This window comes from Quercus lobata, chromosome 11 (genome assembly GCF_001633185.2).
Source record: "Quercus lobata isolate SW786 chromosome 11, ValleyOak3.0 Primary Assembly, whole genome shotgun sequence".
In the NCBI taxonomy this organism is placed as follows: Eukaryota; Viridiplantae; Streptophyta; class Magnoliopsida; order Fagales; family Fagaceae; genus Quercus; species Quercus lobata.
In genome coordinates, this window is record NC_044914.1 from 18,486,521 (window position 1) to 18,557,682 (window position 71,162).

Here is a 71,162-nt window from a genome sequence, read left to right on the forward strand (position 1 = left end):
AAGGCTATGTTTGTTTTGGGTGTAAATGATTTCCGGAAAATATTTTACACCCAGGTCCATGTTAGGCACCACCTGAAAATAAAGTCAAACTAAAAATAGAATTCAGTTTGACCGAAAAAAAGACTTGCCAACCCGTAAAATCATTTCCGTTCCCATTTTACCTTCAAATACTTTTTGGAATTACTCACTCCTCACACACTCCTCTCACACACACACCAACCTTATTTCAACTCCAGCCCACGCACCAACCTCAACTCCACACACAGTCCAACGCCAAGCTCCGGCTGCCCAACCAAGATTGTGCTGCCCCCACCGTCGCCCCCTCCAGATCACTCCACCTGAAGCACATCCTCGCCAGACTCACACCTAAAGAAAGAAGACCCATCCCTCAAGCTGAGCAAGGAGAGGGTACTCTGTCGACTATCCCTTGTCCTCATCCTCTGCCAATCCATCCCTCGTTCTCAAGGTAGCCACTAGAAAATAGATTGAACCACCGTGAGTCCATGACCCAGTGAACGACCCACCCTTAAGCCAATTGGACCGCCATGAGCAACCCACCCCTAAGCCGATTTGTCCTCCGTCACTCCTAGATCGAACCACCCAGTGGGTGACCCACTCCTAGATCGAGCCACCACCTTTAGATCGACCCACCGTGTCCATGTCGCTACTACCGTCACCACCACCAAGTCACACGAACTGATCTCTCTCTCTTTGTCCCTCTCTCACGATTAGTCTTGTGATTTTGATTTTTGATTTTTGTTTCTTTTATTGTTTATATATTTTGATTCTATGTAATAATATTGGTTTGGATCCTAAGAAAATGTGAGAATTTTTCTGTTATAAAATTTATTTGGGAGCTGAGAAATATGAAAATTTATAGGAAAATAACATTTTTCAGAATGTTACCAAATACCGGAAATCGTTTTCTAGACTATTTTCCATTGCACAACCAAACACCTAGATTTCATTTTCCTTACAAAAATTCACCTTCCCTGCATTCATTTTATACTAAATATTCGATTTACATTTAACTAAACACAGCCTAAAACATAGGGGAGAACAGGAGGAGCTCTGTACTTTTGAATGACTTGTTCACACATGGAATTCAAAAAAAGCAATGTTGAGGCTAGGCTAGGCTAAATTGTCAATTGGCATTGGTCCCACTCTCCAATAAAAAGTCTAAAATCAAGAAAAGTCTAAGAAAAGTCACATCTTCCACATCTTTTCAGCACCTTCGTTCTATTTCTTATTGCCGGCAATGAAAATGATTACTCTTTTACCTTTAAAGAACTCCGACGGTCAAGCTGCACATCCTTTATCTGACCATCGAACGATAATTGATCCCACGGTAAAAATTGAGTTCATACAAATTCAGTGAGTGTTTTTTTTTTATGAACAGAAAATTTTATTGACAAACCAAAAAGAAACAAAGGCTAGCCAGCAGCTACAGCTGCTAAGAGGTCAGAATTAATTACATCTAAAAAAGGGCTAGGAGCATAACCCTGACCAAAACATCCAGATAAATTTTTCCCAAGGCACTAATAAGCTAAAACATGGGCTGCTTTGTTTGATTCTCTTGGACTCCACCTAAAAACAAACTTCTTACCATGGAATGCCAGCAAAAGAGTATCAGCTGTAATGGATGAAATTCTCCAAGGCACTTCATCAAAGGGGACTTTGAGTGCATCAATGCAGGCTTTGGCATCGCTCTCAACCACTACAAACTCAAACCCGCAATTAACAGCAACACAAGTCGCCAAATTAATGGCTTCAGCCTCTGCTTGGATGGGGATGTTGGTTTTCACCCGTTTGGACATGGAAAAAATCAAATCCCCTCTCCAATCTCTCGCCACAATGGCAATAAATGAGTGATCTAGCCCCACTGCTGCATCACAATTTATTTTAACAGCTCCTTGCTCAGGCCTGATCCAAGAATAAAAAGGTCTAGGCAACACTAAGGGGACATCAGTGAGCGCAACACGGTGTTCAAAATTTTTTTTTAAGACTACTTGGATTTCTTTATTTGGGGAGAATTTACTTCCTTTGTGAATAGCTTGATTTCTAGCATACCACAGATTCTCCAACACCAAAGGCCCAAATAAAAGGAAACCCTCCCTGTCAAAAGTGCCATGGGAAGAGACTTGGGGGGATAAGAGAAATTTTATAAACTGACCTGGGCAGTCAAACTGCAATGCATCTGGTCTGCAGCCCCACTCATTGCCAGCCCACAAAAAACTTGCAGCATGACAGTAGACAAATAGATGTAAGGAGGATTTGGGTGAGGCATCACATAGGGGACACTTAGGATCCATGGCTGGAAAGAATCTTGCCAATTTTTCCTTGGTTGGAAGAATATCTTAAGCCACTCTCCATAAAACCATCTTAAGTCTATCATGAATTTTTGATTTCCAAATTTTTGACTTCACCTGGTCAGACTCGTTGGGCTCAGAATGATCAAGAAGTTCCTTATATGCCGACTTCACTAAAAGTTTGCCATTATGGGATTTTACCCATACCCATTTGTCCACCCTATGACTCACTTTGACTGGAATTCTCATGATAGCCTTGGCTGATTCTACGGTGAATAATTCATAGAGTTTCGACTCATCCCATCTTGATTTATCTGGTGATAGAATCTGAGACACCACCAAGCAACTAGATAGCTTATCAGGAGACAATGGAACCGGTTTATAGTTAGGAAGGTCCGGGACCCAAGGATCTTCCCACGTGAGAATGCTTTCCCCATTGTTAACTTGCTTACAAGCTCCAGCCATAAGAATATGCCTGGCTGATTCCACACTTTTCCATGTCCAAGAAGCCTTCTTGGATGGATCCGCATCAAGCCAATTTCTTCTCACCCTGTATTTAGCAATAAGTGCTTACACACATGGTTTATTGGACTGAATTAGAATCCACCAAGCTACTTTGGACAGGAGGGCCATATTAGTATCTGAAAAGTGCCTAAAACCAAGGCCACCCAAATATTTAGGCTGACATAAATTGTCCCAAGCAAGAGGAGTGAAATACCGGTTTGAATTCTTTGATGGGCTCCACCAGAATTTTTTTAGCATACTATCCATCTCCTCACTTAAACTTTTTGGAATGAGAAAGCAAGACATAGCGTAAATCGGAGTAGTCAAGGCTATAGATTTCACTAGTGTTGCTCTATCCATCCAAGACAAGGATTTGCTCTTCCAGTTGCTTACCTTAGATTCCAAAGATTCTTTAAGATAAGTAAAGTCCTTCTTCTTGCTACTTGAGAGAAAAAGAGGGACACCCAAGTATCTAGTACCTTGGGAAAGTTTCTTTAACCCTCTTTGATTCTTAAGCTGATTTAGTTATTGAGAGTAAACCCCTTTTGAAGCAAAGACCCCTGACTTCTCAAAATTGATTTGCTGGCCTGACCAATCACAATATTTTCCCAAGATGTTCATGATCTTATTAATCTCTGAATGTTTTGCCTTGTAGACCAATAAAACATCATCTGCATAGAAGAGTTTGGAGATTCCAGCTATTGATGGGGCAATCCTAATGCCATTTATTAATCTTTGGGCTGAGCATCTATTAATCATTCTGGCAAGAACTTCACTTCCAATAATGAAAAGATAAGGGGATAGGGGATCCCCTTGTCTTAGGCCTCGCGAAGGCATGATTCTAGGGCCTTTTCCCCCATTTAGCAAAAGAGTGAAACTCACAGTAGAGATACATTGATATATGAGGTGAATAAACTTATGGTGGAAACCAAAATTTTTTAAGACCTGGATTAGGAAGGGCCATTCTACTCTGTCATAAGCCTTTTGGAAGTCTAACTTTAAACCCACAAACCCCTTTTTCTTCTTGGTGGTGGATAAAGAGTGCACTACTTCTTGGGCCAACAGAACATTTTCTGCTATGTTTCTGTTAGGGACAAAAGCTGTTTGTGCAGGGTCTATTAGCTTACCCAGCAGTGGTCGTAATCTTGCCACCAAAATTCTTGAAATAACTTTGTAGCAGAAGTTGCATAGGCTAATAGGTTTGAAATGCCCAAATTTATGGGCACCTTGAACCTTTGGGATTAGGGTAATGAAGGTCTCATTCATCTCCTTTAGCATCCAACCATCTCTGAAAAAACTTTGAACCGTTCGTATGAGCTGGTTCCTAACAATATGCCAAAATTTTTTTAAAAATAATCCCGGCATACCATCTGGCCCAGGGGCTTTTAGAGGGTTCATTTCAAAAATCGTTCTTTGGATTTCTTCTTCTGAAGGGATTTTGAGCAGCATTGCATTTTCAGTTGCTGAAATACAAGGTTCAATTAGCTTCTCCAAGTCCGCAGGGAAGGATGGGTTTGAAGAGCTAAAAAGCTCATTGAAATGATCTCCAAAATACTTTTCAATATTCTCCCTGCCAAAAATTTTCCCCCCATTCTCTAATTTAATCTCTGAGATATTGTTTCTTCTTCTTCTAATCAGTGTGGAGGCATGGAAAAACTTAGAGTTCCTGTCCCCCTCTTTTAGCCATAATTTACGAGACTTTTGCTTCAATCTAATCTCTTCTCTGGTTTGCCACTCTTCTAATTCCAACATAAGGCTTGCTTCCTCCTTCAAAGCTTCAAAACTAGGAGGTTTTGACTGGATTACATCAATCCGCCTTTCTATCTCCAGGATTTTAGTTTTGGTTTGACCAAAGCTAGATTTGTTCCACTTGCTCAGCAGGCAGCCTGAATGGGCTATTTTTTTCATTAGATTGAATCCATATGATCCAGAAAATTATTTTCTCCAAGCTTGGTCTACAACTTCCTCGCATTCGGGATCTCTAGCCCACATCGCCTCAAAGCGGAAAGGCTTGTTTATGATATTATTCTCAAAATGGGTGTTGAGAAGTATTGGCTTGTGGTTCGAAGTAGGGGCAGTCAAATGCTTTATTCCTGCTTTAGGAAACATCTCCTGCCACTCTTGGTTGTAGCATCCCTGGTCTAATCTGATTCTTACATGAACTCCACCACTTCTACGACCCACCCATGTATATTGGGGCCCATGGAAACCCAGCTCAATAGCCGCTGCATTAGATAGGAAATTATGAAAAGGCTTGGAGGAAGAATCCCCTCTGCTGCTTCCACCACACTTATCTGACCTTGAACTATAACTATTACAATCGCCCAACAGCATCCACGGGCTTGAGAATGATTCTGTCAAGTTTGTGACTAACTCCCAAAAAGCTTCTCTGTGAGCAACTTTAGGGGGTCCATAAACCAGAAGAAGAAGCCAGACATCTGAAGGGGGATCAGAATATACAAGACATGCAATGATATTTTTGTTATCATAGATAACTTCCAAACTAACTCCATTCACCCAATATAAGGCCAAACCACCAGATTTATTTTCTGCATTCACACAGAAACAATCTCTAAATTTCAAACATTCTTTAATTTTTTCTACCCTAGGAGACTTTGCTTTTGATTCTGAGATGAAGATAATATCTGGGCTTTCTTTATGAACTAGCGCCTTGAGAGCTCTGACTGTTGGGGCACTACCAGCACCTCGACAGTTCCAGGATAGTATTTTCTTACCCAATAACAGAATAGCAATTGTTATAAAAACTACCCACAAATATAAGGACACCAACATTCAGCTAACATCACCAAACCATAAGCAAAAATTGAAACCAAACTCAAAAGGCCCAACCATAAGCGCATCAGAAAAAATTACCATTTGGAAGATTCCTCACTGACGCCGCAGTCATTGTCGAAGATTGGCGTTGTTATGGCTTTATCTGGGATTGATTGCAGCGAGACCCACCATCCAGAATAGGCACTTGTTGCTGGCAGAGCTATCAATTAGGTCATCGAACCAAATAGCTAAGGGTTTGGCCAAACCCGCTCCAAGACCCACAGACGTCAAGCCCACTGAACAGAGAAGATAACAACCAAACCCACAAATTGGTGACACTGATTTCCTCCCTGTGTAAGCACTAGAGGATGGGTATGATAATGTGGGTAAATCTATAGAGATTTGGGGAAAGATTAGGGAAAATCGGAAATAGCTGAAAATACCCACAGTGAGAGTGGGGAGAAGAAATCCACTCAATGAAAGTGGAGAAAGGCCACACGGTGATGGGGATAAAACCATGCAGTGGTAGGGAAAGATCACACAGCAGGTGATAGAGAACCACACGGAGGTGGAGAGATGGACTCCTACAAGGGAGAGTCAATATGAATTAATCAAATTCAGTGAGTGTTTTATACATTTATTTTTCTTACTATCATTTGAGTTTGTGGGAGTATATGTATGCTTTATAAATTGGGAAAAAAATATTACTATTCTTTAAATTTTCCTCTAAAATTTTTGGCATGTGGCTTATTAAACACCTTAGCAGACAACCATTAAAATATCTTAGAATCCTTGGTATGATGGGCACTTCACAAGCAAGTAAGAAATTTGTGGGTTAGAGAATTTCTTACCTGCTTTATATACATATATACTTAGATTAAGATAAAATGGAATTTTTATCTTGTATAAAAAAATTTAAAAAAAACATTTTTTTTTAAATCTCTCCAACTTCAAATTATGATCTTTTCTTTCTAGGTAGGTTAGAGAATTGCTATATTTACATGATTGTATCACCATCATGGATAAGAAGCTCTTAAGCTTTAACCAATTAATGGTAGCTATATTTCAGGGATTTAATTTTTTATAAGAGTCTTGTAGTTTAACAATTCATTTCTCTTTTTCTTGTGTTTGTGTTTGTTTTTTTCAAAAAAAAAAAAAAAAAAAAAAACACCTTTTGATATTTTTTAGGGTTCAACCCTTTCACATTATTGTAATTAATTATAAGAAAAAAAAAAAAAAAAAGAAACTATGGTTTTCATTTTTGGTCAAATGTAGACAGTCTAACTGTCTTCAATAGAAAAACAAAATTATGTACAGAAGTCATTATGTTGGGTCCATGAACTACACGCTACTGTTTGCCATTTTCTTTTCTATTTTTTTGATAAGCTGTTTGCCATTTTTTTTTTTTTTGTTGAGAAAGAGCTGTTTGCCATTTTCTAAGTACTCGTATTTGTTGTTTTTATTTTTTAGAATCTGATGCTACCTTATGCTAAAATTTTAGAATATGATTTAGAGCGTAGTTGAACGTTATCTACTACTATACAAAAGGGTTTTTTTTAAAAAAAAAAAAAAAACTTTACAAAAGGGCTTTGTTTTTTTTCCTCTCAATTATTATGAGGTCCCTTTTACCTAAGGCAACTTTTTTTTTTTAAATAAAAAAGTTTACGTTTTTTCAAAGGACCTGTAATAATACATATACAACCAATGCTTTGTCTGATTCTTTTCTTTTCTTGTCCCACCCATCCACCGAACCACCCACCTTTTTTCTTGAGCATTCAGTAAACTAGAGAGATAGATCTGCAGATTCTGCACCACTCACAAGAAATCAAAAATGGAAGCTCTCATCTATCAATTCACCCTCCTATCAAACCAAGCCTTGGAAGACAAGAGCTTCGACCCATCCACCATTGAGGACCTAATGAAGCTGTTCGAGATCGAAGCCTACAATTCATGGGCAGCCGTGGAGCTAGAACAGCAAAAAGAAACTCAAGAAGCTGAGGTTGCCATGCAACAAGCCGAGGACTACCTTGATTCGGTCATGGAAAACGCCATGGATGAGTTCAGACGGTTTGAGGAGGAACTAGAAAGCATGGCAAAGGCTGAGCTGAACAAGTTGGAGGAAACTGCTGAGAGGGCTAGGAAGATGGGGAGCTTGACTGAAAAGGCAGCAACTATGGCTTCCAAGAAGTATATAGAGGCTGCACTGAATTCTGCTACTGCTTCCATGAAATCAGCTTGGAAGGGACTTTCAGCCAACAAGGTTCATCCTTCTTAAGGGATCAAATTGCATGCCCAATATTATATATGTTGGACTATCATCTAACATGGGATTATTTCTCTTTTATTACTACATATTTGCATTTGAATTTCTTTTTTTAATCAATATTTAATTACAAGGGAAAAAGCCTAGATTTGAATGCAAGCTTGTTCTACCAAACACTCCAAATAATTTTCTATATTATGAATCTCTCTCTCTCTCTCTAAAGCTTATATTTGCTGATTACATTGGTGGTTGCTATGATTTTTAATTCTATGAGTGGGAACCCTGTAATGGTGGACCTGTATTCTAGAGGCTATAGTAGCCAATTCAAACAAAGGGTTCAAAACAAAATTGGATTTGGGGACATATATAGAACCACCATTAGCAAAGGGAGTGGCCCCTGTCATGTAGAGCAAGAAAGCCCTAGCCATCCGGGCTTGGTCCCCGTGCCCAGCCCTTAGAGCCAATCATTTTCCCGAGGTTATGGATCCATTTTGCCAACTTTCCTTGTCTGCATTGTTACATCGACCAGAAGCTGTTCACCTTATAAATTTGAAAATTCATCCCTTGCTTCTTTAGGAAATTAAAGTCAGCTACCATCGATTTCTCCTGCCATTGGGATTTCTTCCTCTCATTGCACACCATTCCTAAACTCCTACTATTGGTTAGCACAATGATGTTTCGAAATCCCAGCCCTCTAGCCTAGGATGCACTGACACCGACACAGATACGGGCATGAGTGCGGGTATGGTGACATAAGTAATTTTTGAAAAATTATAATATTATATGACAGATAGGACACTGTTACAATACGGTACAGCAGCCCAAATGAAGTGTCCGTTCATCCTAGCCTCTAGCTTTCAAAACGGCCTCCATTAAAGCCTCTTGTATTGGTCTGTAAGTAGTTTTACTGCTACTGCTATTACATCCAACAAAAACCCTGTAGCCTATTCTGTTCTTTGCTTCATATACGCATCGTTTGATTTTTCTGTTTCTACTGCTGTCTAGCTTTAGGAGGAGTTGCCAGACACTATTATCATCATCATCACCACTATGCAGGATTTTAGAGTTTTTTAGGAGGGATTGTTCCTTGCCAAAATCTGCACGATACCCTGCAAGCAAGACATTTAGATGTGAGAATTACTTCCATTGGGTCCGGCCTTTTCCCATCATAGACTACTTGATTCCTATGGAACCATATTAGCCATAGAGTGGTGAAAAGGAACCGTAGGAAAAACATGTCAAGATTGAGTGAGCATTTTGTTTCTCTGTATGCACTCAGTCAGCCAACATTGAACTGAAATTTGATTTAGCTCAGTGGTTTTGATGGCAAAAGGAGAACCTAACCACACTGCTCTTGCTAAGTGACAATAGAGGAAAAGATGATATATGGATTTTCATTGCACGAAGGGCAAATACTAGCAATTGGAATGCCCCTGTACATTAGAGTTATGCAATTAATATGCCCACATAGTCCAAATATGCTCATGAAGTCCAAGATGGATAAACATGAATCACACCAGATGGAACCTATTTAAGATGATTGCAACAAAATATTTATGCATTTAATATGCCCATTAAGTCCAAAACTTGTTAAATTTGAAAAAAAGAAAAAAAGAAATTTAACTCCATGACAAATCTCAAATTAGGATCGAGCAGGGTCGGGCAGGTGTGCATTTACCCTCAACCCCTCACTCAACCCGTCCGCATGCAAAGGGAACAGCCCCTTATTGAACGGGTTATTGATCAGAGTGGGGGAATGGGTTTGACGTTCAAATATGTCAGATTCGCAGGTGGCGATAATTGAAGGTGATGGAAATCTCTCCATGTAGGCATTGAACATGGATCAATAAAGGGGTGAGGTAAAGCAATAAGTTGCATTAATAATGGGGTAGCGGGAATGGAAATTTCATGATAATTGGGAATAACCACCTATATTTTGCAAAATCATTTTCATTGATAACGTAATAAGAATGATTGGAATAATGTAGTATAAAGCTTTCTCAAAACATCTCACCATGAAACTACATTGTATATACTATAAGTAATAATAAGTTAGTGATCACCGCGCACCCTTGGTGCGGTGGTTGCTTCACAAGTATAAATGTTTGTAGGGTGTAGGGGGGCAAGGGCCGGGGTTCAAGTCTCTAAGAGGGAGCTTCAAACACATATACACTTAGAGATTAGACTAGAGTAGAAATTCTATCTTGTATAAAATAATAATAATAATAATAATAATAAGTTAGTGAGTTCCAGTTAACTCAACTGACTTAGATTAGACTAGAGTAGTAGTTAACTCAATTGGTAAAATCTCTGTAGGTAATCACTAACATCACGGCACAAGAGTAAAACATAAAGAGCCCACATGTTTATATAATCAATTCACATAACAAATTTCCAAATAGTTTTTAAATAACCAAGATTTCCACAAAATTCACAAGGTTTTCAAATATTTTCATTGTCAATAAGATTTTTTATCAATTTTCCAATAACACAACTCAAGATAAAACATCTTTAGAAATTGCAAATAATGCAATAAATTCAAGAAATCCATTGTCAATGATTAAATCAAAGATTCTTTTCCATGTTAACAAATCATGCATTCCCCATATGCAATATCAAATGTAATGCACTTTCCCAAGGTTAAAACATGACACCTTTTTAGGAAAATAAAATTTCACAAATAATTTTCCAAAATACGTTTAACCCAAAAACAATATTACATGTAATAATGATTATTTTTCTAATACTCCATTAAGAAGACACTTACCTCATAGAGTCAACCGAATTTACCTTGAGTGAAAATCACATAAGCAATCCAATTAAGTTACTAGCTCTATTGTCAAACCCCAATTTGGGATGGACCGGCATGCTAATATCAAGCTTGTGTCTGATATTAACATGAACCAACTACAAAGAGTATAATAAATTTAGATAAATTAAACAAGTTAACATGTTGATTGTTAAATTTAACACAATCATTCATCATTGATATGCTTAAAATGAAGTTTCCTAAAAACAAAAAACCTTCAATCCCACGTGATAGGGAATATTTTCACCATCTCAAAATTTGTCTAACACCCTAGAGTTGTCAAGGGTTCATAGGTTAGTCACGTCTAAGAGCATCGTTAGGGACTAAGGGATCATCCGTCCTCCTATGTGTCTGGTGACTCCTAGAGCAATAGTTAAACACTTACCTGTCTGACACATCATGTGACTGACAACTCCAACCTAACAGACGATCCTTCATACTTAACTTCACACTGTTTGCGTGTCTTCCACTCAAGTGTCTCCATATGGAAAGAACTTGCACGCCACACCCAAAGATCCCACTACATATTCGTATCCTCCAAACATGAGAATTTAAGCTTGAGAATATAGGAACATTAACACCGTACTCTCCCATAAGGAAAGAACTTACATTCGCGGGATCTTGGTAAACTCTATATCACTATATAAGCACCAAGTCCTCTCTTCTCTAATACGTATAAAATTTCCTAACTTTCATACTTTGAGTTATTGGAGATCATTCAGTCATTGACTCAACTTTCAAAGGGTCTTTAGCTGATATCTCATTAGTGCTCTTTGTAGTTTTTTCACCTTTCATTTTTAGGTACCTCCAGTCACTGTGCGTCTGGATAATCAACTCACATATGATTTTGTGCATCATCACTATGTAAATTCAACAAAATTCGGAAAAAAAAAAAAAACCTACCTAATAAATCTCCTTATAACTTCTCACTAAAGTTCTAAGCAAATACAAACTTCTTTCTAAAATTAAAAAAAAAAAAAAAAAATCCCATCCCACGTGCACAAACAAGATTTGTTTGCACTTTCCATTCTTCATTAGTCATCTCTTCTAAATAACCAAAACTAACCTCACATTTTATAAAAAAAAATACACTACCACACAATCCTATCCCAAAAAAAAAAAAAAAAAAAACCTACCCATGTCACATAAAAAAAAATAAAAAAAACTAACGTAGAAACCAATTGCAACTTCCTAAAAAATACTTCTCCTTTCATTTGTTTCTCTCTACTCCTTCCCAACGATGTGGAATACATAAGAAAAAATTCTAATAACATTTAATCCCTTAAATTGCAAACCCTTAGTTTTTCTTCAATTTCGTCTTCATTCTTTCATCATATTTCTAATCAACATTATCTTCTTTCCAACTCTCTGTTTAATATACTGAATTTTTCCCAATGGTCAGACGTTTTTCTATCAAAATTGATAAGTATCTAAACAAAATTTATATACTATTTTATCAATTGAATTATATTGTGAGTTGGTAACTCTATGATATTTTTTAATACTTGAACTATAGGAAAGGTGTTATAGAAAATTATGACACTAAACTCAAAAAAATTAAAAAAAAAAGTCTCATTACACGCATGTGATGATGTGATGAGACTGGTATGATATAATATGATATGATATACTATATAAATAATTAGAATACATAGACAATAAAACTAACAAAAGTTGGTAGAGGGACCAATAAATGATGATGCTCATTTTTATTTATTTATTCACTTTTAGCGATGGTTATTTCACAAATACAAGTGCTTACTGGAGGGATCAAGGATAAGAACTAAGATTCAAGTTTCTAGGAGAGAATTTCACATTTATAAAAAAAGCACTCAACTTAAAAAAAAAAAAAAAAAAAAAACACTCAACTAAAAACGCTAAAAAATAAACTTCAACCCAAAGGTCCAAAATAAACTTGTAGCCAAAGGTGCAAAATAAACTTAAAGCCAAAGGTCCAACACTTCGCCTAATTTCTTTGTATCTCTTTTTCTCATAATAAAAACCCCCTACTGTCTCTTCTACCGAAAGAATAAAATCAAATCAAATACTTATCTCTCTGAGAGACTCTTGACTCTGTTTTCGATTTGTCAACCTCTCGTCTCTCTCTCTGAAAGACCTAAGACTTGCAGTTTTTTTTAGGGTTTAGCTAAAATTGATGCGAAGGTTTGCAAATCTCGGATCTCTTAGATTGTTCGCACAGGTAAATCTGGGTTTGACGCTCTTTTTAGTTTCTCGTTACCCTTGTTTGCTTCCCGAGAAAATCGGGGAACACTAGACTTGCACGAAATGTATTTTGGGCTGCTTTTGAGTTTCTGAAAAATATAGGAATTTTGCAGCTGAGCCAAATTCGTACGATTGCCACGGTTTAATTTGTTTTGATTATCTAAGAATCGAAAAGTTCAATTTTTATTATTGTTATATTAATCTATTTGTTGTATTGTCTTTTTTATCAAAAAAAAAAAAAAAAAAAAAAATCTAGTTGTTGTATTTGGTTCTGGAATTTGTGGATGATAGGTACATCTAAGTTTGAAAGATTTTGTTTACCTTTCTCGTGTTTGTTCATTGCTGATTGATATTTTGTATTAATTTAGGTCATCAAAAATCACCATTGTTGATTGAGTTATATTTTGATATTCAGAAATCTGATTTTTAGGTGTCTTTTTTTTTTGGTGTTAATCTAGCTTTGAATCAGAATGTTGTTGATTGATATTATTTTGATTTTTCATATTATATTTTGATATTAATCAGAATGTTGTTGTTGATTGATATTCAGAATCTTGATTTTGTAAGCATAAAGTTGAGGTGGTAGGAAATGCCTCGAGATTTGTCACGATCGAGATCACCTTCATATAGGCGAAGGTACTCTCCATCTCCCGTGGGACATAGGTCTAGCAGGAGAAGTCGAAGAAACAGAAGCCGGTCTCCATATTCTTATAGCAGGTGATCCCGTTAATAGTCCCACTTTCTTGTACTAATTTTAAAAAATAGTTTGCAAGCAATTGTAAGAAAGATTCGGGACTCACATCTCTCATGCGGTCTGGATTTACTACAAATTTGTTCGAGTTAATCTGTACGCATCCTTTCCTTCTGCAATGATTTTCTAGTGTTTCTTTATTTTTGTAATAGGAGCTGTATTTCATGATTGGTTATACACTACTTAATTGAGGGATAGTGATGACAATACTTGGATCTTTGAAATTTTTTAATATCAGATTTGAGGTACTGATGTTCTTCCCAAAATAAAAATAAAAATAAAGAAAGAAAGAGTTTGGGGTACTGCTGCAGTCATAATGCTTTATGTTGGAACAAATCTGGCAGAGTGTAAATATGAAAACAGCAAATGTTAGTAGCTGTCTTATGCCCATTGAAAGAAACATGTTTATATGTATTTCCTCCATTGAATTTTCCTTTGGTTAGAAATCAATTAAGTTGTAATGGAAAATTGTATTTGTTTTAATAGAGAATTTGGATAGCGATGGAAATTTTTGAGGAAAGGAGAATGTATCCCAAGACCATGGAGGTTGTAGTTTAACAAACACCTCAATGTCAAAGTTGAGTACTTGAGTCCACAAATTTATATGGAGTATTGATGAAACACTTTTTTTTCCTTCTTTAAGTTTTGCCTTCCCAGATGAAACTTCTATTCAAATTAATTTTTTAAATTGTAATTCCTCATTATTTTGGCTTCTTTGTTTTACATGTGGTACTGAAGCAGATGGATAGTTACATTGTCTATCTTGGTATGTGTATGACTTCTTGCTGTTTGGAGAATCTTCTGTTTTCATGAGTTCCATGAGCACCTTCATGATCTGTACACGTATGGTTGACGATAGTAATGCTAATGTTGCTCGGTTATGGCCAAAAAATTTGTTGATTATATTTTTCAGTTTTTAAGCATTTGTTAATGGGCATCTGACCTCTGAGGAACGTACCTTGAGAATAGATAATTTATTTTTTTTAAAAACGGTCAGATAAATTATTGGGAGTAGAAGATTAAGCGTGGTATGAGAGTGAGATAGGATTCATGCTCTTTATGAAAAAAAATCTTCCTTCCCATTCTATGGGAAGTGAGCAGGTGATGGGTGCCATTGGGTGTCCTTTTGTTGCTCGATTGTGACATTTGCTTCTTCATGTGATAAAAGATGGAGCACACAAAGGTTATTCTTAACAATGTATGAGGTAACTTGTACATGCTTCTGTATCTACTGTACTAATTGGTGGCTGACTTGATACTTATTTTTTTTTTTTGTGTATAATAATGTCCAAATTTTTTATTATTTTTGCTTTGTTACTCAATAAATTTAATGTTCTTATACAGACGGAAAAGTCGCTCTATTTCCCCAAGACACCGCAGAAGTCGCTCACCTCTAAGACGTCATAAAAGCCGTTCACCTACTCCAAGACATTATAAAAGGCAAAGGAGTAGAAGTTCCTCCTTGTCTCCTATTCGTAAATCTTCAAGTTCAAGTCTTGGGTCGATAGAGCGCAAAAATGCAAGTGAAAAATTGAGAATAGAAGAAGAAGAGAAAAAAAGGTATATCAATTACGTCAAATATGTTTTCTGGATTAATCTTTTTTCTTGTCACCTTTCTCAAATTTTTTTTGGGTTACACTATGCATATAATAGATCAAGTTTACATGTGTTTTCTTCTTCTTCTTTCTCCCAACCCACACTATATTGTTGAGAAGATCACTTGGGGCTTGTATTGGAAAATCCTTGTCTCAGGTGTTATAGTATATAGTCCTATATACTATTTGTTCTATTGGAATGGTGAACACAAAAATTCTCAAGGGAAACTATGGTGTTTTGTGGTATGTCCTGTTTCACACAGGTCAAAGAAGATCACTTTCATCATTTTTGTTCCATAGAAACCTGTGGAATCATCTTTGTTAGAGTACTATGGAATCATAGTAGGCTAACTCTAGGTTTGATATATTCTGTATTTCTCTGAAGAAAAAGAAATTGTGGTTGGCTTCTCTATTTGACTAGAAAAATGAAAATGGAGCACAGACAAGATGTGTGATGTATCTTTATTAAAAAGTAGATTTGACCGGCTAAATGGAAGCCAAATCTTAAAGCCCTTAATAAACTAAAAAAACTACAGTACTTCAGTCTTTTCTATTATTTGGTGATCAGACTCTTTGTATTGCTGTGACATTTAAAAAGGGAAGCGTACATGGTAGAGCAAGTTTGTTACACCTTTAGACGAGGAATTCTTTTTTCACCAGAGATTTTGTTTATTACAATTGCTATTAACTTAGTCAATTCAGTGCAACAGACATTTCTGAGGTGTTGGAAGGTTTAAGCAGTTGTATGGCACATGATTCTGTCAGAATGAGTGTTTTGGCTTGTTCAAGTATGATATACAATAACTGCTGTTTGGTACTCTATGATTCAAAATTGATGTCTTGGGGTTATTCAGTTTTTAAATGGACTCAAACTTGTAAAGTTTTTATTTATTTATTCTTTCATTTTCCTTGCACTGTTTTTCTCCATTACATGTCCACTCCTTGACCAAGCTATTTTTATAATAACGTTTTCTGGCATTATTCATAAAGCATTAATTTTTAACTAGTTTACTTTAGATGTGCATGGTGGACATATACTAAGAAATTAGCCCAAGATCCTAGAAAGTATATATATTCATAGTATATTTAGAGAAAAAATTTGTGCTTGCTAACATGCATCTGTTCTTGTATAACAATTGCATGTGTCAATTTAGGTACTACATTTTTGAGTTTTCATGCAGAGTTGAGACAAAGTTTCCCATTACAAATTGTAATATTGTTTGAATGGTGAAATGAGGGAAAATAAGGTTGTAGATTATTTTGTTTGTTGGCTGCTAGTGCTATCTGAAGATGTGCTTATCTCCTTTGCCTTTTCTTTCTTCTTTATTATTTTAATATGATGCTTCTTAAATGCTACATGGGAATTTACTATATTAAACATTAAATCAGCATTATTGCCATGGACATTGTGCTTCTATGGCCTTATTTGAACACTATTAAGATTAGCTGGGAAATTTGTTCTGCAATTCACTTTAATGCATATTCTGCAAGGTTTAAGCTTCTAGGATCATGTGTCGCCTATGGTCTTATGTTGTTTCAATCCTTGTATAATTTTTTCTTTTGCGAACTTTATTTGGTATCATTTCCTTTCACAGTCTAGGGCCCTCTTGGCATAACAAATAAATCAGTTCTGAAAATTCTCTCCCTTTGTTTGAGGTTTTGAACCTTTTTTCCTCTCTTTCTTTTTACTAATCACTTCTTATAAGAATTATAAATTAGTACTCAGGGAAGTTTACAGAAGAATGAGATAACTTTAAGGCAGAAAACTCAGGTGAAAAGAAAATGTTCAAATGAAAAACCTAAACAAATAGAAGTATAAGAAAGCGAAGGTTGGCATCCAAAAAGCAACTTGACCTTGCATATTCTGGAGTTAGTAATCTTCTTGAAGCTAATATGATTCTTCTGGCTCTAAAGAATTTGGTAGTATGCATGAATTGTGGCCACCTTGATAATCATGCTGACAGTTGCTTTGGGCAGGTTGAAAAATCTGTCTATGAGTGCTTGTGGTACTCTTAGGGTTAGGATAATTTCTAGATTAAGGGTTTAGAGCTTTAGAAAGAAGGGTTAGGGTTCAAGAATAACTAGGGTTTTGGTAGGGAAGGGAAAAGATTTAATTCATGGTTGCAAAATATTGAGACCGTATCTGTGAACAGAAGCATGAACAGTAGTATAAATATTACATGTGAACAGTAAACAGTACATGTGAACGCTAATGCAAATTGGGACAGAAGTCAAAGGAGAAGAGAGGGAATGTGCCTCAATACTCAAAACCCTTGACTTTTCTTTGAATCAACTCTCTTCTTATTGGAATGCAATGACACACTTATATTAACCCTAGATCTTAACTTTTCGCAAGAGGACTAACTACTACTTTGACTAGTAAACAAACTTCTAATTAGATGGGACCAAAACCCACATAAATCCCATAAACTACATAAGACTTCCCTATTAAAAAAATAAATCTCAAGGCCCACAACGATGGCTCACAACAACTATGACTCACAACTAACAAAATACCCTGGACTCAATAAAAAAACCAAACAAAACATAAATAAAATATTAATGGCCTAATTAACTTCCACACAAACTTATTAATTGGATTTGCCCTTAATCTTAGGCTTCCAAATAGTGTTTTTTATCTCTAGCCACGCAATGGTCACGCCATCAAGATGCTTTGTTGATCATGGAAAATAGTTTAGTCAAGCCAATCAGTTTAGTATTATTTCCAGGAGGCTTTTTTCAGATTTTTAAATGCTTCTGAAGTTGATCTCTAGATTATCCTTAGGAGATACAATGATGAAGTTCTGATGTATACTACTATATGGGAAATTTGTTTTTAGTAATACTGATGCCCCATTGTCAGTTGGATAATAACACTCAACATTTATGTTCAATTGGTCAAAGCTCAACTTCATTTTGATGAAAAATTGTGTAAAATCTAACATTTTGGGAGTTCTTTGTTTCTATCACTCTCATCTAGTTTGTCATAAGTGTAAAATACCATGTAATTATTATACATTTTTATTTAACAAAAAAGAATTTTATGCTGTGTTCTTTTTTTTGCTCAGTGAATTCTATTCTGTGTTCTGAATTGGCTAATATTTCATACTCTATGTGACCGAAGTGAAAATGGTTCTGGAAATATATTAATAACTTTAATCTGAAATTTTTTGAGTTTGTAGCGTTGCATGATAAGGGAACTAAGGGCCTGTTACATAAGTGCTGAGCTTTTGGGAACACATGGGCAGGTTGAGCATATTCCGGTTCCAGTCCAGCTAACGGATTGGCTTTGTTTGATCAGGGGATTGAAATTTGGCCAAGGCTATAATTTATGATATTAGAAAAGTGAAATGGGCTTACCTTTTCAATGCCACTTATAGAAATTGCAAGCATCTTGCTAGAATTTGTCATTGCCATTTGCGTCAAGTTGTGGTACCCTTTTACAATTTCTCTTTCTTCTGCTGGAAAGTTGATTTCACTCAGCTTGTCTGGGCTGAATACAGGTTCTGAAAGTTAGGACCAGCTTATGTTCCTGAGAATGAGCATAAACTGCTTAGCCTCTCAGGGGTGAATGCTCCCGGATTACCTGATAACAAGTTCTGGTGGGTGGGGTTAGTTGCCGGTAGGTTTTACTAACTAGAGGTGAGTCCAAAGAGCTCTTCTTTAGTAAAGTACCCTACGTTATTTTCAAAAAATGAAAAAAAGGAAGTTAGGATTAGTTTGGTTGGGCTGTAGCCTTTAAAAGTTTTATAAATATGAAATGAAAAGAAGATGTTTTGACATGCAAAAGCTGCCTAAAAAGCCCAAGCCACTCCACAAAAGCAGTGAAAAGCCCATTTCCAAATGGGCTTCAGGTAGCTTCTACTTTTTAAAAGCTGAAGCAGCTCTAGGGCAGCCATGAAAGCCCCGCTAAACATGGCCTTAGTTTAGGTCTAAATAGGTCTCACGTTTAGGTGGACTGTTGATCCCTCATAGTTGCTCTTGAGTTGGACTCTAGCCTCACCAATATGCTTGTATTGAAGTCCTAATAATCTGTTATTGTGGACCTCTAGCTGTTGCCCTATGAATGTATTATAAATAGCTTAATATTTAGCTCTTGTAATTGTTTTGGGGCTTTTGGCACTCAATTATCAAAACCCTTCGCTAAACATATAGATATTTATCTTAACAAAGTTCAGTGCAAGAAATTCAGAATTTTCAATGATTAGTTATAAAACTGCAGCAGGTTACTTGACTTTCTTCTCCACAGGCTTTTCTGAAGGAAGATACTGCTATAGTTCAACTTGTTATATTTGATGATCAAATTGGGTGCTTCGTTTATCTACTGTTCACCAGTTTTGAAACACATTTGTTTGGATCAGGATTCGGTTAGAGGTATGCCTTAAAAGCATAAACATATAAATAGTGCCTTTGCTGTCATGAAGGTTAGTTTGCCATTTATTATAGCTACGTGATGAGTGGAGAGAAGTAAAAGAGAAAGAAGCAGATATGTCAAATTGTCCATTTAGCTTTATAGTTTTCTGGATTGGAAAACAATTGGAATCATAATAAGTGCGGCGTTTGGAATCATGAAGTGCGGCGCATTTCCCTGCATGAATGATCATTTCCTGGCTAATGTTATCTCTTTACTCAGGCGACAACAGGAAGCAGAACAGAAATTGCTAGAAGAAGAGACTGCAAAGAGGGTGGAAGAAGCGATTCGTAGGAAAGTTGAGGAGAGCTTGTTATCTAAGGAGATTAAGCTTGAAATTCAGAGGCGGTTGGAAGAGGGACGGAAAAGACTTCATGATGAAGTTGCAGCTCAACTTGAGAAAGAAAAGGAAGCTGCTATCATCGAGGCTAGACAAAGAGAGGTATATACTTAGAATCACTCTCCCTTTATTCCCTCTTTTCCCCCACTGGTCTGAAAGGCACATTATTGCCAGTATCATAATGTACCATTTGGGATTCTTTTTTTTTTTTTTTTGGGGGGGGGGGGGGGGGGGTGTTGGCGTTCTTCTAGCAATGCTTTTCTAACTTCTTTTGAGAATTTGCTTACTGGAATTGTCAAATGTCAGTCCTCTGTTAGATTCTGTACAACATTCTGTTGTATGCCCCCTCGCCTGTCCCATCTTGTTAGTCCTTTTAGAAAATCCAATTTTTAAGGAACACCATTTAATGCTGTGTCTTTCAAATAATGAGGCATAAGCTTCCAAACCTACCATTGATGTGGGACAGCCTAGGCTTCACCACCTAGAACAGTCCCATGGTAACCTAATGCTTCACCACCTGGAATCATCACCAAACGCAAAAGCATTTTCACAAAGAAATCTTTGATTAACAATTAGTCTAAATACAAAATAAACCATATGGAGCTTTATAGAGCTTCCAGGAAATAAAGAGATAGATAACAACTAATTGTAGCTGAACTCAAATACTAATCCAAATGCTAAACTAATCCCTATCTAAGAACATGATATTTAATCCCTATCATTACTCAAGCTAAACAAATAAAAACTTAAAATATAACATTATCCAATGAAAATACAAAATAAAATATTGAAATAATTTATAGTTGTGCACCTGCAATTAACCACCCTTAATTTTAACTCTAGTGGAAGAGGGGTATTGACTTTAAAAAAAGAGTTAAGAGTAAGTTATGAGATTTACTCTCTTTTCATGTATTTTTTAATTCTTTTAGGCTACTTTTTGTCCATTATTTTGTGCATAAAGTAGTCTATTTCATAATAAAATATCATTTATCATATAAAAAAAGGTTGGGAAAGTCATTTATAGTGTATTCACTGACTTTTCAAAGAGAATCATATTTTGGAGTATCCCGATATGGAATAGAGGACCAACAATATGGGATGGAGGGAATTTTTAATAAGAAAAATCAATCTATAATTTCAGTGGCTATGTGAGATGAGATTTTACAAAACTTTGGAAAAATAAATGGCTAAAATTCTGTGTAAATATTCTTATTGCTATAGAAGTAAATGGTGTTGGTATTTACTTTGTGGGATATATTGGGTTATGCCCAAGTTGGTGGTGTTATTGTGGTGTTGGTACTAGAAACCAAAGTGTCGTCAGGGGATGTTCAAATGTTTAGATTTGAATTATCAATGCTGAGTTGAGATTGAGTCTCTTTTTGATTGGATGTAGCCAATTGGGGGTTTATACTTATCAAAAAACTCATTAACGAAACTTTTAGTTATTTGTTATTTAAATATTATTGTACTTACACCCTAAAAACAACTGTACTTTCTTGGTTAATTTTTTTCTCTGTTTAGATATTTTTATCTTTTGTATTCTTGCTTTATATTAAGGCTGCATCCTTCAGTTTGAAATGAAGTAAATTTATATCTTTGTGCATATATTGCTTCAGTTTTTGTTCATGCTTTCAAGCAAAATGATAATCAAAATGCATACTTTTTATTTTTTACCATTTGGAATATAATTTTATTTTTATTTTTATTTTTACTTAAAATCCAACACACACACATAGGGAACAGGATCCTCTTCATTTCAATTTTTGTCCATTTTGTTGGTGTTATTTAGGTTTTATTTTCTAGATTTAATTGTATACAAATTGTCCTGTCATTTAAAATTTTAAATGACATGGGCAGTACAGTAAAATAAAATCTGATTCATGAAATGGATGGAAAAAAAACCCTTTTTCCGCAGGTAGATGCACCCACACACATTCTTTACTTAGCAAATCAAAGAAAGATATAGTAATATAAATTAAAATTTCGATGTCTAATATAGAGAGTAACATATGGAATTAATATATATGTGTTTGTCTATATATATATATATATATATATATCTTAGTAAGTGTTGTTATTGATGATGATGATGATAATCCAACTTTGTATTTTCCTAGCTATAATACTAATTAGAATATTTTGGAAGAAGTATAATATAGAAAATATTAATGTTGTATTATATTTTTAAATTTAAAAAAATGTATATATTTTCAAAACAAACATTTGCTTGTGATGTTTTTCGACAAAATATGTACTTGTGAATTGTGTACATTACAATACGTGTACAAATATCACCTTGGTGTATATACTATATACTATTTTCTGTAAGATGTAATCTGTGCTTGGTTTTGATGGGCCCTCTTCTTTTCTGCCATTTACCTCACTCTTTAGTGGACCCTGGAAGGATACTTCACGGCTGCCATACTTTCTTCCAATATAATCTTTTTGATCTTTACTGCTACCGCCCCCTCCCTCTTTCTCTGAGATACATACACATACATTACAATGAGTATTTGAACTGACCAAATTAATATTCTGTATTTTTTCTCCTCTCCCAAAATGAGATTATTACCTGATTTATTTTGGTTACAGGAACAAGCTCGAAAAGAGAAGGAAGAGCTGGAAAGGTTGCTGGAGGAGAACCGGAAGAGGGTAGAAGAAGCTCAGAGGAGGGAAGCTTTAGAGCAGCAGCGACGAGAGGAAGAACGTTACAGGGAACTAGAAGAGCTCCAAAGACAAAAAGAAGAGGCTCTGCGAAGAAAGAAACAACAAGAGGAGGAAGAACGGTCAAACCAGTTAAAGTTGTTGGGTAAGAACAAATCCCGCCCAAAATTGTCATTTGCACTGGGCTCGAAGTGAACATTTGTAGAGGAACATGGTTTAATTGGTTTCTTAGTGTATGTGCTTGGAATTTATTCCATGTTCACATTTGTAATTTATGAAATTTATGTTGTTTAATAAAGATTTTGGTGTGATAGATTTCTTGATAAATTCAGTTTTTTCATCCTGTCCCGTCCGTCGTCCTCGTATGCTGCATTGTGTTTTGGATTTTCCTCCCCTAGGATTTTGTGTTTCTTCGAATGAATGTGTGCTATTTTTTTATTTTTTTATTACAGTTAAATCATTTAAAAGCCATTGTTTTGAAACTTCTAGATTCTTCTACCTAATCAAACTAGGACTGTTCTCTGTATCAAAAGGTCTAAGTTTAAAGGTATTTACAAAATTTTTATCTAGATATTTTGTAGTTGTCTGAGATAATCTTGTTAATTAATGGATGGTTTCCTTGGGTAAATATGTACTAAGCTACAAAACCAATGATGATAAAAAAAAAAAAAAAAAAGTTCTCTTTTTGGACAAAGTTCACCTACAACCTGGTTTGGAAACGATCCATCCAACCACATCAAAAAGCTGACATGTGTCTAGTTATCTGTTTAAATTAATTGACTCATATCCTACCCAAAATCCAAGTCACACCATAAATGAATAAAAGGACAACAGATCGCGCCAGACAATCCATCCAAACCACGTCAAAAAGCTGGTATGTGTGTGCGATAAAATTAAACAACAAAAGATGACGTGTGTTTAAACTCAAAAAGCTGACATGTGTTTAGTTATGTGTTCAAATTAATTGACTCATCTTACCCAAAATCCAGTCACACCATAAATAAATAAACGGACAACAAATCTTACGAGACAATTTTTGGTGGGTAAAAAAGTAATTTTAGTTGTTAGTTTATATTAGAACCAGCAAAAACTTGTCATTTAAAATTTGTTGTGAAAAAGTTGAGAGTATAGCATTATAGCATTATTATTTGTTAAAACATCTAAATGAAGAAGAGATTATTGAATAACTAGTTCCCTATCTTGTCATTTCATTTTTCATCCACTATTCTCCTCTCTATTCAAACTTCCAAAAACACAAAAACAGCGGTAAGGATGGCAAAGCTTATAGGGATTATGGTTTTAATTAGGGATGACAATGGGGAGGGATAGGACTCAAGGATAGGATCTTCACCCTTGTCTTGCATGATTTTGTCTTATGTCATCCTCGCCTCCTCGCCTTGCTTGGTATGACAAGGAAATTTTTTTTTACCCCATCCTCCCGCTTAGTAAAATTCCACTTCATGTTAATTTGTCCCACAACTATAAAAAACACACTAAATTCAGTTTTTGCGGTTAGGTGTATTTTTATCAAACTCAGTTTCACGTGCTCACCTCAAGAACCGAGAGATATTCCAAGTGTTCATAACGGGGTGTGCTTACATATGCTACCAAGCGCTACATCAAATATTTTGTATTAAGATATTGATGACGTTATTTCCTGTCATATCCTAAAAAGGGATATTTTAAATTTGAAAATATCAAGATGCTCTTCGCTAGCGAAAGTTGGTTCTCCATCATCTCCTAGGTTGTAGAACAGCTGTCCCTTCTTTGAAGGCGCTTTTGTACCTTGAGGTAACAAGTTTACCTCTAGGCTTTGTGGGTTATTTATTTATTTATTTTTTTTGGGTTACTAGGATACAGTTTCTTTCTTTTCTTTTCTTCTTCCTTTCAGGTATGATGGAGGACCTCACAACATCATGGAGTTGTCTTACTTTATTTGAAATTGAAGGCGTAGACCTTCAACTGATGGAGGACCAAGTGTGGGTTCCAGTTAGCTCAACTGGTAAAGTCTCTGATGGTTGTATAAGAGATCTGGGGTTCAATACTCGCCTACACCAAAAACTGATTGGTGTCTTGGTCTAATGATAAAGAGCTATCATTAGGAGCGGACGCCATAGGTTGTATTAAGATATTGATGACGTTATTTCCTGTCATATCCTAAAAAGGGATATTTTAAATTTGAAAATATCAAGATGCTCTTCACTAGCGAAAGTTGGTTCTCCATCTTCTCCTAGGTTGTAGAATAGCCGTCCCTTCTTTGAAGGCGCTTTTGTGCCTTGAGGTAACAAGTTTACCTCTAGGCTTTGTGGGTTATTTATTTATTTTATTTTTTTGGGGGTTACTGGGATACAGTTTCTTTCTTTTCTTTTCTTTTTCCTTTCAGGTATGATGGAGGACCTCACAAAATCATGGAGTTGTCTTATTTTATTTGAAACTGAAGGCGTAGACCTTCAACTGATGGAGGACCAGGCAAAGGATGATTTTATTCCATGATTCCTATCAAATCAAACTAATTTTTAGCAAAAACTGAATAATATTATCCAAGTGTTTAACAAGATAATATTACAACAAAAACAAAAATCTTAATATTTATGCATTTAAAAAAGCTAGTATTGATTTGTTTGTTTAAATAGTATGGATTTAAGATATGAAAAATTTGCAATTATAACCCTTATTAATGTGGGACAGGGTTAAAATGTCTAAACCCATCTTTGTCCCGACTCAGGACGAGGGCTAAAATCTTGCCCCATCTCTGCCCCACCACCTATGCAGGGCGGGAATATCCTACGCAGGACGAAGAGGGAAGGGGCAGGTCAAGGCAGGGCGGACAAAATTGCTATACCTAGTTTTAATGCTCTTTTTCAAGAGGTAAATCAGAAAATCCCTCACTCGTCCAAAAATATGCTGGAAATTCATGATAGTCAGACCTGGCCTGACGTGCTATTCAAATCAAATCAACAATATTCCAGGAAGTAAAATTGTGATTAAGCCCCAAGTTCTTGACGAGTGCTTATTCGAAAATCCTTGAAAACTCAAAAACCATTACACAAATAGGAAGATAGAAATAAAAAGCAGAGATAACACCATAAATTCCAGATTCTGAGCCACTTAGTAGAAACCACCTTGCATTGGTTCAACAAAAAGTTCAACAAAGAGCTCTGTCCTTATTAATCCAGTACATCAAATTTAATTCAATATATCTTTGATAAAAGAAGAATCGAGATCAGCTTTTCTCTGTGCTGTACATTACCAACAGTAAAATGAAAGCATTTATTATTTGAGATTATTTACTTTACAACGAATGACTGTAAAAAGAATTACATGTTAGCATGAAAAGAAACAAAGCTTTTCCTATAAAACAATGATGATAAGCAAGAAAAATTAACAATAACAAAAAGGAAAATAACATGAAGGTCTCCTTCATGGCTAGTCTGGGAAAACTGTCTTCAAGAAATCGTTAAAACGTTTAGCATACAGCTTGGGTTCAACAACTGATATTTTAAGGGGGTCATATCGCAATGATTTGCATGCATGCTCAAGTTTCTTTTTCACGTTGTATTCCTGCAATATATCAATTATGCCCATGAACAGGACAACATCATAAACCTCAAAAGGTTCAACTTTGGAATCGGGCTTGGGGTGGGCCTGAGCTGGCATGTTAACTCCCAACTGCACGCGAAACCTGAGTAAAATTTGCAATTAGCAGTTAACTATATACTGCTGAGCTAGCAGCCCTATCTTAATAGATCATAGACATATTAGCGAGTCGAGAGTGGCAAGATAAGGAATGACGGCACAGAAATAAACACATGTATGAATAGTTCCATAGCAGCACCCATTGGAGCAATGCTACAATTTTTTAGGGTCGAAACAGCAATGCCAGTCGTTGTTGTTCAAGTTGGATGTGGCATTGCTGTTCAAGTTGGATGCAATTCAACGGCATTGAAACATAAGGTTTGACAGAATTAGTACAATGTAATTAAAGACTATTAACCTGGAGAAAGAAGGGTGAACTCAAAAAACTAGGAAATTGGGAAAATGATTTGAGTTTTGAATTCAAGGAAACAAGCAGGTGGGACTATAAATTTTTTATCTATTTCACAATTTCATCTATACCAATCAAAAGCATTAAAACAACTCCAGCTTGGATTTTTTTTTTTTAAATTTATTTTTAAATCCAGCTTGGATCCATACCAAAGGGCAGTTAAGATGCCAAAATTTTCACATTTTGGGGTATCCATAAATTCATAGCTTGAGTAAGTAATTAAAAAGAAATTAGGGAACAAGAAAGAGAACTTTTTTTTTTGGGGGGGGGGGGGGTGGTGGGCAACAAATATAAAACTGAGACACTAAACAGTTCTATTGCATTAATAATCTCCAATATCACTCAGATACTAATATGTTCTTAACGATGTAAAAATTGTTGAATAGTCAGTGCAGGAGATTTTAAATTCATGAGGGCTGTCATTCCATGAACATAAAGAGAAAAATTCGGGAAGGGATTGAATGTCTAATTACTATAGGAGAAAAACTGCAGTACGTTAGCAAGAGAAATGAAAAATGATAGGATCTACCTTCCAGTACCAGGCAGTAAAAGATCAACTTCCTTGTCACCTAAAGAGTATGCTCTCAACACATTTCCTCTGCTGTGCGGACCTGGTGTTTTGCTGAGAATGTTGGGTTCATGGTTTACCAGTACCAGGCGTGTGGGAGGAATCATGAGTTCTCCTTGTGAAATTGCATCTGTGGAAGAGAACATGAGCTAAAAATGCGAAAGCCACTCAGGGATACCTAAAAGTTTTAGGGAGCAAACAGAAGGTAGGAAGTACTAAAGAAAGTTCAGAGAAGATACAGTGTCCTCAAACACATGCAAACAAGTCCACACACAACTCCATTTTATGTGCAAGAGTAAACTAACTATTCCAAATCATTGATGATAAAAATTATTATCCCAGTTGATCTTATCATACATCATTTCTCACTTTTAATCTCTTTCGTGATATTTCACCGGATTAAACAATATACCAACTCATTCTTTTAATTAAAAAAATATGATAATTTCAAATGCTGAAGTTGCAAGGGTGCACAGTAGAATAAAATCAATATAAATAACAGTTTGTAAAAGTTAGAATTATGGTTAAATGATTAAATTCATTATCCTAATAGTTTAAGCTTTTGGAAAAATTAGTAATTTATTGTGGTATCAAACTAGGAGGTCCTGAGTTCGATTCCTGTCTCCACTCTACCTCCCATTTAAATGTTAAAATTCTCACGTATTCGGCCTCACTCATTAAGGGGTAGTTTGGGCCCACTCACAAGGGGAATCGTTAAAATTATGGTTAAATGACTAAATTCATCATTTACTAATAGTTTAAACTTTTGGAACAATTGATAATTTATCGGCAAAATATACATACACAAATTTCTTCTAGTTGTTACAAATTGTGAAGCCTCTTGATGGATCAAATTTCATAATCTAAATACAAGAACATAGGCAGCCATTGATACAATTTCAATAGAAATTTTTTACCAGGTGAGTTAGTCACTCCATGGACTTGAGCCCATGATCTCAGTCATCACCCCATTCTTGAGAGAGAAGGGGGTGGGGGGGGGGGGGGGGGGGGGGGGGAAGGGGGGTGTTTATAGGTGCTGTTTGACCCAAAGGTCACTGTCTTCAATACCCAATAATAATCCATTTGGTTTAGATGCATGACTCAAGTAAATTAAGACTGTTTATATACAGATATGTACATATGTTAGTATGTGTATAGGCCTCCAATTATGCATACCTATGGACAACGACAAGAAGAAAAGGACCAACTAGTGATCTTAGCGATGAATCCTGCTACCAATTGGGCCTGATAAACTATTTCTAGCATTTATTTTATTTCATTTACTTTATGTAATTGGTCAAATATTATTTTCTTTTCCTATTTGGTTCAAGGAATTAATTCCTTTTCTTAATAGGATAGTAGAATTACTAGGTTAGTGTGTACATCTAGAAGGTAACGAAAATAGTGTTTCTCTCCTGCCCACCAAAAAAGGAAAAAAAGGTAGAAAGCCACATGCATAGACAAATTGGATAAATTCCAACAGAACTTAAAGCTTCAAAGATGTGATTACTTGGGAAGTGTAGGTGTAATTTCCTAGGTTCATCTTTCTTCTTCTCACCATATAAATACCAAACAACCATCAGATTCCATCAAAATTCAATCTTTTTCAAACCTAAGCATTCCAAAAATCCTTCAAGATCATCAAGAAAACTAACCTTGTGCTGAAATTTTAAGAATCATGCATCATTAAATTTAGCCTTGGTAGGACAATGTGGCCTCAGTCAACTTGTAACTTCAAATTTTGGAATAAGAATTCAATTTTATGTGTTCTTAACGGGGTGCTGAAAACAATTACAAATATTGGGCTTGTCACTTTTATTTTAAGGTGATCTTCAATGATATAAGATTTTCAAATATTCATGTTTATAAACTACCATTTGTCCCAAAAACTTAAGATGTTAGGAAATGGTGAACTTAATCATTTAAACATTATTCTAATACTTCCTCTCATGTGTGGACCAAGATTTCTAGCCCAACATGTGGGTCATTTAACTTTTTAAGTAGAAGGTAGAAAAGAGATAGAGTTCGAACTCAAGACAACGTGTTTTGATACCATGATAAGCTAACACTAGTCCTAACTCCCAAAAGCTTAAACCATTAAGGAAGGGCAAATATATCTTTTAACCATTATTCTAATAGATATGCTGTGCATGAGATACATGGTTTACTCTAAATATTTGCTTGAAAAGTATAGTATAGCCTAAGGATGTTACAAATAAGATGAAACTCCAATAATGGTAAGAGGATGGTGAGTCAGTGCCTCCTATTATCTTTTTTTAATCTAATCTTTCATAACACATGATCATGTGTACTAAAATCATTTCATGTCATTCTGTAGAGTAGTACAATTAAGTGCTCCTCAAATTTAATAGCTCTTAAATTTTATTTATTTTTAATGGGAATAGCTTAAACTTAATTGAAAAGAAATGAAGTTTTATAAATGCAACATAGAATATCAGTGACCCATTTTAACATTATCTTGGGATTCATTTTCTAATCAAGAGCATAAGGAAAACAAATACAAGTTCACATTAACAGATGTTCATAACAGAAATAAATATCTACCGTCATCAGTTTCTAAGAGAGTCTTCTGCTCAGGAGCTCTAAGGTGTACCCCCAACAGAAGGCTATAATCAATTATCTGTTGAGATTCTAAGAACTCGCAGTCCAGATGAATTTGTCTGCAGAAAAGGAAAAAATAATTTTACTGATAATTAGAAGGTGGATTTATAGACCAATACACCCCAAAAGTTTTTGAAAAAACAAAAAGAAAAAAAGACACGTAATTTATACAGTCAATGACAAGTATAATACAGTTATTTTGTAATTTTTTTAGATGCATACTTAGTATATCTTCTTGCACACTTAAGAAGTTGGGTTACTAGCAGCTAGACACAATACCAGAAGTAATACACCCTGTACAATTGCAGGATTATATGAAAAATCTCAAAAGGAAAAAAAAAAAAAAAAAAAAAAAAAAAAAAAAAAAATAAGTGGTTATAGTAGGTAAATACACAAACACACAGTTATATACATATTGCATATATACATGTATGCATCTATGTAGGCAGTCTATATAGCCACTTCAATCTGAAATCTAAGTGCAGAATTATATAGCTTATCTGCAGTAAGGGATAATCAACTTATTGTAAGTGTCAACATCTAATGTTTTGGAACATCTATAACAAAAAAACAGAAGCATAGAATACATCAGTTACGTCACGTTTTAAATGCTCATTGAAACAGGATTCTCAAGATTCAGGAGGTGAACTACAAGTGCAACTTTCCTCTCATTATGTGTTCTTTGATAAATGTGGAGACAAACATAGAATTAAAATTAACTCATGAAGTATTAAATTACCATCATGCATGCGAATCATATTGAAAAAAAAGTGATTTCTAGGTATCCTAATGTTGCCATACATCAAGGAGATTGATTTAGGCTAGGGTTGCAGTTGGAGTCAAGTTTGCACAACTATTTTGTAAAGTAGCATCTCGAGGCTCTAAAACTCGAGTTACTCAAATCTCTAAGACTCGAGTTCCAAGTGGTGGCCATCTATTGTGGAAGAAAAAATCCACATGGAGTTCCTGCCTTTGGAAATGGGTTTGTGCATACTGGGGTTGTGGGTTTTGCTTGGTTGTTGTATACTTCTCTAGATCTGTTAATCTTCTTTTTCTTCTCCTCAATCTGTTTCTTTCTGTGCGCTCTATGGAACTTGAGTCTGAGATACTTGAGTTCCACATGGAATATTTATCCACATCAGCTTGGAACTCGAGTCGACTCAAGTTCCTTCATTGAACTTGAGTTTTAGAGCCTCAAGATGCTAGTGTACAAGATAGCTTTGAAAACTTGACAACTAATTAAATTGATCCGAAAGTCATGTTAAATGCCAAAAATATCCTTGGGCACATTATATAAGATTAAATAATTTAAGACGCAAACATTGAGTTTTGTGGGAAAAACTAGTAAAATGGATGCCTGGAAATATGCCCATGAAGATGCTGGCATTTAAAAAAAAAAAAAAATTCCCAATCTTTTAATCACTCCCTATTATTGTTCTAAACAATTATGAAAATAGGCAATCAGAGAATTCGAAGGAATTCTATCAAGAGATTGAGGGCTAATGAGTTCCATTTCTCATGTAATGAAGATGAATGACTGATCTGTACAAGGTCTGAAGGCTTTGAATCATAGAATACTGTGAGCTTGAACTAACTTCTCCATCACAATAAGCTTGGGAGATTTGGAAGAGCAAGAGCAAGTTTGGAGCATGAACACTTAGGGTATTCTGTAGAAGTTGCTCCCAAGATCAACCTTATCAGTCCAGTAATTTGATTATGCGATTTCAGAGAAAAAGTCCTAAACCAGGCATTATTATATTCCTTTTTTAGCCATTCAAGAAGCCTTAGGAGAAAAAAAGAAAAGGAAACTGTTCAAGCTAAAGTTAAATTATCATAACTAGCAACAATAGACGACTGCAACATTGACGTACATCAAATTTTCAAAAGGGGATGAGAATTAAATAAATAATAATAAATCAAGGAATCAGCACCAAGCCATTGATAAATTCCAACTGAAATTTCATACATCAAGCAAACTTGTCTTTGTAAAAACTACAATAGGCAATAGCACACTTTTATATACTAGTAAGACTAAGTCCTAACCCTAATTGATTTAGAAAAAATCTCAAGCATTGAATTATAAAAATAACCTTGATTCTAGGAAATTAAATAAAATACTAAAAACCTAATTAACTAATAAGACCTAAAATAAAAATGGACCAATAGCAAAAATACAATTGATTTCTAAAATTAAGTAAAACTTTATAAAAATAAAATTTTCTTCTTACTCTTTACATCAAACAAAAAAAAATCAATTTTGGGGTTGAGCTTAAAGTAAACCTTTCCATGTTTTCCTTAGGTGTCACATTACTATCAAATCCATTGCTTACGAAGAAATGGACACCAATAGATTATAAAATCACAATTTACATCACAATTCAAAACAAGGGAACTTACCTCAGAAGGTATTCTCGCAATAATTTGTCCATATGAAATTCATACAACAGATCCAGGTCTTTCAAGGTGGTAGTCTGGTCAATTTTGTCTTCATTTGTAACTCTTCCTATAGATGATCCTTTCAGATCATAACGACGGTGAACTCTTAGTTCTGTGCAAAACATATTACCCATAACCACAAAGCGTACCTAAAAACAAAATGATCAAAGAAACCCTCACTAATCATAAGTGATTTGCACAATAGAAAGGAAACCAGGGCCACATGACAGGATGGCAGATACCTTTCTTCCCCCTCTTAATGTTATCCGGTGGAGCCCAAAAAATTTTGTTATGAGAGTGTTCTCATGTTTTTTTACATGTTCATAATATTTAGGCAGCATCTTGAGCAGAACCTGCATAAAAGAGAGAAAAAATATTCTATATTTATGGCCAACAACCCAACATTCTTCCTTAACAAGTGGTACATCAAAGAAATCTGAATAATTCCTCAACTAACATTTCCAAACAAAAAATATATTACAATGAAAAAAGAAAAGCCAGGCTATCAAATATACACTTTATCTGAAGTATATAGCAAATATTCTTATATTAGCTTAATAGTATTCTTGTAATCATGTCATATCACTCTAATATAAGATATGCTAAGGTGAAGCAACTAATCAATTCTTTTAGCCCTAAACCAATTTTCCAATCCCGCTCTCCTTTCATTCTTCTCTCCCTTTTTCTTCTCACCTAACCCTAATCTTCCATAATCCATACTATACAACTTTCTTGTTTCTTTCTAGCAGATTGGTTTATATGCATAAAACAATTTTGGGGAAAAAGGAAGAAGACAAATATGTTGACCTTATTGAAGGCCTTTTGGTTTCTTGTTAACAATCTGCAAGGAGTTTTTTTTCTTCAGGAGATGACAGAAAACCCAGAATGTAGCTTCTAAACTTGTTACCATGACAAGTTTTGGGATTCAGTTTAAAATGGCTAAGAACAATTCTGTAACTATGAATCATGAAGAAGACGAGTAAGTAAACCTAGACAGATAAATTTTTTTTGGCTTGGGATGGTATGTACATGATCTATGTAGTATGTAGAATCCTAGACTGTGGTACTGTGGTAAGAAAAGGGAAAAACACAGAGCTTTCGTGAATTTCTATGTCTTGAGGTAGGATTCAACAAGGTGATTTTTCATAAGCAAGATCAAGTTTTTGACCTTCTATGCTATCTTATGTTGGTCTCTTGGTGTGTTACAGTTGTCACATTTCTCTCCTAGAACATTATTCTCACAACATTTCAACCTTTAATTTATATGCCTAAACAAAAGACAATACAATGAATGACATAGAATGAGAAATAAATGCAGAAAATTTGTCTTTTCATGTTACATTCCTTTATTCCATCCTATGTAATAATTTTCCTGTAAACTTCAGCTGCTAGCTAAAAACTCACCAATTGAAAGCAGGGCAGGTACCTCCAATTACAGTGAGCCATAATCTTACTAGACAGCTAAGAAGAGAACGACAAAGAATGAGAAATTAAAGAAGAAAATTTCTGTTTTTTCATGTCACATTCCTTTATCCCATCCTATGAAATAATTTTCCTGTAAACTTCAGCTAATAGCTAAAACTTCTGCTATTGATAGCAGGACAGGTACCACCAATTACAGTGAACCTTAATCTTACTAAACAGATGATGCAGGAGAATCAAGAGAAAATAAAAAGAACGAGAAAATTAAAAGATAAACCCTTAGAATCAGCACTCAGGGGTCGCTTGGAATCAGTACCAAGCAAAACTTAGGCATCATGGAAACAAGCAAAAGTTAGGCATCAGCACCTAAGGTGTTAGGAGTCAACACCCAACTACTGGAAAATCTCCAATCTGAATTTCATTAATCAATCAATCTTCAAATCTCCAAAACATAATCTCTAAAATACAAATAAACCAGGCTATTATATAGAGCTAGAGCTTCTAGAAAATAAAGAGATAAAAGATAACAACTAATGAATACTAATTCCAATTGAACTCAAATATTAGTCTCTATCTAATCTCAAATCTAATCCCTATCCGAATAAAACTCTACAATTATCCAAAAAATTGAAAATAAAATCTTCAAGTATAAGCGTCTGGCTGTTTTGACTCTATAGTAGACTCTACTGGTTGCATGAACATTGAAACAATTTCAATTGGGTTTGGTGGTGCTTGATCTCCCTTCATTTGAGTATCCAAGTCTTGAACAACCTTCATTTGAGTAGCCAAGTCTTCAACAGTTTTCATTAGATTTCCTAAGTCTTGACGCATGACAAATATTTCATGAGTGAGTCTTTGACTTGGAAATGACCATAATGATCAAATTGTGCAACTGACTCTTTATTCTTGTGAAAATAAGGTGGGAAGTATTCAATACAAAGATAGTCTTTCATTCTTTCCCAAGTAATTAGAGACCAATGTCTTCAAAAGTGTAGGTTCTCATAATGATTCCAATACTCCAAAGCTCTACCAGAAACTCTTGTTTTGGCATACCACATTTTTTGTTTGTCATTTGATAAATGCACTTGTGCAAAGAATTGTTCCACCTCATATATCCAATTTTTGAAAATCCATTGGTCTTCATCTTGATAACCATAAAAAATAGGTGGTGGGACTGCTACCATTGTGTACTAAAATAATAAATCTCTAACAGAAAACTGTGATAAGAACATGAGTTTGCACACTTGAGTTGTACCTGATTGTCTCAGGACGTGAGCCTAAATCATGTGTGCTGAATTTACAGTTTGGTCTCAAAGGTTGATTGGGCTTTAAATACCAAACAAACAATCAAATCTATAAATCAGATCAGCCTGCAATATAGTTCCTGGGACCACACTTTTGAAATGGATCTGCACATGAGTTTTGTTTTTTGTTTTTTTCTTTTTTTAAGATCTGGGTTTTTTTGGTGATGGTTTTGGCTTGTTGCATGACTTGATTTTCAGGCAGATGGGTTACTGTGGTTGGGTTATGGGGGTTTGATCGGAAACACGACAGATTTTTTTTCCTCTAAAAGTGGAACTATTTGCTCTAATACCAAATTAATGCAGGACAATCAAGAGACAAATTAAAAGATAAACTTGTGTTGCTTGGAATCAACACCAAGCAAAATTAGGTATCAACAGGTGTTAGGAATCAACACTCAACTATTGGAAAATCTCCAATCTGAATTTCATCAATCAATTGTCTAATCTCCAAAATACAAATAAACCAGGCTCTTAAACAGAGCTAGAGCTTCTAGAAAATAAAGAGATAAAAGATAGCAACTAATGAATAGTAATCCTAACTGAACTCGTATACTAATCCCTATCGGAATAAAATTCTACAATTATCCACTTTCCTTAAGAGATAAATACAAAAATCTGAAAATATAAGTTCTAAAATAATTTTGGTTTTGCTCCTGCATCAACAGTTAAGCAGATCCATTGCATACATTTTTTTTTTTTGATAAGTAATAAGATATATTGAAAAAAAAAGAACACCCAAGTGCACCGGAAGTGAACAAGGGAAAGGAAATCAAATACAAAAATTGCAAGAGTCTAGGAAAACAATAAAAGAAGGGAAAGATTTATTTTGCAAAGCAAACAACCAATCCCTTAAAGTTCTAAAAAAGAGAAGCTTGAGATCAGGAATAGATCTCTCAGAATCTTCAAAACATCTACTATTCCGCTCCCTCCAAAGGCACCACAATAAGCAATGAGGAATGATAGACCAAATAAAACCATTTCGATGACGAGCAGATCCATTACATACATGGTTTGGATATATATAGTTAATCTAATACAAAACTAGGATGCAACTTGATTTCATCTCATAAACATATTTCAATTATTTAGGGGGATCAAAAATAAAGGAGCATGAATAAACTGAAACTACATCCTGCAGAACCAGAAGAAAATATAATGGAATCTGTTTATAAGGTTTCCTATTGAAATGGAAGATCTTCATAGAAATCAGCAAATAGCTAAGTCCACTAAACACATGCAAGGGATCTGGAACACAGAACAGGAAATATATAATGTAATATGGAACTCTTTCAGTGTTCAAACCTTCAGTTCTGATCTTTTTAATGTCTTAATCACAAATCTGTCATCATGAGAAAGATAGAAGATACTGCCACTTTTCCCAGGAGAAGCAAGCTCCCTTAGACCATCATCACCACACATGGACATCATGTATTCAGCTGCATCTAACTTGAACATCTCCCTCAAATTCCTGAAAATGTAGTTCCATTAGTATGTGCAAATTTATCCAAAAATTACAGTTGCATTTTTTATAACACTAAGGAAAATAGGAAATTGCAGAAAGATGCATATGAAAGGGTACACCTATATATATGATTAGAACATATGCAATAAATGTAAAGCAAAAACACCTTAAATGAAGCAAGTGAAAAACATATTATCTTCAAAATATTAATTTATCAAAAACAGAATTTTTTTTAAGTGTTTAAATAAATTGAGAAATGTCCATCTAAAATTCCTAATATGAAAACCTGAGGTACTAATGTATACAACTATATAAAAACTAGCCTTAAAGACCATTCAACAACGTTACTTAAAAACTAAAAACTGGTATGGATGAGTTTTCAAAAAACATGTTTTAAACATCCTAATTTGAGATTGTAACTCAAACACCAATAATAAAACATAAAACATTGCTACCAAACAACTTTTATTTTTTGGACCCACAGTTTTTAGTATTTAAATATTGAAAACTATTGTTTAAATATCATTACCAAACAGGCCCTAAAGCACCCAAAGTGTGGAGTGCACAGATATAATAAGCACATACTCACATCCATATCTTACAAAGATATCCCATAATCCCACATAATAAGCACATACTCACATCCATATCTCACAAAGATGTCCCATAATCCTACAGATAAAACGCAAACACAACACATTTTCTTGTAATCGACCTGTTTGTCAAGAAAGAAAGTACTTTGACCTTAAAAAAATCAAACCAACTCCTAAAGAAGTTCACAAACATCTCACAAAGCACTCTGCAATTTATATTTGATCCGATATGCTTCTCATATCCTAATTGGATTACACTTCAAGTCATAATTCTTTGTAATGATTCCTCAAACAATATCCTTATTTACTGCTAGTGCATAAAAGATAATAATCTTGATGATAAAATTCTCATGCTACGTAATCATTTATATTAACTAAATAATTTCACACCATCACTTCCCATAACAAACTACACTTTTTTCCCAAACCCGTTCATCTGTAGTCAAGACTATTCTTATTGCTCATAAAATATAAAACAATTTCATATGGCCAAAGAGGAAGGGCAGGGGACAATCGAAGCACCAAAAAGGTTTACAAAAAACTAGCTCTGCTTATGGTGCTTGTCATACAAATGGAATTTAAAGGACCTCAAATAGCATCAATGATGGAGAGCAGCAAATATATGCGTAATTTTTCAGTTATTCTTTAAACATTGCTAAGATGGAAATCAATATTCATATTCACCCCGAAATATTTGCAAAATAATGGGTTTTGAAATTTAAATAAACATCCATAATAGCATGTGCAGTTTTATAACTCAAAAAGCAGCCAACATCATATTTTAAATCAAAGTGTCTTCTTATCATGATTTCAAGAATTATCTTCTACCAAGTTGCAGTTTACTTTGACATGCAAGGAACTTTGCCTTTTTGGACTATTCAGTAGAGTATCTATGAAAGTGGAAAGTTCAATTTGCAGATAGCAGAAACCCTTTCTTCTCCATCATGGTCCCTTCTGAACACTTCACCAATTTGTGATTAGTGCTCCAGCCATCTACCCAAGAGTTATTAATGGTATTTTGTCACCATTAGCACTTGTAATTGCTGTTAACTTGGTAAATGTCATAAAACACTACTCAACTAAAAAAATTCAGATCATAATTTCCAGTTTCCACAGTTTGCAGACTCTAAACAATCGGATCTATATTCAAGTTGCCCTCTAAAAGATTCAATGGCATGGTGCCTGTTAGTTTAGTCTTTTACAAGCTAAGCAACAATTGTGTATAAGATTGGTAGATACCTGAAGACCATAGGGCAATAGTCTTTCCAATGGAAATCAATAGAATAGTGAGGAGGTGTAAACTGGGAACCCTTTCTGGGGAAATACATCCTTATTCTAGCTCGATCACCAAAATCAGAATATCGCACTTCACGCATAGGCACTGGTGTAATCTTGCCAACAGTGTACCTGTGTAGTACTTTATACTTTAATTAAATACTTAACAATTGTAACAGTGAAGAATATACATACATAAATACATAATACACATATATATGTATATACACACACACATATATATGTGTGTGTGTGTGTGTGTGTGTGTGTGTATTTACACACAATTAGGATATTAATAATTTTATCAGCCCAATCAAACCAAAATAAATAGCTTCAGAAGATTGCAAACTGATATGGTATGATCAATCATAAATTTTACTTATAACCATTAACAAGAAATCTGACTTGAAATTTATAATTAATGTACTCAGTAGTAACTAGTAAGAAACACATTTGATAAAATGGAATTTCTTATACATATAATCATTAAAAGATATAACACAGACTCTTGGCTTTCTAATTGAGGGAGTCAAATGATTTACCTTATGCCAAGTTGCAAGTTAAGCATTAAATAATAGCTCTGATTGCCTTTGAAAATATCCAGACATGAGCTCCTTATTGCCTTTTTCACATTAAATGTTTTACGCTGCTTAGTTTTGCATGTTAACTCCGCATATTTCCTAACTCTCTCTTTGATTAAGATTCCTTGCAAGTATTCCCTTTCATAAACTAAAGTATTATTATCGTGCACCTCATGTTGACCTTCATCAGAGGTATGGGATGACATGCCTGAAGATTCATGACATGTAAAGTCCCTGGCAGGATCACAAAGATTCTGGTTTTTATCTAACAATGAAGAGTTATGTGATTTTCGACCTGTATTTTTTAAAATTCCACCAATAGAAATCTTCTCAGAAAGACTGCACTTAACACTTTGTGTTGGAGCCCTGCCTTCCTCTGAGTTCAATGAGAAATTATGAGACAAAAAGTTTTTTCCATCATCATATCCGAGAGACCTAGACCACGTATTTAAGGTTGGATGTTTACTTCCAGCAGGATAGAACGTTCCTTTTCCATCTTTTAGGTCCCTGCTCCAAGTTCCAATGTAATATCCCCCATCAGCAAACCTATAAGTTCCAGACCCATGTCTAAACCCATTTAACCAAAGGCCGTCAAAAAGATCACCATTGACCCATTTCATAACCCCTCTACCACTCATTATCCCAGCTTTCCAATGTCCAATATATGTATTTCCATCACACCAACAATATCTCCCACAACCTTCATGTACTCCTTCATTCCATGAACCTTCATATGTATCAAAATTAGAATACTGCTTTCTTCCGAACCCATGCTGAACGTTCATCCTCCAGGCCCCACTGTAAAAAGATCCTTCAGGAATAGTAAAGGTGCCAAAACCATGTAGATAACCCCCAGAGAAATCACCTTCATATTTTGCCCCTTTTGACCAAATGATCTGTCCTTTCCCTGTCATTTTTCCTTCTTCCCAATCACCTTCATAAATTGTCCCATCTGACCATGTATATTTACCTTTGCCATTAGGCAGTAATGCCTTAAAATCACCACTATAGATGTCTCCATTTGGAAAGGCCTTTTCACTCAATCTGAAAAAGTATTAAAGTAAATTTAAACCAAAACACCAAATCTGAAAAGTCAAATTATACAGAAGAAGCATGAATTCATTTATGTACAGCCAGACATTCTTGCTTTGAAAAGGGGAAGAGAAGTGTAAACGGAGAGAGAGAGAGAGAGGAATGGTGAGAAGGAGATTTACTGAATGATTATTACCTTTCAATGTCATCCATGAACAGTGAAAGGTATTTGATCTAGCTGATCTGGATGGCTTTCACAAGTCTCATCTTAGATAACTTTCTCAACTCTAAACAAGTCATTTGAGCACAGTGATTAGAAAATTCTTCTTTCACCTTCACCACACCCAGTTGGGGATGCTGAACAAACAAGATTCTTCTGGCTTATTATTAGTCAAGACAGGCACATTGAAGAACAACATGGAAATTAAAACATTAAAGCATCCATTTTTTATCTATGTTGCCAAAGCAAAACCCACTGATTCCCAGTTCTAGTGCTATCAGTTTCTTACATTTTAAAAAAATTGGGTTTGGTTCACAAACCTCCAAAGAAGAAAAAAAAGTTTTTGTGTCTGTTTCAAGTGTGCTATATCTTTGTCAAATTAAATTTTGAAGTATGCTTTAAAGACAACCTGCCACTGTACAGACTACAGAGACATATATTATCATCATAAGATCTTCCAAATTTCAAGATAGTTATCTGAATTTTAACATATGTCAGCAGTTCAAACAATAGCAGACAATTCTGCCAGATGAATCTAGTTAAGATTACCACTTCTAGAAACTAATCAGCCAGTCAAATCTTTCTACAAACCAATGGCCACGAATCACAATTAAAATCAAATCCTAGAATGAACTTCTAGCAAAATGGATTTTTAGCTTTTAGCTTATAACCTTTAGTGCAAGTATCAACCACCACTCCAGAATTCTCTACCTACTACATAATGCAACATTTAATTGGAACCATTAAATACTTTATAGTATTTATTTACAGGCCACCGACAGTTGTATCATATTTCATCTTAAATGTCAGCCCTCGAATTAAACTATGATTGACAATTTATTGACAGCACCCAAGTTTTATAATCATTCATTCTACAGAGTACAGCTTATGTCTCACTCAACCAAAATCAAAATCCCCCTCCACCATATTCAGTATTCACAATCTCAATACCTCCAAAACACACACAAATATATACATATCAAGCTCTTGTAATCAAAATGATAACTAGAATAAACTTTGCTTCTTCTTTTTTCTTCTCATTTTTTACAATAAAAAAATAAATAAAAAAACAATCTTTCTGTTATAGAAATTGCAGTGACCCCAAATACAGCGATGAATTCACAGGTAGTAGTAGTACATGGTAATGATTATCAATCAAGAAAGTAATCAAATAGAAATAGAATGAGTCTAAATTGAGAAAACATAAACTGACCTGAGGAAGATAAGAATATTATTCAATCCCAATTCCCGAAATAAAGCTCAAAAGAGAAGAGAAAAAGGCCAGCTCTAATCTTGAAGCTAATAAGATGAAAAGAACCCACTTAAAGATAATGAATCAGACTAAACAGCCACTAAATCATTGTATTATTATTATGTATTAAAAAAAAAAAAAAGTTTCAAGCCCAACTATGTCCCCACAGAAAAATAAAGAATAAATAAAACAATTTAGAAATTGAAGCCGACTATCATGTCCCACTTCAAGATCCTCTATGCTTGAAATGACACTTCACCTCTCTCGCTCTCTCTCTCTACTAGTTTTTAACAGTTGGAGGTTTTTGATTTGTTACGAGTTGAGTTTGCTCCTGCATGAAGTTTCTGTCAGTTTTTGTTTTTTTCACACTCACTTGAGGAAAAGAGCCTTCCAACACAACCCAACCCAACCCAACATCTACTTCTACTTTATTTGCAATTGACACGTGTCAGACAAAGTTCCTTAGGACCCACGTTGGGTCCCACTTCCAAACATGGAGTGGACTTTGGACCACACGAGGTTGGGAGTAGAATAAAATAAACTGGTGGAACTTGAAAGCTGTACCTAATTAAAAGTTTGGTTCTTTTTGAAGTACGTAATTTAATGTAAGAAGAACTAGCATCTGCCAAGAAATGCATAAAGGGGTAGTGGGAGGGGCAGGCGGCGGGGAATGAGATCGTGTGTGGGTGTGAGTGTGTTTTACAAGTTGCAACTTTGAATGAACAGCTCATATAACACGGCATTGATTCTCCACAAGTGGAGGATTAAACTATTTTTAATACTACTACTACTTTGATACTTGATACCCTCCTCATTTTGTTCCCTTCCTCCCTTTTTTATTTTTTTTAGTGGAAAGGTTTTTGTTCCCCCACTCATCACCAAAGAATGTATTTTGTGCATTGATTGTGTTTGTTATGAATTTGGCAATTGTTTTTCAATTCTTCCTCCTAGCTCATTATGAAATTCGTTTTTGTAGGTGGGTGATTCGAGGAGGATGAAATTGGAGCAAAATTGTACGGTAGGACCGAACACAGGAAGGTTTGATTAAGGGTCTGGTTATTTGCCAAGGAAGGAAAAGCCTTTTGCACAACTACGACCAATCGGTGGAGTTGGTTGAAGGTGTCCTAGTAGTTATGTCAGTAAAACATAGTGTAAAATGACAGGGTAACAACAGCTTGATATAACACTACTTGCATGGTGGAGTGGTGTGGGTTTTATAGGGCAAGAGAGGCTTGGATTTTGTAGGAGTTGTTCCCTAAAACAAACTTTTGAGTCTGTTAAACATTGTTCCATTTATTGGATCAAGGAGACGTTCTAGGATGACACTCTCGAAGTTGCAAATGTAAGGGACATGTTGATGAAGCGCAATTTATACTAATGGTAGTGTAGCAATGTAGCAAGACCATTAAGGTACCTAAGGTAGAAGATCGATCAAGACCTAACGACCAAACACCTATTGAGGGAATAGGGGGGATCTATGGAGCTTGGGCCAACATTAGCTTTAGGTTGGTGTATATTGTTAGGCCAAGTTGTCCTATGGTTTTTCCCTTCAAGGAGAAAAAGTTTTTTTTATGTATATATTTGTGTTATTGTGTCTAATTGCTATTTTGCTTGGTAATTGTAGTGATAATATTTGTTGGGGATTAATTAAAATTGTTAAATGATTCTCTTAATTCACACCAAATTAATTACCACACAAACACGAGCAATAAGGGATCTGATTTGATTTCTAGGTCACTTATTTAAATGGCATCCTTCATAAACTCAATATAATATATTGCTCAATAGCCAGAATAATATAAGTAATTGCCTGTTTTATTGTCAAAGACTCAACCAATGAATTAAGTTTATAAGTTGTTTTTCTTTGATTGTGTCTTCAAAAAATAGTTTCTGAAAAAATATTTTGAAATGACAAGAAGAAAAATTTAGAAAATGGTTTGCTTTTCCGAAACTTAGGAAAAAAGAAAGAAACCGACAACTTCATTTTGATGTCCGTTGAAAAAATGTTTTCAAAATAATGCTTTAAACAATAGTTAGTCAAGAGCATTCTAGAAAAAGCATTGGCTAGCATTTTCTTTGTATTATTCTTTATTCTTTATTCTTTATCAAAGAGAATCAAAGATGAGTCGGAATTGTATACCAGAAATATGATATTGATTTTTTTTTTTTCGAAATTCTCATGGTCCCTATGTTCAAGGGATGGCATATTTTTGACGTCTCCTCAACTAAAAAGGTAACGCTGACTCTGTTTCCTAATCAAAGTATCTGATTCTTCATTCTCAAAAAATAAAAATAAAAATAAAGTGGGTTCCAGTTAGCTCAATTGGTAATGTCTTTGATGGTTGTATAAGAGATCTAGGGTTCATCCTTGCCTACACCAAAAACTGATTGGTGTTTAGGTCTGATGATAAAGAGCTATCATTAGGAGTGGATGTCATAGATTAAAACTCTCTTAAAAAAAAAAAGAAGTTTCTGATTCATTATTTATTAAAAAAAAGATTTATTTTATTAATTACATTTGAAACCCCTGATTATCGCTTCAAAAGAAAAAAGAAAAAAGAAAAAAAAAAGCCCCTATAAATTAAGGGCCTTGTTGGTTGAGAGAGAGAGAGAGAGAGAGAATAAATTGAGTTAGGAGCTGACGTAAATGGTGTGTTTTATGCCAACCAATTCTGATCCGTCATGTCTACAAAATAACTTATTTTCATCAAAGCCTTATCCACCATATAGTTTTCATATGTGGCTAGAGGGTGATTTGCCTTCCTTCTTCTTGAAATAGTCTTCCTCAAAAATTTCTTCTTTTCTGCCCTACTAGTCAAACCCATTCACAAGAACCCTTATCTTGTTACATGTTTGGTCCAGATTACAAGAGTCTCTTAAGTACAAGACACATTTGCCACTACACTCCACTATCAGCTAGCTTACAGGCTTCAAAATCATGCCTTCGACATGGCAGTTCCAGACATGGCTCAATCTAATGATGCTTTGTTAATATAAGTTGATCCAAGAATGACCTCCATGTGTACGTTTGGTTGTGGATCCTGACCCTCCAAATCCAATTTTTGGGTTATAGTTTTGTATTTTGAGCTTATTGAAAATAAGTTGTTTTGCTGAACTGGTGGGTCAGGATTGGCTGGCGTAAAACACACCTTTTATGTGTTTTACGCCAACTCCTAACCCAATTTATTCTCAAGAGAAAATATGAGGAAAAAAAAATGTGCTCTTGGTTGGGAAAGGAAGAGGAGAGTGAAAATGGTGGAACCCATGGGTTTTTAATTTGGGGTGAAATGATTTTCTTTTCAATTCGGGGAGAAAATGGAAGAGAGAGTGTGTGGGTTTGATGAGAAATTATCTATCTACTAGGGATGGAGCCAAGATTTTGAGTTAAGGGGGGTGACTCTGACCTCTAGCTTGGCGACTTCTTAACCACTAAGGGTTTTTTTTTTTTTTTTTGAGTTTTTGATGTGTGCGCCTGCTGGGTAAAGACAAAATTATTCTATTTAAAACTTTTTAAAGAGCCAGTTGTTTGTTTGAGTAAAATTAATTAATTGGACATAATTTTTTTTAGCTTTGCTATTGGTGATTATTTGTTGTTGCACACATGTTTTTGGGCTAGTATATGTTGTTTTAAATTTTAGATCTATAAATTTTTTTAATGGCCTTTAAAATGATGAAAGTACTAGAGGTATATTGTTGATATAGTGAGTAATTATTGGTAAATAAAAAATTTATGTAAGTGATAGGTTTAGATGTGAACCAATAAGAATTTGTAGCTTAACAGTTTAAAAAATGTTTTAGGTAAGTTTGTAACTGTAATGTTACACTAAAAAGAATCAAAGATATTGTTAAATGGGCAAAATGTAATTTTATAGAATAAAATTGCTAAATTTGATGCATATATATATATATATATATACTAATATTAAAAAAATAAAAATTAGTTTGGGGGGGAGGGGGGGGGCATTGCCCCCCGGTCAATTAATGCCTCCGTCCCTGCTATCTACCATCTCCTCCCTATTTAACGTTGGTTTTCTTCTTTTTTTCACCTACATTAGGCTTAGTTTTTTTTCAACCTTATATACTATTAACTATTTTTCATAGTACTAGGAGCATAAGGTAAATTTCTATAATCTACATTTTTTATCCTATCATTTTTCTTCTCAATAAAACAAAAGAGTATCTATCACTTCACTTTTTCATTAATGCCAATCAAACACCATGAGAGAAAACTAAAATCTTTTCTATCTATTCACTTTTCCATCCCTTCTTCATTTTTTTATCCCTACTTTTTCGCCCCAACCAAATGTATTTTATATAAATTGATTATTATACACTTGTTACATAATAGGTAAGAAATAAATTTATTTGTATTTATTAAATAATATAAAATTTACCAACAATTATATTTTTCAATGAGAAGTGTTACGTCTACAACATTTTTCGCAATACTTTCACAACAAAATTTATGTGAAAAGTTGTTACTAGTTCTAATTTGAACCCACCATTAAAATTATTTTTTTACTCACAAATATTAACTAATAACAATCTGTTACTCAAAATTTATTGTGAAAATATTGTGGTAACATTTCTCAATTAGGATTTTTTATTCTTTACATTATTTTCGTCCCAAAGCAGTTGGCCCAGCTTGGAGCCATCGCTCATTTTCGTCCCCAACGCAATCCAGATGGGTCAGATGGCTTTTGTCTTCTGTCTTTTGTCCTTTTTTTTTTTTTTTTTTTTTTTTTTTTTTTTTTTTGCTTTTATTGTTATGATTTGATTAATTTTAAAATTGTGTTTCTGAGTTTGTATTCTGATAATCTGATAATGCTTGAGTTTAGAGATGTTTGAGAGAAAGATTGTTGTGTTTGTAGCTGTGAGAGGAGAGAGAATCAGGGTATTTGTGTAAAAGTGCTATGACAGCACTTTTCTCTTCAGCTTTTCTTCCCAATTTGGGAGGATAAAAAATGTGGGCCTAGGAGAGAAAACTTTCTCCGAGTTTTCTGTCTTCCCCATTTTCCTTTCCTAACCAAACAATGGAAAACAGTGTTTTCCACCCTATTTTCCTCCCTTTATTTTCCATCCTCCCTGTTTTTGCCCCAACCAAACACAGCCTAAATGTTGCCTTTTGTCATGTTTTGGAGAGGAAAGAAAGAGAATAGAAAACAATGAGTCAAAACACTTTATTATTTTATATTTTAAAGCAGCTAAAATCAATTCTTTGTTTTGAATTTTAAAAACAACTTTTTGATTTTTTTTAGAACAACTTTCATAAATTGCTACAAAACAATAAGAATTTAGGCCAGATCGTCTCATTTCTGCAATGGACGGGGTAGACCTTTTTTTTTTTTTGGGTGGTGACAAGGGGAAAATTTATTTAATATTTTTTTTTTGAGAAACAAATTTATTTAATATTTAATTAGCAAATTATATTAAGTATGTCCATTAAACAGCTGTAGTTGGTGTCTAAGGTACTTCTATCAGTATTTAGAGTAACAAAAGGATCAACAAGAGGTTGCCAAGAGATGTTTAAGATGGATTTGGGAATGCTAGATTTGCGAGGATGAATGAGTAGAAAAAAATTCCGAATATAGGTGAAGGGTGATCTGTGCAACATACCCCATAAGCAAAAATAATATTCCAAGGGGTTATAATTATGAGTTTCCGGTTGGTGTAGAGTGAGATTTCTTTCAACCAATTAGCTAGGGCCCAGAGGTAACTGGAAGAAATTGTGGGCTCTTTGTCCAGGAAGAGCTATCCAACAATCTTTGGCCCACATACAATCCCTTATTGCATGCAAAGTGGTCTCAGGAGGATTACACCTTGGACAATCATAAATAAATCCAGGAATTATATTAGCCAGATAAGTTCTAGTAGCCAAATAAGTCATTTCCCAAGGAATATTTGTCTTTTGTAAATATAAGGAATTTTCCAAATTCAGCTCTATTCTATTCTAGTCTAATCTAAGTATATGTGTGTGAAGTTCACTTTTAGAAACTTGAATCCTGACCCTTACACCTCTCACATATCACAAGCACGCACTTATACTTGTGGAGTAATCATCACACTATTAGTGTGCAGTGGTCAGCTCCATTTATCATTATCCCATGTAATGCCATCATTTTTATATAAGCTATGGCTTGCTTTCTTGTCTGTAAGTAGGCCTAATTAATTGATCATGTGATGCATATAGAAAGGATATAGGCAGTCCGATAATATGTTCCTGAAAGTCAAAAGGAATTTGAAAACGTAAAAGATTAAATTGCCACCTACCAGCCATGTAAACTGAGTCTATCTTTCGGTTTTCTTCCTCCCCAAGTAAAGGTCCTATCATTTGGTTCCTCAATGGTCCCGTTTGATACCCAAGAATCAGTCCAAATATTTATGTGTCCTATCCCCAATCTATCATCTCATACAATGTATTAAGAATCCTTTCCCATATTGGATGGCTTTCCATATATCAGAAACTGTATGAGAATAAGTGCTATGCTGAATTGCAATTTTGGGTTCATGGAATTGCTATTTAAGGAGAAAATGAATGGTAATCCATTTCAAGAATTGTTCTTAAAATGCATTTATTTCACAAAAATCACCGACTGATTCAAGGGTAATGCACATAACACATTTTTTTTTTCTTTGAGTTAACATGTTTTTATTGTTTCTTATTTGGGTCTGATATCAATAACATCAATTTATTATCTAAAATTCACAAATTGCAATCTTGACAATTACGAAATATTTTGTGAGAATTGGTGACTCTAAACTCTAAAGACTTATTGCTAATTTAATAGTTTTACTTTTTTAATTTTTAAAAATTTTCTTTTGGGGACAAAATAACTTTATACACAAGTGCCAACAAAACGACCCAAAAACTTTGATTACATGTTCATAATCAGGGAATAGAGTTGTGCCAAGTTCAGGAAATGCAGGCAAAGTAAAAATAAATTAAAAATCAGATGAAATTACTTGTAGTAGCCCACCACAGATGGTTGCCCTGTGCAGTGGATGGTAAACAAATAAATTGACAAGAAAGATTGTTTTGGTAAGGATTAGTTATTAGAGAGAAATAAGATTAAAGGGAGAGGAGTGTTTAGGCCCCTCAGGAACACTAAAATCTCAACCGAGTACACTTGAATCTAAATCAAGTGGATCACTGCCAATAGCTCATTACTATAGAACATATAGAACTAAAGCCCAATGTTAAACTCCACCTGACCATAAATACATTTGTAGCAAAAAGCCAATCATATGGACATATTACCAACAAAAAGAAAAAGTTGGTCTTTTATGTACTATAAAATCATTTAGAAGACTGCCGATGGTGGATAAAAATAGACATGCATTTATTATTATTGAGTTCTAAAAAATGTATCAAAATTCAAGTATCTTAGAATGTTACATGGCCACACAAAAAATATATAACTTGAACCAAACAAATTGCACTCTTCCTGATACAACAACAAATTTGATCTAGTAACCACTAACTTTCAAAATTTTCGTTGCCTTGATCTGTCTTTGCTGACTCTCAATCCATTCATGGCAGCTCTTGAGCTGCCAAGAGGAGGAAAATCATCTTTCTCAATGACAAAGGAGTTGTTGCTCCTTGCTCTCACAGGTTCATATTCACGACGGGTAGATTTGTCGTTGTAGTGCACTTTCCGGTGATTTGCCAAAGAATAGTCAAGAGGATTAATCCCATCCAATTCGGGGTCCAACAAAAATCTGTATGGCATTTTGCTATCATCCATTTTCCTAAATGTTATGGATATCCTGCAAAATCCAAATAAAGAAAGAAATGATTATGAAAATATAAACATTTATACTTTTTGTAACTCTGCTGTAACAGTTTAGGACAGCTCTTTTGTAACCGATACCTGCCTTCCTGTGTGGTAGTTTTATAATATGATCCTTTTTTAACCAAAAAAGAAAGGATACCTTTTTGCTGGGACAGCTGGAACACAGTGTTTAGCAATATCAGCTCCATTACCATTTAGAACCAACACTGATCTGCAAAATGAAAAACCAAATACGTTAGAATCAAGATACAAAATTGAAATTAGCAAATATCCAACAACTAAATTCCTATCTCAATTTCCCCTACAAAAATATGGAACTATTTCCATGATGAACTCATTTGCACAACATATTAGTCAAAATTCAGCATCTACATTCTATTATTTGGCCCTCTAGAAAAAGTTAGTCAATCTGCAGAATGAATTAAATTATACAGCATATTGAAGAAAAACATTTGCAGTGATAATTAGAAGACTGGAATATATCATCTTTATAAATCATATAAGTATTATGACACATGCAATGAATTACTCGTTTTAATATCCATGGAAAACTTCCACTAGAAGACTATATGATCATATACTTCTCAGTTTTGAGAATTTCCAAGATCACAATTAGATATTGTGTCAAACAGTTTTGCATTTATGAAAGAAGGTAAATGCACTCCTAGGGGCAATCATTAATTTAAGAAATTGTTAACAAATTCAATCAAAACTAATAAATACTACATTCCAAGAAACACTAACTTACATATTTCATGAATATATCTATATTTATATATCTTTGTAAAGAGAAAGAGGAGAGATCAAAGATCCTTGACAAGCACCAAGAAAGCAAGAAAATATTTCTTTTGGAAAGAGGAGAATACAAACATACCCTACAGGCAATGGCATAGAGAAAGGTCCCCAAAACTCCCCTGGACTCAAAATCTTCAGATTTGAGCCAAAAAGTATATTGCATTCAGTCAAAAATGAAACTGTGCAAAATGGTCGGACAAAGTCATGATGGTCAATGTGAGGCGGAATGCAATCTCCTTCTTCATAAATATTTACGATACAACTGTTAGGTATGCATGATGGAGGTAAAACATGCCACCTAACCATTCTTTTGATCATTTTCTTAAACAAGGATGGTAGAGGATCCACTTCTTCATCTCTTACTATGCCTGGAGGGTTCCCATTTTTATCCTGTAAGGTAGCAAAAATAATACGGCAAGTTTGATTATGGTTAATCACAGACTAAATAATAACAAAACAAAAAATTACACACATATAAGGTTTGGAAATTACCACTGCGTAATTGTAACAACAACCAAATTGAATAGTGACACGCCCCTTACCACGCATCCACTTTCTTGGTTCTGAATAAGTACGCTCTATAAAGTATCCCAATTGAGAAAAATAAATGAGATAAGCTTGAACCATCTGATGTTCTTTATAGTGAATTCTAAGAAAGTGGCAGAATAACATTGACTGTAACAGATCATTTCATTATTTAATGCTTCTACTTTTTCTGACACTATGACTAATAATATTAGCACTTGCTGGAGTTAATTGATACATTCTTAGAAAGAGAACAAATTAATCTACATAGGGAAGTAACAGTCTATGTTAGCTATATAACATAAACAACAAGAGAAGGCCCCACAACCTGCATTCCATCCTTTTTTTCTCATTCACACATCAAAACAAGGTACTCTCAACAAAACGGCCAAAATTGCCAAATAGCACAATTTTAGCAAAATTTTAGGAAAAAAGTACCTTGACAAAGTTATTTAGTTATGTAGTACATTTTTGGAACTCGAGATCCAACTCAAACTCGAGCTTAGGGAAACTTGAGTTCCAAGCAATATGAGCTCCACTGCTTGGCACGCCACGCGAGTTGCTTAGAACTTGAGTTTGTCAAACTCGAGTTCCAAAAATTTGCTACATCCAAGTTCCTGAAATGTGCTACATAACTAAATAACTTTTTCAGGATGCGTTTCTCCTAAAATTTTGCTAAAATTGTGCCATTTGGCAAATTTGGACTAACAAAACATCTTTCTTTAATACTAATGAATGGAATATGATGGATAAATTAGTAACTTAATTTCTTGTTAAAGAATTATCTTGAATGCCTTTCTTACAGAAACAATGCAAAAGAATATTTTGAAGTCTTATCTAAGTAATGTATAGGAAAAGAATAGGCTTGTGAGTTTGTTCTATTCACCTTTTAGAAAAGGAGATATGATAATCTTAAATCCTAGTTAAAACTTAAAAGACCTATAAATAAAAACAAAAACAGTAAGGATTAACTCAATTTTAGCCTAGAAAGCACAGACACCAATATGAGTACGGACACAGCTACAACATAGTTAGACAAGCAAAAATTGATACGACACTACGTGCTTCCTAGATTTTAGGATACAAATGATATCATCCTGAAACTGAAATAAGAAACATGTGCAAAGCCTATATTTATAAGACTCTTACCTCTTAGCTGTCCCCTTTGGCCCATAGTTTGGAAATCATAGACGCATTCCACAATCTTCCTCTGTTCCTCGGCATTAAAAACCCCGGTATGAAGCTCTAGGCCTTGAAGCACATTTGTTGGTTTCCCATTTATCCGCTCAAAATAAACAAACTCCTTTTCCCTCACAACTTGTGATACTCTGACATGCTCATTTTGCTCCTCCTCACTGTCACGTCCATTACTCAGTTCATAAGACTGAGAGTTGGATCCTTTTCTCCATGAAGAAGAGTCAGGCATTTGAGTAAAACGAGTCTCCTGCCTTTGCTTATTCAAAAATCTTGAACCATCAATGTCACCATTATTTGACTTGGGTGTTATTTCACGCTCACGCACCTTTTCTGCATCAAAATCAAAGAAGAAATTTTTTTAAAAAAACAAAAAAGAAAAGAAATCAAAGCCCAGAAAAAGAGAGATAGATAATTCTTACGGTTGACGAGGGAGTGGATACGAGTTTGGAGAAGAGACTTGCACTGACGGCAAAAGCCTTCAGATAAATACTCAAAAATCTCGTCACGTTCTAAGCTCTTCGACAAGCTCTCTCCGTCGGACTCCCAACGAGTCAACTCTCCGGTCATCGCCCGAGTCACTCGTTAACTACAGACTTTTTCTTTTTCTTTCTAGAGAGAGAAAAATAAATAACCTGGAAACGATTTATATAACCCAAGATTTGGTTTTTATTTTTTTACTACTGGTAGTATGTTTATGTTTACTTTTTTGTTTTGTTGACTTTTAACTCCTAAGTTCAGAACTTGAGAGGGGGAGGCTGCTCGGTTGTTTCACTTTCACCTTCGCTTACGCTTTCGTACCACAACACGTGTGATTATTTATTTGTTAATTTTTTTTTGGCCAAAATAGAAAAATGCCCCTAATTAACAAAAAAAATATAGCAATTTTTCATGTTTTCAATATTTAGGGGAAAGTCCCTGTTTTGGAATTTATGGGTCGTTCAATTAGAGATTTTTATTTTTATTTTATTTTTTATATTATTATTTAAATATTATGAAAATACATATTTCGGTGATTAAATAATGACCACTATTATTTAAGTATATGTACCAAATACCCCTATGTGTAAAACTTGATTTTCATATGATTAAGTTTTGTGTGAATTTTGGCATGATGAATGATGTTGATATGGCACTTCCCACTAATAAAAGCCACGTGGAACTCAATCTTTGAAGTATCGAGTTCCATTAGTTTAAAAAGATTTGAAGAGGAAAATAACCCAACTTTGTAAATATTGAGTTCCACACTTCCCTGTGGTTCCTTTTTAAAAAAAATTTATTTAAGGAAAATGCCATGTCAACGAAGTGTGACAAAATTCACATGAGACTTGATTATATGAAAATCGAGTTTTACACAAAACTCGAGTTCCAAAACAAAAACATTCCCTTAAATGTTTTGCTAATAGGTGCATTTTCATTTAGGCCTTTTTATTTTTTATTAATATATATTTTGATATTTATAAATTTTAAAACTTACTAGAAAAAGAAAAAAGAAAAGAAGAAAACCAAAAGCAAAAGAGACGATGCTGGGCACTGGGTTCGAGCTTAAGCAGCATACCCTCTTCCTCCCCTTATCCATGCCTTCTTTTCCCATAATTCCTTCAGCTTCAGCAATATCATTCTCCCAATTCCAAACAAAAAATAATGCTGTTGGTAAAGAAGCAACTAATAAGTCTAATAGTATTAATCAGAGACGCCACTCCAAGTCTTACTTGGAAAGGCAATCTGCCATTCTTCAACTTTCCTCATCCTCTTCTCAATCTCATTTCGACTCTGCTCTTGCCAGGTACTTTATCCTTTTTAATTCTTCTTTCTTTTATCTCAGTTTTTTTTTTGGGGTCTAATTTTTCTCAAGTTATCAAGCGACATATCATCTGGGTATTGTTACTAATGCCAATATAAGGTGTTTCTTATATGCATTCTATGGATATGCATTAGTTTTTGAAATTTCCTGTAACTTTTTGTTGTTGTTGTTGTTGTAATTACTGCCCAGATTGGATTGTTGGGTTCATTTTAGATTGCATTATATATGTCTATTGGTGTATAAAAATGTCTACTTCACTTTGAAAAATGGGTTGTACCGGTGCAAAAAGCTCATTCTTTTGTGGGGTTTGGGAAAAAAAGTGATTGGTAGACGTTGCTAAATGCCTCTTAAGTTTGAAATGAATCGACATCTAGAATTTGTCTGCATTGCTATTTGATGATGTTGCCTGAAATAGTTTACCTGTTTGGTGACTTTGTGTTAACTTAATTACTCAAATATTGAAATGATATTTTTACTGGGAAAAAAAATCTGTTCATTGTAATAGATATATAACTTGTAGAATATAAATCGCGGCAGATTAGGAGGGATGTTGAAAGTGCAAGACTTGAATGCCGTGTTACGAAATTTTGGAACTCTAAGCAGATGGCAGGATCTTTCTCAGGTGCTTCAATTAGGAAGCTGTTGTAAATGTTTTTGGAAGCCAATTATTTGTTTTTTGAATTGTTAAGCCTGCCTGTTTCATTTGTAGAGTCGTAGACTTGGAATATATATTCACAACTTATTGCATGGATGTCTCATTGATGTATGTTATTTAGTTTCATTTTATTTCGTGCCATCTGTGTGTCTGGTTCCTTTTAAAGGGGTCTTCCGTATGTAGATCCATTATTTACTCCTTTTTTCGGCAGCTGCCTTAAAAGAATATATTTGATGTTTTCAAACTCAACACATTTTATGATATGAGCCTAAAATAAAATTGACCTGAAATTTTATTTTATTTTATTTATTTATTTTTTTGTGTGTATAAAATTATCCAATAAAGATAAATCCAGATGTCTTTTATAACTAGTCAACACTAAGCTGCCTGTGATCTTTGAAATTGTATATGGTTGTTTCACTAAGGCATTCAATTCATTTCGGCATTGGAATATATTACCAAATGATATTGGCACCTCACTCTTCGACAACAAATACAATTTTCTTCACTACCCTCTTCAGCTCCATGAGGCGATATACGATTCACTCTTGGTATGCAACTCTCTCTCGTAGTATTAAAACTTTAGGGTCAAGGCCATACAATCCCTAGAAGTATACTTTATCATCTAAGACCAATTTTTGGGTTAGAAAGAAAAAGTATTTTGAACTCTTTTGCTTTCATTCTAAAATTTGTGAAATCATTTGGGGGGACCAACCATGGTGACCCTACTTGGGCTTGACCATAGCAGGTTTCCATTCACTGTGGAATGAATGCATGAGGGCTCTACATAGAGAGGAGGCCACAGGTGCTCCCTTAGGTGTTAGCCTGACCTCAGTGCCACTGATTTTAAGCAGTGGAAGGCTGTAGTCCTTTAGCTAAACTAGAGTCACGCTGTCACCCCTAAAGTTTCAAACTTAGGACCTACCCCAAGACTGAAACCATGGGCCATGACCCTAGGTGGTGTGAAATCAGTTGCATTAGCATGTTACCCCATAACAAGTATAATTTCTTTACTTGTTAATGGCTTTCCTAGTGTTATGGTGGTTGCTAGAAATGATGGGGTTATGCCATGTCGCTTGGGAGGCATTTGCCATCCTCAAATGATACAAATGTGTAAAGAAGGGAAGACATAGAAATAGTAAGATTGGGCAAAATTTGCAGATGAATGAATAACATTTGTTATTTGACAAATAGGTGTACTCATGGCAAAGTGATTGCAGTAAAAGCCGAGTAAACTAAAATAGAAACTGATATTAGATCAGTGATAAGGGCACATTTGGCTTTTCACTAAGGAAAACCATTTGGTTTTTACTACTAATTTATGGTTATACCCATAAACTTAGTAAAGATGGAATATGCGAGGATGGAAAAGGTAGGGCAGAAAAAAAAAGGGATAGAAAGGAGGGAAATGAAACACACAAAGGTAGATCTGGATGGAAAGGAAAATTGGATAGACTCCCCTCTCTCACGACTCTTTGGGGAATTGGAATTCAGAGCTCTCATATAATTGATGTCTTTAAGTAATAATTATCCATCATTATGATATCTGATGGTGTGTTTCCCTTTCTCTTTTGTCTAATTTCTGTGTCATGAACTTGGTATAAAAATTTTAGGTGTTCTTCCAAGAGGGCTGTCAGTGCTTACATAAGATATTATTAAAAAAAAATCAGAAACGAGGGGGTGTATATATACATTTGGAATTCCCACATGCCAAGTCGCAGAAAATAGGATGACTGACAAAATGGAAATTGCTCACTGATCTTATGAGTGCATAAACTAAATTCATATATTGCTTCTCTGTAGTTGAATGGATAATTCAATTTTACTTTTGATAGATCATGGATGGCATGGTACGTATCAAGAAATTTTATTTTGTCATGAACAAAATATTGAAAGAATGTCTGCAAATCTAAATCCATTTAGTAGGGATCTTGTACATTGTAACTGAAAATATAGAGAAAATGCCTTCGTAAGCCTTTTACAAAAAATAAAATAAAATATTTTTCATATGCATTATTGTCACTTAGGTTTCTTCATGTCATTCAAAAAGACTGTTTAATTGCCCTCTCTGTGGTTATAGTTTTGCCCTCTTTACCAATCCTCTTTGAACAATGAACCTAATTAACTATGTTTTTTGGTTTCCCCTTCTTATAATTGTTGATAATTGTTAAGTCAAGTTTGCATTATTGCAGCTCTTTGAATGAATGCAACAAAATGGGAAGATAAATGCTTCATCTTATAGCAGTTATATGGAGTTCATGAGAAAGAACATAAATCCTGTAAAGGCAATGGAGATATACAACGGCATTAAAGATGAATCAGCAAAAAACAATGTGTTCATATGCAATTGTGTTCTTAGTTGTCTGGTTAGGAATGGCAGTTTGGAATGGCAAGTTTGATAGCAGCATTAAAATGCTTCATCAGATGAAGCAGGATGGTTTAATGCCAGATGTTGTTACACATAGCACGGTATGATATTTCAATTTATATTATGTATTTCCAATTTTCCTCCTAGCATCTGTGTTCAAATGTTGTTCATATAACCTGAAGTTGCTGCCACAGTCAGCTACACGATGATAATACACTACTATATAGGACACTTATCAAACAGCTTTCAGAACTCCTTTTTTTTTTGCCCCATGTTATCACTTGTTTGTACAGAGAATTGAAATGTTTAGAAAATCAAGTGAATAGTTTGTTTCTACTACTGACCTTTCATTTACCAGTTAAAAATATATCCACTCAGATGGTTACGTGAATGTGAACAACACACACACATGTAGATAGTAGAACCATGACCTATGTCTAGCTTTGATCACCATGTGTGGATTCTTTGAGTTTGTGTTTATAACCTTGCTAAGGTTTTAAAGCAGCATGCTCAAAGATGACGGTTTGAAAATGAGGTCACACTTTTTTTTTTTTTGATAGATAAAAAGAGTTTTATTGATGAAAAAGAACAATGTGTTTCCGATTGTAAACTCACTACCCTTAAAACAAATACAATCAAATCATAAGGAAAGACTAATAGAGATAAGGAAATCAGACAAGGAACTACAGTGCGTAAGCCCCCAAATATGAGACCACTCAAACAAAGTCTTAGCAAGCAAGGTCTTCAACAAATCTATAGGACTCTCAACGTCCTTAAAAGTTCAGGCATTGCGTTCCTTCCATACTAACCACATAAGGCATGCTGGTACCAAATTCCAAACCTTTGAAGAGTAAGTTCCTAACCAATTCCTCCATGCATAAAGAAGAGAAACAATAGTGTCCGGCATCACCCACTGAACCCCAAACATAATAAGGACCTCACTCCACAAAGCAGATGCAAACCTACAATGGATCAAAAGGTGATCCACAGTCTCCCCATCACACCTACGTAAACAACACCAGTTAACAAGGGGCAAGTTCTTCTTAACGAGGTTATCTATTGTGAGAATCCCACCCCTAGCAGCAGTTCATAAAAAGAAAGATACCCTTTTAGGTACCTTTACACACCAAATGCTCTGCCAAGGGAAAGAAACAGAAGGGGCTTTCAATAAAGCATTATAAAAGAATTGCACATCAAAGACACCACTACGATTCAACTACCAAATCAAGATATCCTCACCCTCCCCACAAGGAATCCTGGCAGAGACATGCTCATAGAAAGAATAAAATCTCCTCAACTCCCATTCATTAAAATTGCGTTGGAAATGGAAGTTCCAACTCCTACCTCCTCCGTTTGGTGCAAAAATAATCATGTCAGAAATCAGAGCTTCCTGAATCACAGCACATGCAAACAATTCCGGGTATAATTCCTTCAAAGGAGGAGGACCACTTCAAGGGTCGTGCCAAAACCGAATACGATTGCCCTCTCATACTTAGAATCTTTAAACTTATTAATTAAGAAAAAATCACATGGATTTTGTGTGTTTTCCATATAGATAAACTGACATGTATGGAGGATGCATTTATGAGTATGTGTCTATGCAAATATGAAACTGCATATGTCAAGTTTCAATTTGCATGCTACTTTATTTCACTGGAGTTAAAACTATTAGAATTTATGATTTTGCTCAGATAGTTGCATTACTGAGAAAAATATTCTCATCTCAAATGTTATGTCAACACAATGGAACTTTCTTGTTTGTCATTATTGTGATGTCTAAACAGCACCATAATCTTTGAACAAATCAAAGATGTTTCATGGTAATTATCCTTTGCTAGTATTCTATGTTTTGAGTCCTTTGCTATTTGGTTTAAAGTTCTTAATTACTTATCTTTGTTATTAGTACTCCTAATCTTTCTAGGAAAATGTTATTTTGTATTCTTAGTCTTTCTAGGAAAGTGATTGGAAATAGACTATACAAAGGCTTTTATGTAGTAAACCATAGAGATGTAGAGATTGAATTTAAGAAAATTCCAGCAGCTTATTTTAAGCTTTAAAGGTGTGATTGCTTAGGGTTTATCTATCTTTATTTCTAGTTTTGTTCACTATTTTGACACCAAGCAGCAATCAAATTCAGTCAAAATCCCTTTTTATTTTATATTATTATTATTTATTTTACCTAACCTTATCTAAACCTTTAAACATCAAAACCTAGTCAAAGAACCCTTCAAGGTCTCAAAAAAAAAAAAAAAAAAAAAAAAAATCCTAATTTAGTGCTGAATTTCTAAAGATCCTACATCACTTCACCATTGTCCTTTTTCATTCTTTGCTGCTTGCAGGTTGCATCAAAGTTAAACATGGTTATTCTAAGGCATTAGAGCTGGTTCGGGAGCTTCAACATAATGGGCTGCACATGGACAGTGTAATTTATGGGACACTTGTAGCTGTTTGTGCTTCAAATACTAAATTGGAAGAAGCAGAAAGCTATTTTAACTGGATGAAAGATGAAGGTCATTTGCCAAATGTGTTTCACTACAGTTCTTTGCTCAATGCTTACTCAATTAGTGGAAACTATAGAAAGGCTGACGAGTTGGTTCAAGATATGAAATCTGCAGGGTTAGTACCAAATAAGGTTTGTTTTCATGTTTAATTTGCCAATAAAGACTAGGGTTTTCTAAAAGTAGTATATTCATGCTTTTTTAAATGTTAAGGTTGTTTGATGTCTTGGTATTAGTATGCTTTGAGATGGCTTGCTATTAGTAGCAAATTTTAAAGGTTCACAAAAACTCTAATTTAAATCCCATGAAAAGGGAATACTTATGTTAGAAGAGTTGCATATATCAAATAAACATGCCTTTACATATTAGCCCATGGGTGATATGAAGTTTTTCGGGCATACTCTTTCCTAATTCCGAAACTTCAAGAAATTTTTTTTTTTTTATATATTAAAAAAAAGATGTGCACTTTTAATATAACATGGCTGTGTCACATTTTTGAGTCAGCTGATGGGTGTGGTGAATCCCAAATAAACTTGTTAGGTTTTTGTTTTGTTTTGTGTTTTGTGTTTTTTTTTGGAGAAGATTGTTAGGTTTTAGTTTACCAGCTATGTACAGTACCAAGGTTGAATGAACCTGATTATTTACCTTTAATGCATATGACAAGATCTGAGAACTACAGCTTTGATTATTGTAATGTATTTTGAGAAATTGATGTCGTAATGATGGCAAAATTTCTTATAGCTGCTGAGAGGTTCTTATTACCGAGTGAGACTGCTGCATAGGCTAGAATTTGATCAGCTGCCCATGCATGACTTTTGATGTCTTGTCAACCCGGTGAAAACTCTAAATAAGGTAATATAACATTTATACAACTATAGATCCATAGCACTGTGAGCCAAAGACTATAGTCCATAAACAGATTGGATTTTTTTCAATGGACTTAACAAATTATGGGAAATTACACTTTACCACCCTAAACTATACCCTAAATTACACTTTGAACCCTAAACTTTTTGAATGCACGTTTTGCACCCTAAACTGCGACTCTTGTTACACTTTACACCTTGACGTTAAGTTTGTTGTTAACTTGGATGAAAATCCAAAATTTAGGGTGCTTAGTGTAATTGGAAGTATAGTTTAGGGTGGTAAAAATTAATTTCTCCTTTATTTTTAAGGGATTGAAAAGAGGGCAATTGGGTCTTTCATATGGTGTCATGCCTTTCCGTCTAATTTAACAACAAATTTGACGTCGGGGTGCAAAGTGTAACAAGGGTCATAATTTAGGGTGCAAAACGTGCATTTGAAAAGTTTAGGGTGCAAAATGTAAATAGGGGTATAATTTAGGGTGGTAAACTATAATTTTCCCAAGAAATTGAATGAATTAAAATCTGGTAGTATTGAATATGTCAGTAGTGGTGGCATTCTTAGGGACTGTTTTTATCACTTCTCTGTCTTCTTCTTGCAACAATTATAGCTGGCTTGCTACTGTTATTCCCAAGTTTAAAGCACTTGGGAGTGTGTAATTGTAGATAACTCCCCTATGCTCAACCATATATATGTACTTAATTCATTTATCTTTTGGTCAATGCTGAGTTGTATCTTGGAATTAAAATTGGGCAAAGTCATGGATGGTTTGACCATCATGACTGGAGGTGGGTGGTTGGAAGGCTAGGTTGGATTGCTTTTTTTGTCGAATGGGAGTGTGGGATGTGGCTTTAATTTGGAAAATATGGTGGGCCGGTGGCATTAATTTCTGAAGCGTTTTGTTGGCAGATATAGTGGGTTTGGAGTACAGATTATATAGTGGAGGTAAGAGCTTGCGGAATGGATTTAGGAAGGCGGCATAACTATGGAGAAGATATATGTTGCTGTTGTTCATTTCTACAAGCAGGGGGTATCCAGAGCAAAGCCCCCTTTTATTGCATAACCTAAAAAAGCTATATATGCAAAGTACCAAAGTGGTTGGAAGATAGTCAACCTACTTCTAGCTGTTCCTAACTAGCTTTAATTGTTGTTAGTAAGCGAGATCTAGCATGGAAAGCCCATCGATCCTAAACCTCGAAAGCTAAGGTGAGCCAACAGCAGTTGAGGTAGCATCTGGGAAAGACCAGTTGTTTCAATAGGCTCATCTTTCCCCTGACTTTTCCAGGTATATGCTCAGCTTGGGGAAATTATTTTTAACTGTTTGAAGACTATGTTTTGAGTTGTAGGAGGCTGAGGTCATGGGTTCAAGATCCATCGGTTGCATGTGTAACTTACCAATATGTATATTGAGAGAGAGAGAGAGAGCCCCTTGTAGGAGGATAGCTCAAGGAATAAGAATGAATTGCCCTAGGTACATGAGTTTTATAAAACAAAAAGATTGAATTGATTCTATAACTAATTAAAACTCATATTGTCCTGGACAATAACCTTTGTGTATCTTACTTATCAAAAAAATTAAGTGTGTATCTTAAAAATGGTCTTCCTTGGTGTTATTGACGAAGGCAATTAGATAAAACTTGCTTTAATGCGTCTGAAATTGACGTGGGTATATAGCATTAGGGTTTGGACTCTCTATAAATGATTTGATATTAAGTCCATCATTCCCTGTTAACTACTAATTTCACATTGAATAATATCCGTGGTCTGAATGTTAATTCATCAAAATCCATAAAGAGATCTTCATAGCATCTTTGGTGATAGTCAATGATCACACACCTCTGGGATCTCAACAGGATACAAATGGATTCTGTCTGACCATGAATTTCTTAAATTTGGGTCCACATTTGTTATGCATTTCCAAACTGCACTGTTACACATGAAGCCACTTCCAAAGGAAATTTGCCAAACACGATCTCCCTTCTTCACTCTTCCTTTTGCCTCCAGATAGCTCAGCTCATACCAAAGTGATGAAGATGAGGTGTTGCCAAACCTATATAATGTCATTCTTGATGCTTCTGCATCTTCCTTGTGTAGCCTGAGATTGTCCTCTATGGCATCAATTACTGCCTTTCCACCAGCATGTATACAGAAATGCTCGAAAGCCTTTGAAATTTGGCACATAAGTTCCCTTCTGGCCTGCTAAAAACCATATTTTTTGCTTAATCACTGACCATCCATACTGGAGTCGCTCGGAGTATGGCAAGACAAGTGGGCTTAATTCTGATATGTTTGTCCTTAATGCTTTTGCTGCCACATGTAGAAGTTCTTGTGATAGAGACATTCCAACTTTCCCGGCTTCGTCAGGTTGTTGGTGAACAGACTGGTAAGCTCGGTCATCAGACCCCAAGTGTGTTCTCACAAGGTTCTGAAGTTTGTACTTAGCCTTGTGCTTGTCTTGCTTTCTATTAGAAAGTAAAATAGCTGCTCCTCCCATCCGAAACAAAATGTTGGCCATATGCATGGACTTAACTTTACCATTATAACCATTGGGAGTTACAACTTCCATGCTGAGAACTAAAGCTACTGAATTTTTGTGAACTTTTAGAAGATCTTTAACCAGACTAATTGATAACATTCCAGCACTGCAATCCATTCCCCTGAGGCTGACACTCTTTACATTGCTTCTGAATCCAAACTTGTTTATGATCATAGATGTAAGGGATGGTTTAGGGCAGAAAAGGCTACAGTTGGATACAAGAATGTCAATGCTTTTAGGATTTATGTTGTGCTTGGAAAGAAGGTCTTTGACTATTGTGGACAACCATTTCAGTTTCCTCTTGAGCTTTGTAAAAAGAAGAATTTGGTGGGATCTCATGAACTGCAATAGGCATGCAAGTCTCAAATCCAATACCTGATCTTTCCAATATTTTCATTTGGAAATTGATACTTTCTTGGTCAAAGATATTAGATGCTTCACTGTGTTCAATAAAATTAGCATTTGGAACTTGCAAACTATCGGGAGGTAGATAACAGGAAAAATCAACAAGGTAAACAGAATTAGATTTGGAAGTAAAACAGATAATTGCAATGATTAAAGCAGTTATAGCTAAGAGATGGATGAGGGATATTGGGAATTCTGTAACAATAGATAGGTTTGTAAAAGATAAATATCTAAGCAAGACAGTCTCCATTGTCAAATTCCTGGATAAGATTGCTAGGAGTTTAATTTGATGCTTTTGGTTATATACAAAAAAGCAAGCAAGAAGGACGTTAAAAAATGCAACTGTTAGCTATGTGTTCACGTGTGCACATTTGTTTATGAACGGTTTAGTGTTTATTCATATTATGAAGCAATCAAGAGAGAAGTTTTGGAATGCAAGCATGCACCAAAAGATATTTTAAGATTTTTTTTTTTTTTGTAAAACCTCCGATCTGGGGCATGTGTGTTTTCCACACTCTCTTGTCCAATCGTCCATTTTAAACTAACTCCAGTTATAGTTTCCCTCTATAAATACCAACCACAAGAGGCATGTGTTCACCACAAGTAATCAACACACCCTTTCCTCATATTCTTCCTTTCTGATCATAATTGCCAATTTGCCTTATTCTCCTCATCATGGCTGCTGCAACTCACAACCAACTCTCAAATAACAGCTTAGAAATTCCTATTTATGCAAATGATATTATGGACTCAAAACATTGCCAGAAGATTGAAGAAGGTGAAAATGTTGATTACTTTCAAAGGGCACAGTGGCTTCGAGCTGCTGTATTGGGAGCCAATGATGGGCTTGTTTCTGTTGCATCGTTAATGATGGGTGTTGGGTCCGTTAAAGAAGACATTAAACCCATGCTCCTTGCTGGTTTTGCAGGTTTATTTGCAGGGGCTTGCAGTATGGCAATTGGGGAGTTTGTGTCTGTGTACACCCAGAGGGACATAGAAGTGGCACAAATAAAGAGAGAGAACTCAATGAAAGTTGGAGGAGAGAATGAAGAAGAGGGTGAGAAGGAGAACCTTCCAAATCCTTTTCAAGCAGCTTTTGCATCAGTCCTTGCATTTTCAGCAGGTGCAGTAATGCCATTATTGGCAGCTGCATTTATAAAGCCACATAAAGTAAGACTGGGTGTCCTAATTTTAGTGGCTAGCTTGGCCCTGGTTGTTTTTGGAATTGTAGGAGCAGTGTTAGGGAAGACTCCAAAGGTGAAGTCTAGCATTAGGGTTCTTGTTGGAGGCTGGGTGGCAATGGCAATCACCTTTGGGCTGACCAAATTAATTGGCTCCAATGGACTGCAAATGTGATTTCTGGGTTTTGACTTTTGTCCTTTTGTTGATTGTAAACTTGTTTTCCTTTGGCTACCTCTACTTTTTGGTTTGACCTTTCTTGAGTATGCTTGTGTTCAGTTTTTAATGTGTCATATGTCATGGTCCAAGAGTTTTCTAAATGGAAGTGAAGGTGTCAATTGAGCTAATCTAACTAGTGATGTCTCTTAAGACTTTACTTAGCACCAGATGGCTTTATTCCACCTTCACCCTTTTGGTTGTGGTTCTTTGGACAGAGGAAGAGCTACCCTCTTATATGTGGTTCACCCTTTGGAGAAAATAAAAGTTTGTAAATGGAAATGAATAATAATCGGTTGTTTGAAAGGAATATATCAACTTGATTAATTTGCTCTGCAACAACTCTCTCTCTCTCTCTCTCTCTCAAAATTAAATGGCTAAACAAGCATAACTTCATACAGTTCAATGCTTGATAATATTATAAGATGAAAAATTGATTCCTAGCATCAAGAGGCGGATTGCTAATTGCTTCACCTCTGTAATTTTTAATATCTAAAAATAACAGATTGAATAAATACCAAAGAAGTAGAACCCCTTTTATTTTTGGGGGAGCTTCGTAAGCTTTGGATATATGCATTGATGAATAAGCTTTGGAAATTTTGATTCCAAGCTAGGGTGAAGTGACCAATCTTTAGGTGTTTATAATAACAGAAAAATCAGAAATCCTGGTTTCAATGAACGTGACAAACATGTGAGTTGGAAAGGATTAATTTAAATACTCTCTTTGTTTATCTTCAAATAATTTTTAAAATCTGAGATATTGTGCTAATCAAATTATGCTTTCTATATGATTCTCCAAATGCCCATCTTTCTTTATTCTTGATGTTTGTATTCCATAGGGAAAGGAAGCTTTATTTATTTAGGTTGAAACAAATGCAACCTAATTTGTTGGATCACAAAGTTTGCATGTACAAAACATTTAGTTATGTCCCTAAGTTTAACAATCCACACTTTTGTTGCCTCTGGGATTCAGGCTTTCAGGTCGAAAATTAGTGTGTTATGAGTTTCTGTGTGGCATTGGCACTTTAGAATGTAATGAAGGTTTTTCTTAATTAAAGAATGTAATGAAAGGTTACGATAATTCATTGGCTATTCTTTTGTTGTCAATATCAATAAAATGTACCCTGCCTGCCACCTATCAGGAATGAGTTTCTAGCCTCTAGGTAACAATATACATATTTAAAGACTTACTGTTCTTATTTATTTATTTCTTTTTGATAGGTGAAAACTACCTAAAAATCCAAATATAAAAAATTCTTCTAATTCCAAAAGGAAAATAATGAAGATATCATCTTTGACTGAGGAAAGAAAAGAATGATTACAAAAAATGTTTGGAAATGCATATATTAAGTATTTAGTTGTGCATTAACAATAACAACAATAATAATAGATTTAGAATATAACATTTTTTGTCATGTTTAGTTGATTTGACAACAATTGAAATAAAAACAATAAAATATAAATATTTTTGAATTCACTTTAATTAATCTAATCATTCAGATTTCCTAACTCCTATTCTAATAATAATAATAATAAAAATTCCTAACTTCTTTCAGTGACATGTAATATATATTTATATATAGAACCAACAATGTAGTATCTATATAATTAAAAAGAGCATTATTAGGATAAATATATTTATTTTGTTATATTAATTATTTTAAGTGGTGCATTAATTACTTAAATAAAATGAAATTTTGATTTCATTTTTTAAAGATTTATATGAGAAATAATTGATTTGAAGTATGACGTTCTTGATTAAATTTAATTAGTTGCTTTTAAAATAATTGAAACAAAGTCTAGCAAAAGGGGAAAAAATAAATAACACATTTCAATCTTTGATTGAGATTTTGTATTCCTTCATCTCACCCATACACAGGACCTTGTGAGTTGAGTGAAGATTCTTGGAAACTTTAGAAGCCACTTTCAAAGATCCTTTAATAACCATCTATCTTATTCTCACAAGTGATGGGGAAAAATCCTATTGACCTTATCTCAAAAAATAAATGATTAGTTTTTGAAGAAATTATTCATTTTGACCTTATTGCATTGTGTTAGGTTCTAAAGATTTAGGATTAAATGTTTAGAGTTTCAATTTTTATATGTTGGCAAACCAAGAACAAAAACATGTTTAGGATAGGTGTTAGAAATTGCTCAAAGTAGTTCATGTCAAGACTCAAGAATATACAAGTTGTAGGAAAATGAATTGAAATTCTATGAAGCTCGATTGATCGAATATCGCAGAAAAAGGATTTCTACAAAATTTTTAAATAGGCCCAAGCCCCGTGAAAACGTTTAGGGTTTTAGTCTAACACTCTTATGTATAAAAGGAAAACCCTAGCTACATTTTGAAGATTCTTGGAAGATTTGTGAGTTACTTCTGTGGGATCTGAGAGGTTTTGTACCTTCTAACTTTACAAGTGTCTACCGGAATAAGATCTACAATCAAGTGCTAGTGGAATCTAGTTGCTACAAGATCAATAAGCCATGATCTGAAACCTTTGAGTAGGATCTCAAAGTCACAAGCGTGGGTGCTTGTGTGGTGCAAATCCAAGAGAGAAGGAGTCCGTGAATTCGGAGTTTGCACGTGGTCGTGCTAGTAAGTTATTACTGGAGGTAGCAATAGATTTAGGATTAAATCTTATTGTAAAAAATTTAATTCTCTTACAATGGATTTGTTTTACCTTGAGGATAGCTAAGTCAAATCTTCCCTAGGTTTTTAACTTGAGACGGTTTGTTTCATAGGTTTTCCTGGGTGATTAGATCATTGTGTTCTTTATTTTTCCACTACTGTGCATGATATGATCTATCCTTGTTTAAGCCAGATCTTATTATTAACCTAAATAATCACTTGGCTAATATATTAGGTTAAACAATCTAATTTAAGGGGTCTAAACAAACAAACACATTGATTGGTTCCATTCATTGAGCCATTGAATAAAAGTCCACATGGCCAATATTGGCCATACTCTAAAACAATATATAATATGATACAAATTACTATAGTTTTATTATGGATCAACTCTTTTTTTTTTTGTTGATTACCAAAAATCTTGTAACTAAGTGACATTGACTGGTCTCTTATAAGGGGAGAAACAAGATTTAGATCCCTTCCTTCAATTTATCAAAAAAAAAAAAGACTTCTTTGTTATTACCATTTATTTTCATGTGAATTCTAATTCATCGACTCCTACACTCTTTTTCGATAGGTAGATAGAGAGGGAGGAGGAAGGTGAGGTTGGAGCCACATGCATGAGGCATCGCAAAAAAATGCCAATACTATCATTTGAATCCTAGTTTCTATACTTTGAAATATACTTAAATTGAGAATTTTACCCGACTCTAATAAACATAGGCATCAATTAAAATCATTCTTTAAATTGACCAGGGCTAGTTGGTGCCTAATTAGGTGAGTTAGGCCATTGTTTAAGGCCCCTAAATTTTAATATTTGTTTAGCGCCAAAACCAACCAATTAATAAAAAGTATTATTTCTTAAAAAAAAACATAAAAAATAATGATGGTAGAGATATTACAAATCTTATTACTTAAAGCTCACATACGAATGTGCTACCACTAAAAAACAATTAAAAAATATTAGGCAGTTGAGATTTGCCAATCATACTCATTGCTACATTTATTAGCTACTTAACTTCAGCATTTTACAACTTGTAATTTCATACTCAAAAGCTGAAAAATCATTCTCTCTTAATTAAGAAAAACTAAAATCAATTTTTTTTTAAAAAAAAAAAAAAATTTTGTTGATACCTATTTTCGCGGCACATTTTTTACAAGCTCAATTCAACCAAACCCAACTTCCTTGTGGGCTCAATTCATGTATTATATTTTATTTTATTCTTTTAAGCATGACCCAAACCCATGCGATATACTTGGGGAAATTGAGAAAGTGTTGTTTGGAGGATATGGGTCAGTTTCTTTCGGACCTTTTGCATGAGTCCAGTCCATGCGTGCTACCAAGTGGATAAGGGACACTGATAGTACCTCAGGCTCATGGAGGAGGTTTTGTACCTAAAATTTCCACCCTAAAGAGTTTTTATGCTCTAATTGATTGTGGCCTAAAGTTTCTATCATAACTCATTTTTGCCTTTAAACATAGTTGGCTCTCATTGGCCGACTTCAATTGCTAGCCCTCACTTAGGTGAGCCTCCCAGTAGTCTGAAGCAACTGAAAAGGAAGAGCCAATGTGGGTTTAGTTAAGCCTTTCCCTTAATGATGATAAAAGTAAGCCTTCCTTTTATCCAAACAAAAGTAAACCTAAAAATTACTACTTGCTTAACACCTTGGGGTCCAAAGACTTTTCTATTGACCAAAAACCAGTCACTAAGAGCACCCAAAACTAGGGGTGACAATTTGCGTTTGTGTGTCGGGTTCGTGTCATGTCGACTAACAAGTATTCGACTATATGAGTCAACACTAACCCAACACATTTATTAAATAGATTAACATTCCTCAACCCTAACACAACTTATTTATTTAATGGGTCAGTTGTGTCGATCCATTTATCAAGTTTTATCAAAGCGAAAAAAAAAATACAAATTTTAGTATTAACCAAATTGATCTATATTATGAAAAACCAAAAAAATAAAATTTTTAAATATAAAATTAAGAACAACCGAGTAAATGCATCACAAATAATAATTTAAAATTAGAACATATCTCAATATCACAAATAATCAATCATAATATGTTAAGGAAAATAAACCACAACAACTAATAAGTTTATATACCTAAGATTTGAAGCGTATGTTGGTAAAATATCATTTAATTAGATGGGTCAAACAGGTTCTAGGGATTGTATACTATATTAGGAACTCATAGGTAGAACTCACCTTTGAAAACCGACTTGTAAGGGGAAGGTGCTCAAGAGGTTATAAACATATGATTAATGTTACAGTTAATCAATGTGGGACACTATGATCATAATATACCATCACACTCCATAGCTGACGTCTACGACAACTCACTATAGCGACACTGACCCGTTGGTAGCCCCTTTTCTCTTTGGTGGCTCCACTCAACTATCAGTAGTTTTAATCTAACCTCTAGGTCGCCCTTTCCGAGATCTGACCACAAAGCTGCAACTCATTTGATCCCATACTCAATGAGCTATGCTCAATTAATCGAGGTAGTGGTTGGTTTTGATACCAAATGTTAAGAGCCTATAGGTAGAACTCACCATTGAAAACCAGCTTGTAAGGGGAGGGTGCCAAAGAGCTTATAAACACATGATTAAACTAACATTTAATCAATGTGGGACACTATGATCATAACATACTAACCATACCCATTTATTAAATAGGCTAGTCGTGTCAACTTGAATATGACACAAACATATTAATTAAGCCTCAATCGATAACCCACTAATTTTGTGTCAAGTCATGTCGTGTCGTGTTCGTGGGTTGTGTCAAATTTTGCCACCCCTACCCAAAACACAATATAAAAGCCCATAATCAGATTCAAAATAAATCAACCACATTTTACCCTTAGAGCTAAAATTTAGAGCAAAAACCCATTCAGCCAACTAACATTCTCACAATTCCGAAGTTTAGGGGTGGAAATATGGGTACGGAGATCCATTCCTCTCTTCCTCACAACCTTTCTCAATTTTCTCTTGTCACTGACCGTGGGTCAAAGTTTTAGCATTTTTGAGTTTTTATGAATTTTTCAGCATTTTTGTTATTGGTATTTTGATTTCTCTCTTGTTAAAGTACCATTAGCCTTTATTTAATAAATATTGGAATTTGATACTCTCCACAAATATTGGAATTTGATATTCTAATGATTATTTGTGAAAGCTAACCTTCGCTCTCACAAAAACTTGAGTATTAGTGAGGGAGAATTATTTTGTCATTGCAAAAAAAAAAAAAAGAAGGTTTTTATGATAACTTATTTCTCGACCCTGGCAAAATAAATGGTGGAAAAATTTTGAAATCCCTCCAAAAAGTTAGATAATTGTAGTAGTTGCTTGTTGGTCCTGGCAAATGGTTAAGATATGGCAAATGGTAGGTTCGGGTCATTCAGGTTGTGGGTCGGGCCAAGAATAGGCCATTTTAAAAGGATTGAAAGCGGGTTGGGTCAATTGTGTAACTTGGGTTTCAGGCTAGATTAGTGGGCCCATATTTTTCACATTAAAAAACCAACAAATAAATGCCAAATTTTTAGAGAGAATGAATCAAATCAAATAGTTAGATTATTTGTTACTAATTTACTATTATGGGAAAAGCACAAACAAACCAAAAAACAAATTTTCATATCCTTGCAATTCAAATAGTTTTGACTTTTTAGCACGACTAAAATTCTTTACATACTTCAAATTCAAAGTTCACTAATGATATCATTCCCATAAAAGAACCCAAAAAAAAAATAAAAAAAAATACAAAATACAAAACTAAATATCATGGACTATGTTAAGTTATCAACCTTTTTAAGTGCACAAATTCTTGTTGCATTTAACATAATAATAAAGTTAGATTATATAGAAAGATAATCTGAATTAAAAAAAAAAAAAAAAACCCCTTTAAAAATCAACATAACAATTTAAGGAAGAACAAGTAAATATTTTATAAAAATTTCACCTCAATCTACTCAATGGTGGTAGTAGATTCAGCACTAAAATATTCATACTTGCGAATTAGAGTGAGAGTGAGAGACAATAGAGTTAGGCCTTGTTTTGCTTTTTTGCCTTTTGAGTCAAAATTGAATTCTTTTAATTTTTATTTTGTTTTTGTTTTTTTGTTTTGTCACTTTGTGGCTAGGTTTGTGCTAGTTAGATAGATATTACTATATTAGTTAGACAGACTTGGACATTTTGTTAGTAATAGTTAGTAGTCTTTGAAGTAGAACTAGTTACTTAGT

At 34.6% G+C, this 71,162-nt stretch overlaps 6 protein-coding genes and 1 pseudogene across 12 annotated transcripts; 4 read left to right on the forward strand and 3 right to left on the reverse strand.

Moving 5' to 3' along the window:
* The first annotated feature begins 7,297 nt into the window (after positions 1-7,297).
* On the forward strand, positions 7,298-8,078 carry LOC115968752. The gene has a single exon (XM_031088247.1). The coding sequence runs from the start codon at positions 7,420-7,422 to the stop codon at positions 7,861-7,863; it is 444 nt and encodes a 147-aa protein (XP_030944107.1). The 5' UTR covers positions 7,298-7,419; the 3' UTR covers positions 7,864-8,078.
* A 4,524-nt stretch (positions 8,079-12,602) lies between these two features.
* On the forward strand, positions 12,603-22,990 carry LOC115968469 (uncharacterized protein At1g10890). 2 transcript variants are annotated; one of them, XM_031087873.1, is made up of 5 exons: positions 12,603-12,860; positions 13,434-13,600; positions 14,979-15,194; positions 19,863-20,082; positions 22,573-22,990. In XM_031087873.1, the coding sequence occupies exons 2-5, from the start codon at positions 13,473-13,475 to the stop codon at positions 22,837-22,839; spliced, it is 831 nt and encodes a 276-aa protein (XP_030943733.1). In that variant the 5' UTR covers positions 12,603-12,860; positions 13,434-13,472; the 3' UTR covers positions 22,840-22,990. The 2 variants fall into 2 exon arrangements, with proteins under 2 accessions (XP_030943733.1, XP_030943734.1); XM_031087874.1 differs by lacking the exon at positions 12,603-12,860 and having other exon boundaries at positions 13,509-14,839.
* A 2,896-nt stretch (positions 22,991-25,886) lies between these two features.
* Positions 25,887-41,856, reverse strand: LOC115968401 (phosphatidylinositol 4-phosphate 5-kinase 8-like). 4 transcript variants are annotated; one of them, XM_031087796.1, is made up of 10 exons: positions 41,418-41,856; positions 40,181-40,271; positions 38,914-39,996; positions 38,336-38,503; positions 36,344-36,509; positions 32,558-32,668; positions 32,277-32,464; positions 29,823-29,938; positions 27,219-27,387; positions 25,887-26,326 (listed from the first exon to the last, which is right to left on the reverse strand). In XM_031087796.1, exons 2-10 carry the CDS (start codon positions 40,195-40,197, stop codon positions 26,071-26,073), a joined length of 2,274 nt encoding a protein of 757 aa, XP_030943656.1. In that variant the 5' UTR covers positions 40,198-40,271; positions 41,418-41,856; the 3' UTR covers positions 25,887-26,070. The 4 variants fall into 4 exon arrangements, with proteins under 4 accessions (XP_030943656.1, XP_030943654.1, XP_030943655.1 ...); XM_031087794.1 differs by having other exon boundaries at positions 40,181-40,341; XM_031087795.1 differs by having other exon boundaries at positions 40,181-40,357.
* Positions 41,857-48,763: 6,907 nt separating this feature from the next.
* On the reverse strand, positions 48,764-52,393 carry LOC115966257 (RNA demethylase ALKBH9B-like). Its single transcript, XM_031085510.1, has 6 exons — positions 52,186-52,393; positions 51,719-52,096; positions 50,537-50,622; positions 50,124-50,434; positions 49,389-49,460; positions 48,764-49,223 (listed from the first exon to the last, which is right to left on the reverse strand). The coding sequence occupies exons 1-6, from the start codon at positions 52,331-52,333 to the stop codon at positions 48,941-48,943; spliced, it is 1,278 nt and encodes a 425-aa protein (XP_030941370.1). The 5' UTR covers positions 52,334-52,393; the 3' UTR covers positions 48,764-48,940.
* An 869-nt stretch (positions 52,394-53,262) lies between these two features.
* LOC115968834 (pentatricopeptide repeat-containing protein At1g10910, chloroplastic-like) lies at positions 53,263-63,906 on the forward strand. 2 transcript variants are annotated; one of them, XM_031088346.1, is made up of 5 exons: positions 53,263-53,549; positions 56,415-56,691; positions 58,920-59,222; positions 59,830-59,940; positions 63,822-63,906. In XM_031088346.1, exons 2-4 carry the CDS (start codon positions 56,536-56,538, stop codon positions 59,905-59,907), a joined length of 537 nt encoding a protein of 178 aa, XP_030944206.1. In that variant the 5' UTR covers positions 53,263-53,549; positions 56,415-56,535; the 3' UTR covers positions 59,908-59,940; positions 63,822-63,906. The 2 variants fall into 2 exon arrangements, with proteins under 2 accessions (XP_030944206.1, XP_030944207.1); XM_031088347.1 differs by lacking the exon at positions 56,415-56,691 and having other exon boundaries at positions 58,930-59,222.
* On the reverse strand, positions 61,244-63,161 carry LOC115968832 (annotated as a pseudogene). Its single transcript, XR_004086803.1, has one exon. The product of XR_004086803.1 is annotated as a 3-ketoacyl-CoA synthase 7-like (transcript).
* On the forward strand, positions 63,549-64,577 carry LOC115968833 (vacuolar iron transporter homolog 4-like). The gene has a single exon (XM_031088345.1). The coding sequence runs from the start codon at positions 63,569-63,571 to the stop codon at positions 64,247-64,249; it is 681 nt and encodes a 226-aa protein (XP_030944205.1). The 5' UTR covers positions 63,549-63,568; the 3' UTR covers positions 64,250-64,577.
* The last annotated feature ends 6,585 nt before the right edge of the window (positions 64,578-71,162 follow it).

Excerpts from the sequence above, each read along its gene's own strand:
- LOC115968752 (XM_031088247.1), top strand. The coding sequence starts at position 7,420 with ATGGAAGCTCTCATCTATCAATTCACCCTCCTATCAAACCAAGCCTTG.
- LOC115968469 (XM_031087873.1), top strand. The coding sequence starts at position 13,473 with ATGCCTCGAGATTTGTCACGATCGAGATCACCTTCATATAGGCGAAGG. Across the intron at positions 13,601-14,978 it reads TCTCCATATTCTTATAGCAG|ACGGAAAAGTCGCTCTATTT; the intron begins GTGATCCCGTTA and ends GTTCTTATACAG. Across the intron at positions 15,195-19,862 it reads GAAGAAGAAGAGAAAAAAAG|GCGACAACAGGAAGCAGAAC; the intron begins GTATATCAATTA and ends CTCTTTACTCAG.
- LOC115968401 (XM_031087796.1), bottom strand. Across the intron at positions 38,504-38,913 it reads AACTTGCAACTTGGCATAAG|GTACACTGTTGGCAAGATTA; the intron begins GTAAATCATTTG and ends AGTACTACACAG. Across the intron at positions 32,669-36,343 it reads TAAAAAGATCAGAACTGAAG|GTTCTGCTCAAGATGCTGCC; the intron begins GTTTGAACACTG and ends TCTTTTATGCAG.
- LOC115966257 (XM_031085510.1), bottom strand. The coding sequence starts at position 52,333 with ATGACCGGAGAGTTGACTCGTTGGGAGTCCGACGGAGAGAGCTTGTCG. Across the intron at positions 50,435-50,536 it reads GTTGTTACAATTACGCAGTG|GATAAAAATGGGAACCCTCC; the intron begins GTAATTTCCAAA and ends GCTACCTTACAG. Across the intron at positions 49,224-49,388 it reads CCAGCTGTCCCAGCAAAAAG|GATATCCATAACATTTAGGA; the intron begins GTATCCTTTCTT and ends TGGATTTTGCAG.
- LOC115968834 (XM_031088346.1), top strand. The coding sequence starts at position 56,536 with ATGAATCAGCAAAAAACAATGTGTTCATATGCAATTGTGTTCTTAGTT. Across the intron at positions 56,692-58,919 it reads ATGTTGTTACACATAGCACG|CTGCTTGCAGGTTGCATCAA; the intron begins GTATGATATTTC and ends TTTCATTCTTTG. Across the intron at positions 59,223-59,829 it reads CAGGGTTAGTACCAAATAAG|CTGCTGAGAGGTTCTTATTA; the intron begins GTTTGTTTTCAT and ends AATTTCTTATAG.
- LOC115968833 (XM_031088345.1), top strand. The coding sequence starts at position 63,569 with ATGGCTGCTGCAACTCACAACCAACTCTCAAATAACAGCTTAGAAATT.